The sequence below is a fragment of the Cupressus sempervirens genome, chromosome 11 (assembly GCF_028749045.1).
Source record: "Cupressus sempervirens isolate cs-2001-9-10 chromosome 11, ASM2874904v1, whole genome shotgun sequence".
NCBI lineage: Eukaryota > Viridiplantae > Streptophyta > Pinopsida > Cupressales > Cupressaceae > Cupressus > Cupressus sempervirens.
In genome coordinates, this window is record NC_143128.1 from 574,538,635 (window position 1) to 574,610,723 (window position 72,089).

The 72,089-nt window shown below is 33.0% G+C and overlaps 1 protein-coding gene across 1 annotated transcript; it reads left to right on the forward strand.

Moving 5' to 3' along the window:
* The first annotated feature begins 27,434 nt into the window (after positions 1 to 27,434).
* Positions 27,435 to 29,489, forward strand: LOC149530943 (calmodulin). The gene is made up of 4 exons (XM_089809496.1): positions 27,435 to 27,751; positions 27,892 to 28,049; positions 28,787 to 28,867; positions 29,136 to 29,489. Exons 1-4 carry the CDS (start codon positions 27,676 to 27,678, stop codon positions 29,268 to 29,270), a joined length of 450 nt encoding a protein of 149 aa, XP_089665622.1. The 5' UTR covers positions 27,435 to 27,675; the 3' UTR covers positions 29,271 to 29,489.
* The last annotated feature ends 42,600 nt before the right edge of the window (positions 29,490 to 72,089 follow it).

Below are 72,089 nucleotides of genomic sequence, written 5' to 3' on the forward strand. Positions count from 1 at the left end.
GCTTCTACAGTCCTTCACTAGATTTTTTAGCAATCTCTTTTTGGAGTAGAGTTTTTCCCACTAGGTTTTCTCTATTTCTCCATTTCATAGAGATTTTGTTGTGATTGGGTGTCACCAAGCCTTTTTGTCAGGACTCAAGTTTTCTTTCAACATTGCATTGTAGTTTCCTTTCTCTTTCAGCATTGTCTATGGCTGCATTGTTGCTCATCTTAAGGGGGGGGGGGGTGTTAGAGAAAAAGGTTTATTTTATTTTATTTATTAAATTATCTTTTCTCCCTTAAGATTTTTCTTTATGCATTTTTTAGCTTTCTCTATTTAATAATTATTTTGTAATTATTAAATAGCTTTCACCTTTAGGTTACCCTTTGTAACTTATTAGGTTACCCTTTTTGGGTTTTGATTTCCTTTTATAAGGATTGATCTCTTTTTAATTTTTATCTCTTCTTCATTTGAATATACAATTTGCATGTTTTCAGATTAAACTCTTGCCTCTTCTTATCTTTTTCTTCTCCATGACAGGTTTTCTACATGTAGGTATTCATGGGCTTCGTGGATTTGATTTGCATATTTTCTCAAATCCTACAGGTTCCACCCTAATATAAAGAAAAATGTAGTTAGTTGCAAGAGGAATGGTAAGATATCCACTAATTTTAATAAGGATAGTGTCAAGATCTCCTGGCAGATGTTCACCAAATAATTCATGACAAAGACAAGTTATAAGTTCATTATCAACATAGAAATGACAAACTACTACTATGAACATAGCAATGAAGTTTGCATTAGAATGAAACCTATTAGGAAAATTGATATATTGGGTACCAAAGCACTATAGACCAGCTCTCCAAATTACCTTATGCTTAGTAGATACAAACTACATAATTCTCTCAATATTAATGGCCTTATCGAAATCCATGAGCCTAATGAGCTCCATCAAAATTAATTTTCACCCAGTGTTTTTGGGGAGGAGACCATACACATTTTTCCCTTTCAATTTTATCCTTCCCTTTCCTTATGTGATGGGGACACAACCCAAGAACAAAATGGAAACAACAGAGAAGGGAAATTATATTAACTGAGAAAATAAGCTAGTACAAATAGTACAGGAAAAATGAACTTCAAAACATGCCCTAAGGGCTTACAATAGCATAAATCTGGAGATAATTTCTCCTTATGGTACCTCCTCTCAAACTCCACTCCGAACTGCCTTTTACAGTGCCAAAAATCTCCTTAAATAGACCCCGGAGGGTTAAAGACTAGGAGTACGTTCTAGAAAGTGCTAGTAGGCATCCACCGACCAAATAAAAGGTTCCGGAAGCTGCATTAGAAGTCGGTGCAAATCTAGAAGAATCCAGAAATGGTAACCGAACTTCCGAGAGGAATAACTTTTGAACCGTAGCTTCGATTGACGAATCGTTTACATTTTTAGAAAGCTCTCGAAGCGCTCTATAGCCCTATGGACCAGCTTTTCTCGTCCCCCATTTTTTGACCCTTTTCAAGGTCATTTAATGCCCCAAACCCGACTTTGAAGCATTCTTAGGAGGTCTCCAAAACTTGAAAAACTGCAATAACTTTCAAACCGTGGGGCCTATTGACCTGATTCTTTTCCTGGAATGCTCTAAATCATGATTAGATTCATCTGGCCAATTCACACCTTCTAGTTTACCAAAATGATGGCCCAAATACATGATCCTATTTTTTTGGGATTTTCAAACGCACTGATAGTTGAACTATGAGAGTTGGAACCTTTATTTGACCCAAATGGGTATCCAAAAATGTAAAGACATGAAACCGAAACTAAGTCTAAGTGCATTTTTTTTGGGTGACACAGGATTTGCCTTATACCTCTGGATGCTCCTGCATCAGACACCCAAGGTAGATTGAAAAGTGACCCTATCACTTTATAGATGGTAGAGGAAATCCCAAATGGGAAACCTCAGCTGCTGAAATCCAAGTTGAGTCCTCGATCGGCCGTCCTTTCCATTTGACCAAATACTCTTCATACTGCCTGTTTTTGGTACTCCTACCCACACGATGATCTAGAATTTCTTCTATCTCCTCCTTCTTAGAAGCAAGAATTGGACATGGCTCTAACAACAGCTCCTCATCTGCACCATCATCATGATACTCTGTTAAATCTGCAATGTTGAAAATGGGAGAAATCTGAATACCATCTGGCAGCTCCACTTCATATGCATTTCCTGAGTCATGTTTCTTCAAAATTTTGTAGGGGCCAAATTTCTTCATTTTCAGCTTGTTGTAAGTACCGGATGGAAATCTTTCTTTTCGTAAGTGCACCATGACTAAATCTCCTACTTAGAATTCCTTATGTCTTCTCCTTTGATCAGCCCTAGCTTTATACTCTTGATTCATCTTGGTTATGTGTGCCTGAACCTCCTCATGTAGACGCTTGATATGTTCAGCAAATTCTTCAGCTTCAGCACTTGTCCTCTCCCCTTGTTCTATCTTCCTCAGTTCTAGTGCAGTCCTTGGGCTATTCCCATATACAATTTGGAATGGTGATTTTCTAGTACTCCTATTTATAGAGTTATTGTAAGCAAACTCTTCTTGTGGGAGAATTAAATCCCATCCCTTGGGCTTATCCCCAACTAAACATCTCAGCAAATTACCCAGACTTCTGTTTACCACTTCTGTTTGGCCGTCAGTTTGTGGGTGATGCGTGGAACTGAATTTCAAGTTTGTTCTCAACTTTTTCCATAATGTCCTCCAGAAATACCCCACAAATTTAGTGTCTCTGTCAGAAACTATACTCCTTGGAAGACCATGTAGTCTTACCACCTCTTTGAAAAACAATTCTGCAATATAGACAGCATCATGAGTTTTGTGGCATGGAATGAAATGTGCCATTTTGGAGAACCTATCAACCACCACGAATACTGAGTCATTACCCCTTTGTGTCCTTGGAAATCCAAGAACAAAATCCATACTTATGTCCTCCCATGGCCTTAATGGAATAGGCAACGGCTGATATAGACCAGTATTGTGACTAAACCCCTTGGCAACTTTGTATGAACTTCTTCACATCCTATGAAATTTGAGGCCAAAAATAATGTTCTCTAAGAATGGCAATGGTCTTATCTCGACCAAAATGTCATGCCATCCCTCCACTGTGTTTCTCCTTAATCAGATTTTCCCTCATGGAACTCCTTGGAATGCACAATTTACTACCTTTGAACAACATGCCATCCTAAATCAAATAATCTAACCACTTGGTTCTATCTACAGCAATAGGCTCTTTACAAGCTTTCCATGCTTCAGCAAAATCAGGATCCTCGAGGTACAAATTCTTGAGTTCATCAAACCCAACTACTTCAACCTGCATTACTGTAAGCAGTGATTGTCTCCTACTTAGTGCATCTACAACCCTGTTAGATTTTCCACTTCTATGCTTCAACACAAATGTATAACTCTGCAAGAATTCTACCCACTTCATATGCCTCTGATTCAATTTACCTTGGCTATTTAGGTACTGTAATGCCTGATGATCAGTATACAAAACAAATTCCTTTGGAAATAAATAGTGTCTCCATTTCTTTAAGGCCTGAACTATTGCATAGAACTCTTGATCATAAACAGAATACTTCTTCTTTGCATCATTCAATTTTTCACTAAAATATGCAATAGGCTTACCTTCTTGGCTTAATACAGCCCCAATAGCGCTACCACTAGCATCACAATCTACCTAAAAAACCTTTCTAAAATTTGGAAGTGCCAACACAAACTGTTCTGTTACCTTCTTCTTCAGCAATTCAAAACTTCTGGCAGCTGCTACAGTCCATTTGAACTCTTTTCTATCCCCTTTTATTGTATCAGTTAGGGGTGCACATATGCTACTGAAATTCCTAATAAACTTCCTATAAAAACTAACTAGACCATGAAATGATCTTACCTCAATAGCAGACCTCAGAGTAGGCCATTCCAAGATGGATTTTACCTTCTCTGGATCCATTTTGAGACCTTCAGGTGATATAACAAACCCCAAATAGACAAATTCCCTTTTTGCAAAGACACACTTCTTTAGATTAATTAACAGTTTCTCTTCCCTTAGCCTTTCAAGGACACTACGAATATGCAATAAATGTTCTTCCAAAGTCTTGTTGAAAATTAAAATATCATCCAAATAGACAATAACAAATTTTCCCAAGAACTTCTTAAGTACCTCATTCATGAGCCACATGAAGGTGCTTGGGGCGTTCGTCAATTCAAAGGGCATGACTAACCACTCATAAAGACCCTCCTTGGTCTTGAAGGTTGTTTTCCACTCATCTCCTTCTTGAATCTATATCTGATGATAACCACTCTTCAGATCTATCTTTGTGAAGTACTGAGCTCCACTCAAGCAGTCCATAATATCATCCATCCTTGGCAAAGGAAACCGGTACTTGATGGTGATCCTATTTATAGCTCAAGAATCTGTACACATCCTCCATTCTCCATCCTTCTTTGGTGCGAGTACTACAAGTACTGCACATGGACTCAGGCTCTCTTGAATCAAGCCTTTCCTCAACAGCTCTTGAACTTGTCTATTTAGCTCCTCTGTTTCAGTAGGAGTCATCCTGTGAGTATCCTTGTTCGGAAAACTAGCTCCTGGAATCAGATCTACCTGATGACTGATTTGCCTTACTGGTGGCAATCCATCTGGAATATTATTAGAGATAATATCTCCAAACTCGCCTAGTAAATTTGAAACTTTAAGTGGTATTTCACTACTACCTTCTTTATCTTTCCAAGGAATCAAAGCATAGCACATAGGCTGATGTTTCATGCCATCTAAAAACTTCCTTCCATCAACAAGACAAATCCTAGCACTACTACATACCTTTTCACCTTCCTTTTTCATGGGCTTTAATTTGTGGCGAACTCCATCCTTTGTCAGAGAGTATGTGTTTGCATGTCCATCATGCACTACATGTCTATCAAACTGCCATGGTCTACCCAACAATAGATGGCAAACATCCATCAAAATAACATCACAGAGAACTTCATCATGGTAACTTCCAATTTTGAATTTTATTAAACATTGTTCACTTACCAGGACCTTATGATCATCTTTTACCCAAGAAATCCGATAGGGCTGGGGATGTTTCTCCCTCTTGAGCTTCAGCTTAGAGACCATCTCTTCTGATACCAAGTTATCAGTGCTACCACCATCAATGATCACATCACAACATTTATCCTCACACTTGCATCTGGTACGGAACAAACTCCTCCGTTGTCCTGGTTCATTCTCACCACTTAGTAGGACTCTTTCATTTACCAAGGTCTCTCCTCTTTCTGCATCCTCTAAATGCAATGATTGTGCATCCTCATCCACATGAGCAACCCTAGCTTGGCCCTCAGCTCTCCTATCTGTCCTTCCTTGTTGTTGAGGGCATTCAAAGAAATGATGACCTTCTTCATTGTAATGGAAATAGGTACCACGGAAGCCTCCTCTTCCTTGTCCACGTCCTCTACCTCCTCCTCTCTGATTTCCAAAGTCTTGGTCATGGGAGCGGTTGAAACCCTCATTCCTCTGGTTCCTACTAGTACCCTCATCTTCATTTTTCTTTTGGGTTTCATTGTGGCCTCTAGATGATCTACCACTTCCCCTTCCTCCTTGACTGTTCCCTCTTTGTCTTCCTTCAAACCTTTTATTCAACTTCTCTTCAACTCGTAGGGAAAACTGGTATGCCTCTTCAACGCTGGTCATTCTTACTAGACTTAATTCCTCCTGGATGCTAGGTCTCAACCCACTAATATAATGAGCAACCTTCTCCTTATTTTCTTTTGCATGTCCCGCTCTAATTAAGAGTCGATAAAATTCCTCTATATATTCTTGGACTGACCTTCCCGCTTGCTTTAACCCATGCATCTTCTTAAATAAATCAAGCTCATAGTCCACTGGAATGAACTGCTTCTTCAATTTTTCCACCATGCGATCCCATCTTGTGATCTTCTCCTTTCCTCTTCTATTTCTTTCCAATTGAACCTCTTGCCACCAGATTTTGGCATGGCCTTTCAGTTTGGCCTTCGCAAACTTAACCCTATCTGGGTCCCTTATATCCTCATACTCAAAGTATTCTTCCAGTTCATTGATCCAATCGATCAACTCATCTGGTTTCAGATTTCTTGAAAATACACCCTCTTCAATTGTAGGTCTTTTTCCAAACTTAGTAATGGCCCTAAAAAGCCTTTCCTCTATAGGATTCAAAACTTCCCCGTCAACTTCCTCTTCTGGTCCCATTACTTCTTCTTCATTGTCATCCTCACTGTTGTCACCTGCGGCAATATTTGCTTCTCTAGGAAGCTCCTCTTGCAATGCTTGTACTTGCCTCTGGAGGGCTCTAATCTCCTCAGGATTAATGGCTCTGGCCCTTCTACCACACTCTCTTCATGGAGGAATCTTCTAACTCGAACCCACAACCACATAGTCCTGGTGCAAACTGCCTCACAGTCAGTGCTCTGTCTACACACTCAGGAAAACCCGCTCTGATACCACTTGATGGGGACACAACCCAAGAACAGAATGGAAACAATAGAGAAGGGAAATTATATTAACTAAGAAAATAAGCTAGTACAAACAGTACAGGAAAAATGAACTTCAAAACATGCCCTAAGGGCTTACAATAGCATAAACCTGGAGATAATTTCTCCTTATGGTACCTCCTCTCAAACTCTACTTCGAACTACCTTTTACAATGCCAGAAATCTCCTTAAATAGACCCCAGAGGGTTAAGGACTAGGAGTACATTCTAGAAAGTGCTAGTAGGCATCCACCGACCAAATAGAAGGTTCTGAAAGCTACGTTAGAAGTCGGTGCAAATCTAGAAGAATCCAGAAATGGTAACCGAACTTTCAGGAGGCATAACTTTTGAACCGTAGCTCCGATTGATGAACTGTTTACATTTTCAAAAAGCTCTCAAAGTGCTCTATAGCCCTATGGACCAACTTTTCTCGTCCCCCATTTTTTGACCCTTTTCGAGGTCATTTAATGCCCCAAACCTGACTTTGAAGCATTCTTAGGAGGTCTCCAAAACTCGAAAAACTGCAATAACTTTCAAACCGTGGGGCCTATTGACCTGATTCTTTTTTTGGAATGCTCTAAATCATGATTAGATTCATCTGGCCAATTCACACCTTCTAGTTTACCGAAATGATGGCCCAAATACATGCTCCTATTTTTTTGGGATTTTCAAACGCACTGATAGTTGAACTATGAGAGTTGGAACCTTTATTTGACCCAAATGGGTATCCAAAAATGTAAAGACATGAAACAGAAACTAAGTCTAAGTACTTTTTTTTTGGGTGACATAGGATTGCCCTTATACCTCTGGATGCTCCTGCATCATTATGAAAGGAGGAAATTTAATTCAAAATAATCTATTTCATATAGAATCATCTTGAGTCATGGCTTTATAGTGTCCTCTATTATTGCATACCTTACTATTAATAATTACCTTACTATTAATAATTTCAATTATCATAGTTTCTATTTTAACAATAAGTTGTTGGTAATCCATCTTCATATCTCTAAATATCCTCATGTTCCTTTTCTTCCATAATTCCAATAAAATTATGGAAGGAGATATTATCCATAATTTGCCAAAAATACTCCCTTTATTCAAGATGGTCAAAGATAAGAAGAGAGATCATATGGTGTTAGGAAGAGATGTTTTCTAGGACATCTTTTTGAAGAACCATTTCCAACACTAGCTAGCAGGTTCATTGTCGACTAATAAATGGTTGGGATACTCCTCTTCCTATTTACAAAGTGGATAGAGAAGAGGGCCTTCATGGCCCATTCTTTTGAATTTATTGGTAGTTGCAATTTTTTCTTGAAGAGCAAGCCATGAGAAGGCCTTTACCTTAGGAAGATAGAGAGTACACCAACACAACATACGAGGTAGCTCCTCCTTAGAAAGATTCCTTCTTTCCATCAAGTAGTTGTAACCTTCTTTTACTATAAATTCCCCTAATTTCAGCCCAACCCAAATTAATTTATCTTCTCTATTTGATAAGAGTAAGGTTCTATCTTTAAGAATAGACAAAAGAATATTCTTATTGGATTATGAAGCCCTAAAATTATGGAAGGATTTCCAATGCCAAACCTTCAGGGAAGATTTTTCTAAGACAACATAGCTTCGTAGGAAAGAACCCCAAGCTTCTTATAAGGCTTCTCTAAGTATAAGAAAGTTTCCTAACTTATTTATAATAGAGTATCTTTCCTAAGAATACGTCTGTAATTTTACATTATCATCAATTCCTATGTTCTATGTGATTCTTTCTGAGATGATAGATCTACATTTTATCATGAAATTCCAAATTCTCGATCCCATTAAAGGATTTTAAATTTTGAAAAGACCGAGGAGATCCATTGGATCAAGATATTTTTTGAAAATAATTATAGCCCATTTTAGATGAGGGTTTCTAAACATTCTCCATAGCAATTTTTTCCTGAGAATTGGGGCTTGATCTTTGATGTTTCTTATCCCAAAACCACCATTGGCCTTAGGCCGAAAGACCTTATCCCAAGCCAATAATGGAATTTTCTTTTTGTTTCTAGAAACTTACCAAAGGAAGTCTCTAAAAATTTTGTTTAAAGAATCTCTATTCTAAATAGACAAACTAGAGATTGATAGGTGACAAATAGGTATGCTAGTTAACATTTAGCATAGTGAGTCTCTTTCCCACTAGAGATGGTCATTTTCCTTTCCATGATTGAATTTTTGTTTTGACTTTACCTATTAGACTTTCCCAGCTAGCTGATTGTTTCCTCTCCTTTTCAAGCTAGAACCCAAGGTATTTACAAGGAAAGGTTCCTGCTCTGATATTGAGGACTTTCCCTATACTAACTTCTAAAGAAAGAGTGATGTTAAAAAAATAAGACTTCTAACTTTTCCAAGTTGATATCTTGACCTAATACCACCATATAATTATTAAGAATATTTTTTTATGGTTTTTGGATTCTAAATGTTGGCCTTTCCATACAACATTATGTCATCTACAATTTTTTTATGCATAGCAGGTTCATCCTCCCTTGCTAGTTTAATCTTTAAGTAGGTTGTTCATGCAATTAGTTTGGAATGCTCTCCCTAGGGATTCTAACATTAGGGTAAACAAGAATAGGGATAGACGATCCCCTTGCCTTAGTCCTATTAAAGAAGCAAAGAGTCCTTATGGGGATCCATTAATAAGAATCAAGAATCTTGGGCTAGAGATACATTCATAGGTTAAGTTTATCCATGGTTTATCAAAGTTGTAAGCTTGGAGAAATTTGCAAAAAAAGTACTAGTTTACTTTACTATAGGCTTTACTAATATCTAGTTCTATGAGCATTTCATGTTTTCTTGATAAGTTTATAACCTTGTTTTGTGCTTCACAAAGCTTTGTGCTATAATGGAAAAAAATTGTGTTCTTATCTCCTTCTTTGAGCCAAGACTCCCTAGATTTATGCATCCAATAAATTTCTTCCTTGGCTAGAATATCTTCTAATTTTAATTTTAGGTTTTTTTCACATTTAAAAAGGTCTTCTCCCATGTCTACAACCATGACTTCCAATTTAACAAATTCTAGTTCTTCTCAACTACTCCTTTTTGATCATAAAAGTTTCCAAATGTGGATTTATTCCACTTAATGAGATGGTTCTTTATAATTTTTTATTTTTGAACTACTTTATACATTTTGGATCTTGACACTTTTTCTTCCCTCCTCTAGAGTTCCAATAGGGATAGAAGAGCGGGGTTGAGAAACCACATTTTCTTAAATTTGAAAGGATTTCTAGTTGTAGTTTCTCCCAAGAATATATTATAGAGAACATGAAAATGATTTGAGCTTGAGAAAGGTAAGGTTTCATATTAGAGATAGGAAATTTGATCTGAGAAGTTACTCTAGGAAAAGAATCTATCTAATCTCTCTATTATTTGACTAAAATCTTGTCTTGTGTTATTCTAGGTAAGGAAGTTGTCTACTAACGTTACTTCCATCAAAGAGTTGGAACTGATCCAATTATTAAAATCTATCTAGATGTTTGAGGCAGTTTTGAATATCCTTTTTTTTTTCTGAAGTCATGGTGGTGATAATATTTAAATCACCTCTTAGAATAAAAAATTGATTAAGGGCCTAAAGATGATTTCTTAACACCAACCAAACCTTTCTTTTATTAGTAGTCAAGATAGGACCATAAATATTAAAAAGCGAAAAAACCAATTTTTTGTTGAGATCCTTAAATTGATCTAGTATCCAATTCTTTTCTTCATTAATAGGGGAGATGCTAATGGTACAAGTATTCCAAATGAAGGCCAAGCCTCCTGAAGCACACTCGGCTAGGATTCCCCAAATACATCTAAAACCCAATTTCTTATTATATTTACACACTTCTTCCAAGCTCATTTTAGTTTCTTGTATAATAGCAATGCCAAGTTTATATTTATAAAGATGACACTTGATAAGTTTTTTTTTTCAAGGGCCATTAAGGACCCTAACATTCCACGATAGGAGTAACATGGCCCCTTAAGAAGCCTCTTCCTCTTCCCTACTTCAAAGAGATTTTGTAAATTTTTGTTGCCCTTCAGCTTTCACTACTTGAGATATTAGTTCATTCAAGGATTTGTTGCCCCTTTTTTTGGATATTCTTTCCAAGTTAGGAAAGATTGAGGGAGCATCTATTTGTTCAATGCTTCTAATTTTGTCTAATTCTTTCATTTCTTTTAGCTCATCATGAAAATCTTCTATAGTAAAGCCTTCTCCTCCTAGGGAGAGAAATTGATCAATGAGAGCTTTCTTATGATGATCTAAGCCATCTTTGACAACATCTTATGTAAAGGTATTAATAAGATCCTTTGCCAATTTTTCATAGAAGGCATATTTTTCTTCTCCACTTAACCTTTCGAGAGAGGATAACCTATTGTTATATTGAGATGATCTTTCTTTAGAAGGGGAGCTAGAAGACCCATCTTCTAGAGCCTTATTAAGTTGAATCCCCATGTTGGTAGGTTGATTTAGATATTATTCAAGAACACTCTTAGGGTCTTAATCTAGGACCTTATTTTGGGTCCCTACATTAGTCTCTTCGTTCATAGAATGAGAAAAGCATCCTCTATCATTAGAAGGATTCTCTCCCCTAATAATAGAGAATCCTTCCCCTAAAGGGTTTAGAGAAGTATAACATTCCATATTAAGGCCTTCACATGGGGGAAGGTGTGTAGGAGATGACATAGTCGTATTAAGGGTCCCTCAAAATTATCCTTATTTCAAGGAGAGGGGGTAACTAGAGATCTTGCCCTTGGGGAGGGTGGGCTAATCTTCATCCAATCTTCTCCAGATGGGTTAATCCTGTGAAAAGTGTCTTTATAACTATTTTATTAGGACTAGTTGGTAGCCATAATAGATGGCCTTCATAGGTTCCCATGATTTTTTTTGGATTAAGATAATATATAGATTGATTCTTGATGATTATGAGGGATTTAAGAGAAGAATCATTAGCATTAAGGTCAACCAAGATTTTGGTATTCATGGAATTTAAGAAATTTTCTTCTAATTCTCTAAAACCTCCTAGAGAATCCCCAATTTATCATAAAATATTCTCTTGGAGGAGCTCTACAAGAAGATTTTTTAGAGAAACTCATTTCATAATTTTTTTATTAATGAAAATCTGAGTGTTAAAATTAGACCTCCATTCTATAAATTTTACATGTTGGTCTTCCCAAAAAATGGAGCATCATAAAGAAATTCATCTCTAAGTTCTTTCAATTTACAATAAATAAAAAGTGTATTATTGAAAAGGTTAGTAACACTTACCCGATCTTCCAACACCAAGATCATTCAAACAAAGAATTTAGTGGGCTAGGGGGCTTGAGTTGCTAGCTCTGTTCTGCAAACAAACACTGGGATTCACATTACTTCCATTGATTTTCTATGTTTTGATTACTAAGGATTAGGGTTTGAAAATCCTTCTCTCCAGCAAGGGTAATATTTATTGTTGGGGGGTGCCCTATTGAAATTCTGGTTCTGGGGATTGCTAGCACAAGGGTTAGAGCCTACATTAGCCCTTCATTATGAAATGAAGTTGAATCTTTTACTATTCATACCTTGCCCTATTGCAACCAAATTGGCTCCTGTAGAAAAAGAGGGATTTCAAGTCAAAATCACCCACAAGTTTTTATTTTTACCAATCCCTAAATCTTGTGCCCTATCTTTAGTTGGAACATAAGTGTAGGCACTAATGACATTTTTATCAATTTTTCTCCTTTGGGAAGGATAATGGAGAAGATTAGGATGTTCTTTGCATTTGGCCATGAATTCAAACCTTGGACCCTCTGGTGAAGCAAGGCAAACACTTCCCAAAGTAGTGAATGAGTTCCTTGTAGGAATAGAAGCCCTAGACAAGCAATAAATAAACCTGGGAACATACAAAGCAGACAATTCCCCTTAAGGAGCTGAAGGGGCACATGGGTAATTGCCTTGAGCCATGAATGCTTATCGGTGAATGATAGAGCTTTTTGGTCTTCTTTTCCTTGCCATTTTTATTATTGTCAAATACAAGTTTTCTTAAATTTATTTCATCCATATTATATAAATTTACAATAGATTTAAATATTACTTTTGTTCATAAAAATAAATATATCTATATAATAATTTAAAATGTAGTAAAATAAAAATTAAATTTTAAAATTACTATAAAGGAAAAATATTACTAAATCAAAACTAGATTTAAAAAATACTAAAAAATATGAAAGCATAAAGAAGAAAAATCAAATATTTAATTTTAATACATTTATTATATCCTTATTTTTATTAATATAAATTAGATTCTAAATATTTATTTTAACCATGTAACTAGAATATGTCCTTTTTTCTTTTATTAATCAACACTTAATAAAATTAAAAACAATTTTCTTAAAAGGAAAGTTAATATTTTAGATAACAAAAATAACAATTAAAACATAGGAAAGTTGCCAATAGTGGCATGTTATGATGGTTAAGTTGCTGAGTTGTTATCCTTGCCATCAAGGATCAAATATAATGGGGATGAGGTCCCCCTTTTGTGGCCTTACTGGTTCATAGCTCCAGGTCAAAGCGTTTACCCCTCTTTAAAAAAAATATAGGAAAATTAAAAAGAAAAGAAAATTAAAATATTAAAATATATATTGATACAAAGTTCGATGTTAAATTTTTTAATTAATTATGTATTTGTTTTAATAGAATTATGGATGAAATCATATTAACTTAAATATAAAAAATACATCAACTAGAAAAAATTAATTGGAGGAAGGAGTCACTCCCCAAAAGTCACATGGGCATATCCCTAGTGTCATATGAGCCAAGCACAAAAACAATTAACAACATAAAAATAGAGTCACATGTGTATGCCCAAAAGTAGAAATAAAAATAAAAATGGGTCTATCGTAGAGAATTTGAGAAACCATTGGAAATAGAAGCCTCAACAAGAACTCTAGCCATAGTACAAGGAGTATTTCCCCAATTTGTAATGTTCTTGCAAATGAATTACCAACCTAGACCTATATCTAAAAAATGACATTATTACATATACAAGATTTAACAAATATGGGCATGTTAACATCAATTAAGACATGTGAAAAACCACCACATTTTTTTCTTTCCAAAGTGAAAAGAGAATATTCATTCTAAAAGTGTATTAGAGTTGTAGGATAGGAAAGGGAAGTGAAGGATTATAGTCTAGGAGGACCATATGTCATAAGAATATGTTGGGGGAAAATGGGGGAAAAGATCATGAATTCAGACCCAATAATTATGAGCTCTATGACATAACCAAAAGAGGTGAAGGAAGGAATTTGGTTCACCATAGAAAGGATGAGGATATTCAATACCGAAATGGTGAAGATGAGAGCCCAAAGGCAAGTCTTGAAAAAAGAATACACCAACAAAACTTTGAAATTTTAGGTTTTGTGATAGTGGACCGCAAGATAATGAAACACAAACTCCTTATAGAATGAGCGGGTTGCAAATGACAACACTAGTTCAAGACATCCACCACCAGCAAATGGCATGCAAGTCATTGATCGGCTTGATGAGTGTTATATCTAAAAAGAAATTTCTAGGTACCACTGCCAATCCTTCCATAAAGATGTAAGAGTTTTTATACCAAACCTTATGCAAAATTTCTCTTGGCAAGAAAGAAACTAGCATCTCAAAAGTGTCTTTATCCTATCAAGTTAGGATAAATTTAACTCATATATCCTCTCAACTATGGAGAGACATATTATACCTACAAATAAAGGTCTTTTGGGGTTCAATTATTATGCATGTGAAATTACAGAGGATGAATGCCCAAAATATAAGAGGGATACCTTATATTTGAATTAATGGAGTCCACTAGAGGTTGTATCGCTTGAAGACATGTCATATCTAAAACCAATACCATGCCAAAAAATCCAAGAATATGTTTCTTCCTAAGTACAAAAAATTCTTATTGCAAGGAAGGAACCTTGGATTTGTACTTTTTCCCTCATGATTAAGAGGGTCTAAAAACAAACATCTCTCCATGTTGTGCAATGTAGGGGAAACTTGGAAGGGATGCAATGTTGAAGGATGGTTTATTAAGTCTTTCCTTTTAAGACACATTGAACCACCAATTTGATATAAAGGGCCTTACCCTTCTAGTGTGTGCAAATAAGGGAAAGGCCATCAGAATGTTGAGGCGGACAATAATACTCTCAAGCTACTTATTCAAAACCATGTCTTTTTGTAGTACAAGTCCATAAATTTTTTCATAACAAAGTCTCAAGATTACCATGATCTACTTTGGAAGGAGACCATCAAGAGTAATAATAAACATGTGTGGCTATGAGAATCTTAGAATAGATTTGTAACTTGCCTACTATGGAAAGAAGCTTGGTCAACCAATAGACCAACTTGGTCTCAATTTTAGAAGGCATCACATTCCAAATCTATGTAATCAATCCATGAAAGGAAAAAGGTATTTTCAAAAAGAGGAAAACTTGGCCATGCTAGATCCATTTCCAATCATGCTGTAAAATCCATTGAAGAGTCAGTGGGAACGATTGTCTATAAAAGAGGCTTTTATGTTGTTAAATGATGACCAAACCAAAAGCCAAGAAAAAGGTGTCTAAGCATTGAAGAACATGTTGGACATTTTATTTATCCTCAATTAACACAAGAAAAGAATAAAGTGAAAAGTGTCCATTAATAAGATGGATGGGCGAATTAGGAAGAGAAATCCCATAAGCACATGTAGAAATAGTAGAAGCAAGGAAATAATTGGATCATTTGGAAACAAAACATATAAGGCAAGAGTTAAAAGGAAAACTTGTCGAATGGACCTATGCAAGCCAAAATTAGTGACTAATGGCCATTAATTGTAATACAAGAAAGCTTGGAATTTTATGACCATATTAACCATTTTTTCTCTATTGAACCATATATGACAAGCTGGAACTTTTTTAGACCCGTATGAATTGATGGGCTAAATTTTTAGAAAATCGTCAATGTGACAAGTAAATTTATTACTACATCATTAATATTTGTTATAGGAAACTTATTATTTTATTTAATAATATACATAAATATGATTTTATAATATTTATAATATATATGTATGATAAATATATATTATTTCATATTATATATGTTTCTAGCTTTTTTGGTTCTGTTTGGATATGTTTCTATTTTGATAGATTGTATATTTATATTAATTTAAAATCTTGTGAAGTAGAGTATAATAAATTTTAGAAACCTAATTTTAGTAATTTACATATGTATTTTTATATTATTTTTTATATAATTGTATTAATTAAAAAATATCTTAAAGTAACATACATAAACATAGAAATTTCTTCTTTTATTTAATTTTTGTATATATCACTAATTTATAATTATAAGTTATTTATAGAGACCTTTGCATATATTACTAATTAATATTTATTATTTCTAATTTATAAAATATCTAAATTTAAAATGATCCCTCAAATTATTTAGAAACAAAAAAATTGACAAGCATTTTTTTCTTAAAACACAAATTGAAAGGCATGAAAAAAATTAATTGTCATTAAAAAATCATATGGCAGGGAAGGACGACCATCAAATTATAGGCCTAAATACAAGCATGTGCATTAGCAAAAAGCACAAAGTGATGCCTAAAGCCAAGGGTTTTTAACATGGATAAAATAAAAGGTGTGCTCGATACATTCATAAGCCTTAGAAAAGACCTTTTTATTTTGAAAAAATCATTCTGGCAAGATTTGGGAGCCATTCCATACTCAAACAAAAGTAATATTATCTATAATGATTCTAGACTGTATGAAGCTAATTTTCTTGGGTCAAATAATCTAAAGAAAATGGCAAAAAAAATTTAGCAACGACCATGGTAATAATCTTGTAAGAAATATTTACAAAAGGTAATGGGGTGTCAATTACAAATATCTTTGAGGATGCTAGATTTAGGAATGAACTTTATATTTCCCCTATTTACTTTTGTTCCTAAAGAGTCCATTTGGAAAGCTTCTAGATAGACATGAGGAAAGTTTGGCCCAAAATAATACCAAAGAGCCTTACAAGATTCGCTAAGAAATCCATCACAACTAGGGGATTTGTCATTAGCCATGGAGAAAGCCACTTCCTTAAGGTATTGAATAGAAAAGGTCTAGTCACAAAAAGCCCATTGAGAATCTAAAAAATAATTAGGGATGACTAGTAGACACTCTTCTAAGGTTTGTTAACTGGTAGGAGTAAGGGCTTAAGTTGTGAAAACTTTCTGATAATGACCGAAAAATGTTTATAAAATTTCTAGAAGTTTAGTAAGAACTGACTCTTTGATCCTTTTAATACCTAAAGATAAATGTCTTGGGCATAGAGAGGAAAAATTTCTTATTGGCTCAATTTCCCACTTTCAACCAATGTAATTGTACCTTAATCTAAGCACCTCTAGCAACGTAAATATTGACAACCTACTTCTAATGATCAAGGGTTTCCACATTAAACTATAAATTAGTTGAAAAAAAGTAAGTTTCTAAATTCTTGACAATTGCATGCAAATTCTTGGTGGTTCATATATAAGATTGGCAATGGAAATAGAGTAATTATTTTCCATAAAAATGGAGAAAATTGGTGGTTCATAGAATGACGTCATTCTACCACAAAATCCAACTAGAGGGTTGTGTGGGTCAAGGCTATAGGTTTTGGAAACTCTTTGAATGTGGGCCAAGGTAGGTGTATGAGTCAAGAATGATGTGTTAAATAACTGGAGAATGGGAGGAGTGTATTAAGGTATCACACCATTCTACAATAGGGAAAGTGAAATGACAAAGTGATGCCAAATTAAGGAAATATTGACAAGGAGTGCTATGCCCAAAAAGAAAAAGAAAAATATTGATATGAGAGCATGGCGCAATCAAGGAATTTAAAAACTTGATTAAAACTAGCCATAAAATTACTCTAGGTATGCCAAATCATATTTTGGAGGCGATAGTTGGTATTGAGATTAATAAGGCAAATTTATTGTTCGTGTAAAATCAAGCCTCACACTCTCCAAATATCCAATAGAATGATGCAATATCATCCTTATTAGAGGCTGCCTCAACCATATTAAATTCTCCACACGAAACCCAAGAGGCCATTGATGATGGATCATCTATCCACTGCTACATGTAAGCTCTCTCCATCACATCACCAAAGGAATAAATATTTATTATACCAAAATGATGATGGTTGATTTTCATAAGAACCCACATAATCTTTGCATGGGGTCCTCACCCTGATCTACTATTACATTTTGTCAAGATGCCACCAACAAGGAAACCACCCCCCTTTACTAGCTTCATGGGTTGAAGAGAAAGTTATGTTATGAGGCCAAATAAAATGACATGCTACAACAAGAGAAAAAAATACCTTGATCTCCTAAAGACACAATGCATCGTCATGAGGACAATTTTGGCAAACATCTCGAGCAAAACATTTTCAAGAGAGATCAGTGCCCAAGTTACATTTTAGGAGAGGAAATTCATTAACAATCATCATTCATAGTGTCTTCATCCTTAAGAGAGGAGAATCTATTATGCACAAAAAATTAAACTTGTATGGAAAGTAGGGTAAATATTCTTGGGACCATCTATTTCTTTCTAGAGCCTTTGTCATCTATCTCCTCACACCAAGGTGGGTTGCAAGACTGACTATGCAAGGAACCTAGAATATATTAACCTAATGAAGTAGGTTGTGGAAACCTATATTCCATGGTGGAGACATGGGAAATGGTGAACGAGTTTGTGGTTAATTGAAACTTCCACTAGGGAATACAAATTTAAATAGACCGCACAAGAGAAACAACCTTATAAACCTTGGTAGACAAAGGGTCTTGGGTTGGTGAAACTAAAATAAGTGAAGCTTGTTTTGGTAGAGAAAATACAAGCTACTTACCCTTATAGACCATCGTAGTCCAACTAACATCTTTTTTTATAGTCTTTGGTCCTTGAGAAATACCTAGCTCCTTTGGGAAGGATTTGAGCAATACAAATCTACAAAGCTCGAAGAATATCTACATATAAAAACATGTCACAGAGAAGAAAAAAGACAAGAAGAGGCAAGGGTTTTCTCTAAAAATATGCAAATTGTATTCTCAGAAATGAAAAAGATGTAAGATAATTACAAACAATCTATCCTTATAGAAGGAGATTGAAACTCGAAAAGGGTAACCTAAAAGGTAAATACTTTTTAATAATTACTAATTAATTATTAAATGAGAATGCAAAAGGTGCATAAAGTGAAATATTAAGAAGGGAGAAAAGGTGATTTAATAAATGAAACAAAATTAACCTTTTTCCCTAACACCCCCCTTTAAGATGAGAAATAATGTAGCTACAAACAATGCAAAAAGAGCAAGGAAACTACAAAGAAATGTTGAAATAAAACTTGGGTCCTGACAACAAGGCCTGACGAGGTATCCAATCAAAATCAAATATCTATGAAATAGAGAAATAGATAAAACCCAGTGGGAAAAACTCTACTCCAAAAAGAGATAGAAAAAGGATGTGCAAATGAAACATCTCAAGAGAATCTCTCAAGACCATAAGTACAATGAGAACCTCCATGATAGAAGTTCAAGATTCCATATCCCCCCCCCAAAATGGTAGAGCTCCTATGTTGATGAACATACCAATGTCGCTCCAATATGAAGGAAACAAAGGCAATGGAAAAGGATGATAAAACCCATGTATGTAAGGTGTAGCTAGAAGTCCTAGCTAGTGCTCAAAGGTGAAAGAATGAGAATCTTGAAATGGAATCTCCAATGGAGGTGGAATAATAGGTGTGTTGAATCTATCATCTAACAGGAGATGTGTGTCCTTTGATATATCTTCAACAACTGTAGTAGGTGGCTCGATGACTGGAGTTGCAATAGTAGGCAATGTTGAAGATTAATCTTGTGCAAGAGATAGAATTTGAATAGGAGGTGGAGGTATAGAAGTCACAACACTAATCTCAGGAACAACACATAAGCTCAAGCAACTTGACTTCACCTCAATAGAATCTTGTGAAAAATGAGAGTGAGTCTCTAATAGTGGAGATGGTGGACCAAAATGTGAGAAGGAATATAGGTGGGAAGCATGATCAATAATCCTTGTAGCAATAAGATTTCCTATCTCACTATCTCTGATGTGCACTAAATCCTGTGCAAACTCAACTATCTTCCATGTCCCACTATGTGTAATCTGATAAATAGAGATAAGGTTAGAGAACAAAGATAGAACATAAAGTACATCATGAAATGTACTATCATCTATGTCAATAGAACCTTTCCCACATATAGTCTTAACAGTGTTGTTCCCATCAAAATGTGTGAAGTAGGAGAACCCTTAAAATAAAAGAACAAATCATGAGAAGATGACATATGGTGTGAAGCACCTAAATCTAGTAACCATCTAGAAGAATGAGGAATAGTACTTACACATAGTGCATGACCCTTTCCTATATCTTTACCATCTAGCTGAAATGATGATGATGAAGAAGGTCTATGAGAAGGAGAAGGAATATTAATGTTGCTCTTCTGAAGGATAACTATCAAATCTGAAACTTCTTTGGCATAGCAATCTAACTTCTTCTCATAGCAATGTGACTCATCATAATTAGGCTTATTACAATAAGCACATTTCGATCTTTTTGGATTTGATTTTCCCCCTTTAGGAGGAGGTGGCCCTAATGAACTATGTATTATGGAATTAATTTGAGACTCTATAGAAAGAGATTTCTGAGACTTGTCCTTTGCCTTTGAAGATGGTCGAGCTACAAATGCATGAGTCTGAGAGCCTGTGAGAGAATCCAACTAAGCGAGCTTAACTTGCTCTCGAGTTAAATGATCACAAAAAACCTCAAAGGATGGCATTAAAAATCTATTACCCAAAGCATCTTTGGTATAATAGAAGGTAGAAGAAAAAATTTGAAAGTTTCCACAAAGCTTAGAAAGAATCAGGTAGATACACTCATTGTCAATCTTCATTTTCCCACAACCCTACAAGAAAGGTCTCAGTTATTTGAATTTTATCAAGAAGTCCTCAATGGAGGGAAAAGAATCTAGTATTAGAGAGATAGGCTCTACCTCAATCTAAAGTGCCCTAAACTCATTCACTGTACCAAACAAGTCTTCAAGCTTGGTCCACATAGCTAGAGGGGTATTGCACCCATCAAGATGAAACTATAGATTGTTAGAGACCTATAAAGAAACCAATCCTTTTGCCTCATCCATATTGTTCTTGTTGGAGTTGATGAAATCCAACTCCGAAGATACCCAAGATCACCTGCATGCGAAAACATGTCAAAGAGAAGCCAAGGAAGGAAGAGCGTGGAGCAAGGGAAAAACCCTAAACAGACATGAGAGAGAAAATATGCAAACACAAGAAAATATGTATTTACAATATGCTAAATGTCTCGTGATAATACAATGATGGAGATACCACTTATAATGACCTCAAGGAATCTCCTAGAACAAGCTAGAAGATGCTAGGAGATAAGTGTGACAACTAAGCATACATCCACATGAGGTGGAAAGTGCTCGAACAATGTGAGAGGATGAGTATGACTTAGGAGAGAACAAACTCTTGTATTGTCAACAACTTATAAAAAACTCCTAGACTACAACTAATTAATGAAATGCATTTACCTAAGTAAGCTTAAGTAAATAGAATAAATAATTAGTAAATTAATTATTTACTCTAACAGTTCTTGTGCTACATGACCACAAAAGGCCTTTGTAAAATTATTTGCACTACATCTAAAAAAGACCACAACCCTTTAGACCAAAGAAGACGTGTCATCAAGGTCTTCCATGTGTGATAATTATGAGGGGTCAGAATTTCTAGACAAGAAGAGGCCTCGACCATTGTTTTAGAAGGTGTTGAATTGTTTTATAATGCAATTCTAGTTCACATCAGTAAATAACATAAATAATATGACAAAAAACCCCCCACAATGCAAAACATTGAACCCCAGTTGTTAAAAGGAATGTGTAAATGAGAGAAGAGCAATAAAGCTTTAAATACATGAATCACAAATACCTTTTTTTTTAGGCCAAAAAATGACCAAATGCTAAAAGTACTATGTCCACTCAATATTACTCCAAATTGATACCAAGTTTGGAAAGTAGAAAATAAATCACACACTTCAAAAAAAATAGCACTTGAATATGTGTCCATATGAGTCCAAACAAAGCCTTTGAAGTTGCAAAAATTGAGATTTGCAATTTTTAAAAAAAATCAGAAACAGAGATCACAAACAACTTGCACCAATGTGTAGATCACAAAGTTCTACTTGAAAACAAAAAAAAAATTGCTCTAAAAAAAGATTTTGTATGAGAAAAATATCGCTATTTGAAAATTACATCTATAATTATTTTTTTGGAATCACCATTGTCGCACCTCCAAAAATAAAAATAAATGCCCAAAAAATGTTAGACTTGTTCTGTCAAACGCTCATTCTCCTTTTTCTCCAAATACCAAACAAGTTACAATAGACCTAGCTCTAATACCATAAAGGATGAGAAATGAAAATACAAAAAGCCTGAAGAATACCTACATGTAAAAACCTATCATAGAGAAGGAAAAAAGACAAGAAGAGGCAAGGGTTTGCTCTGAAAATATGCAAATTGTATTCTCAAAAATGAAAAAGATTTAAGATAATTACAAACAATCTATCTTTATAGAAGGAGATCGAAACTCGAAAAGGGTAACCTAAAAGGTAAATTCTATTTAATAGTTACTAAGTAATTATTAAATGAGAGTGCAAAAGGTGCATAAACTCAAATCTGAAGAAGGGAGAAAAGGTAATTTAATAAATTAAATTAAATTAACCTTTTTCTCTAACACTTTGGAGGTGGCTTGGTCTTGGGCACAACCAAAGGGCAATCCTTAATCATATGGTTTGCAAAATGGCAACATAAATGCTTATTACAAAAAAATTAAATACATGACACATTGCGTAAAACATTTCCCACCAATATGCAAATCAATAGTTTTCTTGAGGTTTTTTGGCAAGGTCAATTTCAACACAAACCCTTTTTTGAGGGTAGGCATGGACAAAATGCTCAAGCTCCATATAAACAACCTAACCTAAATTATGATAAATAATTTGCAAAAAGCCTAGCAAGGCAAAGGAAAATGATATTTACAAATACCTATTTTTTGTAGGCCAAAAAATGACCAAATGCTGAAAGTACTATGTCCACTCAATATTACTCCAAACTGATACTAGATTTGGAAAGTAGACAATAAATCACACACTTAAAAAAAAAAAAAACATTTAAATATGTGTCCATATGAGCCCAAACAAAGCCTTTGAAGTTGTAAAAATTGAGATATGAAAATTTCAAAAAAATTCATAAACAAAGATCACAAACAACTTGCACCAATGTGTAGATCACAAAGTTCTACCCTAAAACAAAAAAAAATTAAAAAAATGGCTTGCAAAAAAGATTTCGTATGAGAAAAATATCGCTATTTGAAAATCACCTCTATAATTATTTTTTCTAAGTCATCATTGTTGCTCCTCCAAAAATCAAAGAAAATGCTCGAAAAATGTTAGATTTGTTCTATCAAACCCTCATTCTCATTTTTCTCCAAATACCAAACAAGTTACAATAGACCTAGCTCTAATACCATGAAGGATTTGAGCAATACAAATCCACAAAGCCCAAAGAATACCTACATGTAAAAACCTATCATAAAGAAGAAAAAAAGACAAGAAGAGGTAAGGGTTTCCTCTAAAAATATGCAAATTGTATTTTCAAAAATGAAAAATATTTAAGATAATTACAAACAATCTATCTTTATAGAAGGAGATCAAAACTCAAAAAGGGTAATCTAAAAGGTAAATGCTATTTAATAATTACTAATTAATTATTAAATAAAAGTGCAAAAGGTGCATAAAGTGAAATCTTAAGAAGGGAGAAAAGGTAATTTAATAAATTAAATTAAATTAATCTTTTTCTCTAACACTTTGGAGGTGGTTTGGTCTTGGGCACAACCAAAGGGTAATCCTCAATCATATGGTTTGCAAAATGGCAACAAAAACATGTATTACAAAAAAAATTAAATACATGACACATTGCTTAAAACATTTCCCACCAACATGCAAATCAATAGTTTCCTTGAGGTTTTTCCTTGAGGTTTTTTGGCAAGGTCAATTTCAACACAAACCTTTTTTTGAGGGCAGGCATGGACGAAATGCTCAAGCTCCGTATAAGCAACCTAACCTAAGTTATTGTAAATAATTTGCAAAATGCTCAGCAAGGCAAAGGAAAACTAGGAATTTGACCTAGACAAGGACTCTAAGTTTTTTGTTGTTGAAGATTGTAAAGTCTTGCAATGACCTTAGCTAAAAAAATGAGTGAAGAACAATCAAACCAATGGCCATTTTTTGAGAATACCCTCAATGTGTGAAGGGTGCCCAAAATGAAATAGAAGAAATCCTTTGATTTGGATTTTGACGCCATCAAGGAAAACCCCATGTGAGAGCCAAGCCTTGGTAAACCAAGCTCATAACACATTTTCAGAAGGGACACAATCAACAAAATGGCTATTTGAAGTAAACTTTTCAAGGTATTTGCAAGGTTTATGAAAATTTGGTAATGGCATAATGACACTAGGAGTGATTCAGGCCTTACCTCATGAAATACAAAACAAATTTCCTTGGTCTTTTACTCACAAGACCCATGATCACCAAGAACCAATGCTTCAACACCAATAGCATTTTTTGTGCCAAAACTAGCCGCAACCATATAAAGCAACAATTTACTTCCCACAATAAATGTTAAATGACTAGATTGACGGGGGAATATGGTACAAAAACCCTAAAACCCTATTTGAACAAACAGATGCAAGAAGTTGGAAAGCACCAAAAGTCCAATATTCTGTCAATTCCATAAATTACTTTGTCTGCTTTCTCAATTATCTACATCTTTTTTGCCAATAGATTTTCACATTTCATGAAGTTTAATTGCTATCTATTAGATTATTTATATATTTTTGTATCAATGATTGGGGATCCCATTCTCACGATGGATCCCACGAAGAAAAAATATCTTGAATGTGATCGAAACATTAACACAATTATATATACACAATAGAAAAGTAAAAGCAATTAAATATATATTTATATAGAATTCAAACGTGATACAATTGAAAAGAAAAAGAAATTAATTGTATATTTATATAATGATTTCAAATGTTATTATTTTCATTGAAAAAACAAAAATAATTAAATGTATATTTATACCCTTATTGTTTTCTTTTCAAATAATTAGTGACATTCTATATTAATGCAAAAGTATACACACATTTGAAAAGTGAAAAGCTATTTATTATATTTTTATATGCTAATTGATACGTAGTTGTTTTCTTTTCAAATAATTAATGATATTCCACATTAATGCAAAAATTTATATACAAATATAAAAGCAAAAATCATTAGTTACATTTTTATACACTTAATTCAAACCATGATTGTTTTTTTTTCAAGTAATTAGTAGTATTTTTTTCAAGTAATTAGTAGTATTTACAAGTAGTGGTGTTTACTCATATTGTTATATTATAATTAATCTTATGATAGCATAAGTTGTTAGATTGGTGACCACAAAAATAGTGCTAAGTATAGATTAAGCATTTTATTAATTTTAAAAATAATAGGATAGTGTTAAGTGTATGTTAAGCATTTTATAAATTTTAGAAACAATAAGAATCATGTTGCAAGTGATATATTGTTTTAGCTCTTATAAATCATTTAAATATAAATAGTTATAAGAGTATTAATTTTTTAAAATTTAAATTTCATATTTAAATAAAATTAATTCTCTTATTTATCTTTTTGAGAAAAAGGTAATAGAATTTATATTATAAATTTATATAATTAAAAAATAAATTATAATTATAATATTTGAGTGTATAATTAATAATAAAAATTTGACATTTGCATTTCACATAGCTTGTCAAAAATAATCAACATGGAAGAAGTCTCTAAAAAAGGGGTCCTATATGAAATAATCATAACTAGATAAATAGCTAATGGGTTGAAACCTACATTACTGATTATTAGTTCTTGCCTCCGGTAGGTAACTTATGGATTCATTTAGGACAAACAAAACTTTAAAATACTTATTTGACCAATAAGCTTTGAAAATTTTCTAAACCTTCAACTATTTTATAAAGTTTGAACTTTGTAATTTTTAAAAAAAATTAAAAATGATTATTAATTTGAAATTCTATTGGTTCTGGTGAAAAATAACAATGAAGAAAATCATTTTTGCAATAAAAAATTTTGCAATGACAAACAGGGCGTCCACTTTCCAAGTCTTCCCATTTTGTATGCATTAAATGAATTATTTATTTGTTTAATTAATTTGTCAATTAGTTATAGGTTAGTTAAGTTAGTTATAATGTAAATGTATTTAAGATTCAATTGATTTCAATGATTTTTATATTATAAATTTGAATTTGATAATGTCAATTTTTTTAGATATTTTTTATATAGATTGTATATTGTAATTATATTTGTTAATTTTTTAGAATATTTTTTAATTATTATTTTTTTTCTTCTATAAATACAAGATAGTCAATGTTTTTATTAGATTTTAATAGTTTCATTTTATCATTTCAATTTGTTTTAAAATATAAAGTTCAACTATCAATAAACATTTTGATATATTTATTTATATCGAAATTTTGTGTCTATCATGTTATTTTTGTCATATACACTATTGCACCATGTTCTACAAAAATTCATAAGAAATTCATTATATGTTATCATGGAACAAATTTAAAGAAAATACAATTTCCTTTTGTAGATTTGTTAAATTGAGATAGCAATATCACAAATTTCACTCCTTGTGGGAAATGCCTCATACTTATCAATTTTTTAACATACAAAATTTATATTGTTAACACATTCACTTGTTTTTTTCCATTAAGCATTTGACAAGAACTATGACGCTTTGGTCTGTCGTTGTATTTGACATAGACTAAACACTATTGTAATCACTTATACTTAATTGGTGATTAATCTTTCAAAGTCAAAAATTCTACATTTTAACTTTTTAGAAATAACTATTTTTTAATTTTAAATATTTATTTTAGTATGTATAATATTCCATCATATTTAATTTTATAATACTTAATACTATGCTTTTTGTGAAAGAATAATAATATTTTATTATATAAAAAATAGTGTATGAATAATATATTTTTCTAATAAACTTAAAATATGATATAATTATTTTATGGATATGAAGGTCTAAAATTTCTACATTTTAACTTGGTTTCCTCATTATAATGAGTAATATTCTATATAATAACTTTTTAATTTAAATAGAATATTAATATTCTACTATACAACTTAGTTATAATAGTAACATGACATTTATATGATTAATTAGAAAGTATATTTAATTATAAATTTTGTATTAAAAATATATAATTTTTGAAATATTTAAAATAGATTGATGATTCTTTAATCTTTCTAAAATAAAAATTAGATTTTTTAATTAAAGGTACCATAGAATTAATCAAATATTAAAATATTAATAAAATTATATTAAATATTATCAATTTAAACTATTTAGAGCAAATACACGTCACTATGACACTTGTTATGTGTTAAGCTTGAATAGAGTTAAATTTAATACCTTTCACCTTTCACGTAGACCACACTTTATCGTTGTGTTGTAAGATGATCTTATCTAATTATATACTATTTTAGATATGATTATTTTATTTCAAATAATTAGTTAGTGATATTCCTATATTATATTATTAAGAAAAACAAGAAGAGTTTTTGGTTAGTACATGGCAGATTGGGGAGGGTCAAGTTGCAAGGCCTCACGTTCAAAACAAATAAAAAACAAAAAACAGCGTTAATAATAATAATAATAAAATAATAATAATAATCAAATGATTAGAAACGTACATATTGTATTGAAAAGAAAGAAGCGAAGAAAGTGCACCGCAGAAGCCAGGCGGGTGCGTAGAGACTCTGTTTCTGTCTCGGGAGTTTTTCCTCGATCTCTCGCTCCTGCTGCCTCGAAGAAGATCTTTACGCGAAATTTCTCCTTAAATCCCCTCTTCAATTCTTCTTAAATTCCCCCCCTCACCCGACTCTTTTCTCAATTCACAGCTTTTGCATTGAGCTTTTCAAATCCTTGATCAGACATTAATGGCGGAAAATCTCACCGAAGATCAGATTGCAGAGTTCAAGGAGGCGTTCGGCCTTTTCGACAAAGACGGCGATGGTAATTTTAAATTTGTGATCTGCAATGGGGTGTTTTATTTTGAAAAAACTTCAAATAGGGCTTCCTTATCCGCCCTTTTGTATTTGGGGATTTTTTTTTCGGTTTTCTGTGTTGTGATGATAAATAATTGGTTTTTGTAGGCTCCATTACGACCAACGAACTTGGCACCGTGATGCGTTCTTTGGGGCAGAATCCTACCGAAGCTGAGCTGCGTGATATGATCAGCGAGGTGGATGCGGATGGGAATGGAACCATTGACTTCGCTGAGTTTCTTAACCTAATGGCCCGTAAAATGAAGGTTTGTTTATGACTTGTCTAATTTCTCTTTTTGATTTACTGATCACATCTCTAAACTTGTTTTTGCTTTGTTGTTTTGACTAATGAGTTTCAGATGTTGCTTTGGGCCAGATCCTTTAAATTTTGTTGTGTGGGATGAATTCCCTGCCCTGATGAACGTACAATAACCTTGATTCTTAAAACTCGTGATATTTTTGTCTCTTTTCACAAAATAGTGCGAATGTTGGTTATTTTAATGTTTGAATTTGTGGAAGATTGAGTTTGAAATCGCCTGTATTTCCGATTACATTCTGTGATATGTGAACTGATGTTTAAATTTTAGGTATATTTATTAATTTGATATGTTGGATCACATCGAATGATTATGTTTTCGGAATTGACATTTTCGATCACTCTCAGTGATCACTAAATCGACATTTAAGCGTTGGTTTTTAAGGTTTGAATTTGTGGAAGATCGCGTTTGAAATCGACTATATTTTGGATTGCGTTCTGTGATATGTAAACTAATGTTTAGATTTTGGGTATACTTTGTGATTTGATATTATGGATCATACTCAATTTGGAAATTGATATTTTGGATCACTAGCAGTGATCACTAATTTGATTTTTAAGTTGTGTATATGTTTTTAATTGAGATTTTAGATCACAGTTACTGATCAGTGAATCGATCTTTAAATATTGTTTAGATGATTGTATTTCCATTTCTTATTTTTGAAAAAATTATTAATGATATTGCAGGATACAGATTCGGAGGAAGAACTGAAGGAAGCCTTCAAGGTGTTTGACAAGGACCAGAATGGTTTCATCTCTGCAGCTGAGGTGGGTTAATTTTGCAGGTCAACCTTACTGAATTTTCGTTAATGGCGATAGATTTTACATGTGAAATGCTATTTATATGTTGTAGATGGAAATCAACTCTCAGTTTTATTCATTTGTTGGGCACAGAACTCATCGCTGTGTTATGATGAATTTGAGAGCTTGATTTAGGATTATATTGTTTCATCCTTGTTTTGAAATCATTCAGTATGAGAGAAATTTAAACACCTTGAATTTCTCTTTTAATATTTAGTTTTTCTTCATTGTGTAGCTTGGCCATGTGATGGCCAATTTGGGGGAAAAGCTAACTCCTGAAGAAATTGATGAAATGATCAAAGAAGCAGACACTGATGGAGATGGGCAGGTCAACTATGAAGAATTCGTTAGAATGATGTTAGCAAAGTAATTTTAGGTCATCATTGAAGAGATATTTCTTTGCTCACTTATTTGACCATTTCCATGTAAGAGTATGCGAGGTTATTTTAATTAGGAGTAGTCTAATGTTTTTTTTTGCCTAAAACAGTCACAACAGCAATTCCCACATGGTGAAAATCATTGAATATTGGCCTTTACTGACAGTTCTTTCAGACTGTTTGCATCAATTTAAGAAAGTATTTTCTTGTAATACGTAGCTCAGATCTTATATTATATATAATTATGGATGTCAACGTTTTGTGAAAAGTTTAATCTGGTGGTTAAAGGATTATCTGATTGGTTTCTATAAAATAGATCATGGTTATTTTTCAGAATAGATTTTGTATTGAAAAAGGTATTATGGAAATTAACTGATGACAAAGTGCACATTGATTACTTATAGCGAGATTTGAACTTTTGATCTCTCTTTCAAGAACACAAATTCTCCACCTCCAAATTAACTTAGATTGTACCAGACCTTCAAATAGTAATATTCATTCCTATTTTTTAAAACACATGTAATTTGTGACTTGGAAGTCAGTGTCAAGTCATAACCAGACTTTTAAATAGTAGCCTACTTTCTTAACTTTTGAATTCTTAACTGAGTCTAGTAAAAAAGAATAAAATTACATCTACCGTATCAACTAAATTCATTCTCCATATATATATATATATATATTAAAAATGATTACTGAGCAATAGATGATTTAATAAATAATTTTAAAAAACTTTTTACATAATTTGTTCTTTCTGAAAAATAATCATTTGACCAGACATGTTACATATAGAAAAAAACATTTGACCAACATGATATTTATTGGCAAAGCAAAATATGAAGATAACAAATGTGTATTTTTTAATCTTTACACAATTTATCTTTTATGAAAAATAATCATTTGATTGACATATATATATATATATATATATGAATTGACCAAAATATTATGTATGAAAAATTATCCTTTGACCAACATGATATGTTGACAAAGCATAAATATCTATATAGTAGATATATTGACTTAGGATGCGTAGCTATTAAGTTTTATTTAATGGAACAATTTTCAAGAGACCCAAATTTCACTAATGGGTATTTTCTTATAATGACTTCATTTGTAACAATTTTTAAGTATTGTTGAAAGGTTTTAAAGAATTAAAATATTTGAATGCGATAATAGTAATATTATTTAATTTTATATAATTTCTATTGTAATAGATAAAATATGTTATTAATAGTTGGTATATTTAGTGGAGTTGGCATGGCTTGTGGGTTTTCTTTCTATTAGTCTTGGGTTTGATTCTCGTAGACGGGTTAACCTTGTGCATGTTGTAGGATTCATACATTAGATTTAGAGTTTAGTGGATTCAAAATTAATTTACACCTAAGTCAAATTGTGAATGAGTAATATAGATTTTAATTTGATTACATTTTGAATAAGGCCAAAAATGTATATTAATGAAATAATAGAGAATCAATACAATAACTAAACAAACCATTACATTGGATATGTGTGGAGCAACCCTTACACTTCAAAAAAAAAGTACTTTGAAGTTGCCCAAGCTTGCATTGTTCTCAAAAGATGAAGTACAATAATACAATTCACTTATCCCTTTTGTAGTAGGTTAATTACACAAGAGTATAAATATAAAGAACCACAATATCTACTATTTGATGCTTTCAATCTTTAGAAAAACTAAAAATGAGAAATTATCAAATCATATCTTTAGTCATGAGTCAAACTCGTGAGCCAAGGTAGTAGTTCAATACCCCTATTATATGATCACACATCTTGGAATAGCATTCTTCATGCACCTCTTATACATTCCTTACTCGTAATACATGTCATAGTTTTGGTCAAAATGCTCACATTGGTCAAAATCCCAATCCTTGGCTGAGGGCATTCAATGTAATCTTGACATAAACACCAAATATGAAATAGCTTGCAACTTGCCATTTTAATGGATTTTTCATAACTTCTTCATTGGTTTTTTCTCACATATCTAAATATCTCTAGAATAGATGCATCCTCTCTTGGGCATGGACATTCAATTTGGACTCATTTCGTAATGTTTGAAACTAGACAATATTTACCATCTAAATAATTTAATTGCAGTTACAAAAATAGGATGTGCAATTTGAATGACACACCCAACTTTGGCTCCTACATCTCCATCAAAACTTTCAAATTGTGTGTCTAGGCCATAAAAAACCATTGACTCCTATCAATTAACATTGATCACTTTTTATCTAGTGTCTACCAACTTTCTAAATCTCTTAATATAAGTGCACAAAGGGACTTATATATAAATTCAACTACTTTCCAAATTATTAGTGCTTTCATAGCCTCTACACATTTCTAAGCTATAGCTAGAAGTTAGATCTTTTACAATGCATTTTGCATTTTCCAAATCTCATTTATCACAATCTACTTTTGTAAATTTTATATTACTTCTCATTTAAGGTCAACAACCTTTGCATCAATTAAATGGTGTCTACTGCTATTTATATCAAGTCATTCACTTGGTATCATATGAGCCTGACATAGAAAACTATCACTAAGTAAGCTTCTCAAAAGTGTTCATTAACACTAGGGTATGTATAGGATCATGGTATACCAAAAAGTGATGATGTGAAAAAAGGGTGTTTTCCATCTGTCCAAAAATGTGAAAATCTTAGTTGATTGTTATGTATGCCTAGGTTTTAGTATACTTGGCAAAGGCAAAATATAAAGAAAATCAGGTATCAAATATTAAAAATATATAAATTTATTAAATAATTTATATAATATATTATTATATAGATTTATAATATAGACAACAACCTATAGTACTATGGTAAGTTGTGAGCCTCTCATCTAGGAGATCTTGATTTCAAGTCTACTCAAGCTTAAAAAATAATAATTAATCTTGGCTTTAGCCCATTACTAAAAATTATATAGATTTTTATAATGAATTTATATAATATATAAAAATGGTGCATATGTAATGATTGATTGTAGGTGAGTTTTTGTAAGGTTGAAATTGTAGTTTTTAGGGGCCAGGTAAGCAGATCTCGATGGACTTTGTAGGTAGAGTTGGTTCTAATTGATATGGTCATCATTGGAAGCACAATTTTTGCAAGATGTGTGCAAAGGTCGAAGCAAATGGCCTTCAAATATAATATCAATAGTGTTTTAACATTAGGGTTAGACTCAAAAAAAAAGCAAATAGACAAGGGATCTAGAATGGTACAGATATCAAAAGGTGAGATTTTAGGAATGAGAGGGTTTGGGAGAATAGGCACAGAGATCCTAAGCTACACAAGATTTTTCCCTTTAAAACAAAAATTTCAGTTTTGAGCAGATCAAAAAGAAATTTTTGGAGACTGAAAGGGCAATTGATAGACACTAAAAAAGAAAAAGAGGTAAGTGGGAATATAAATTTTGTCATAAAAGAATCAACAAAAGAAAGACTTTGTTTCTTACCTAGGAGATAAAGCTTTGATAATGAAATGGATGGGTCTATGGCCATGACTAAGAAAGATTCAAGATTGGTGTGATAAAAAATGGGGAAGGAACTACACCTTGAAAATGATGGCTAATGATTTCTTTTTGGTAGTTTTCTTCTCCAAGGAAGATAAAGAATGAATCCTTGGAAGTGGACTATATTTGATTGATGGAAAATGTTTTAATTTACAAGAATGTATTCGTAACTTTCATCCTTCACAAGAGAAATTCAAGGAGAGAGTGGTGTGGATAAAGTTGTATAATCTCCCCTTTCAATACATGGATGAAGAAACCCTAAAGGTGATTGAAGATTTTTTGGGTTCATTCTTTACCTTAGAAGAATTAGCGAATGCTAGGGACTTTTTCATGGCTTCAAAGATCTTATTTAAAGTCCAAGAGTTCCACAAGCTGTCAAATTACATTGTTTTGGATTTTGGGAAAGGAGAATGGAAATAACAACTTGAAGTGGATGTGGGGGACTCTTTTGATTTATCTAGCAACCAAAGTGCAAAACCCTCTAAAGGGAAGTCTTTAGATGTGGAGAGGTCTCTTAATGTCATCAATGAAATTATGAAAACAAGGAAGACCCTGGATGAAGAAACTCTTTAGAATGAATTTAACATGATCAACAACAAGGGCTAACTAACTTTTGGAATCCCAAGTTGTAGATATGAGAGCATTATGAATATGATTGACCAATCCTTTGAAGTAAATGATGGTAAAGTGTTAATGGTTGAGTAGGAGGTGACCTCCAAAAAGGTAGTCAAGGACACCCCAACCCTCAACTTATTAGTCAAGCTTTGAGGGTAGGAATTGTTGAGCATGAGTTTTTTTCGGTAGTATATAATACATAGTGGGTTATGAAATAGGAATTAAGAGACCTATAAAGGAACTACACTCTATGATTCTTGATTTTATCCTTACAAATTTTAGTAAAACCTTTTGCAAAAGATCATTTTGGAGGGGATCAAATTGCTAAACCAAATAATTAGAAAGAGGGTAGTGGTTTTGAGGAAGATAAAAGGTCAAATGAGTAGTGGAAACAGGCCATCTGGAGGAATCTCTCCATTATAAGATAGACAAATCTCCTCGATTCAAAATTAGGAAGAGTTATTTGAAGAGGTTTGTGATAGTAGAGGAAATGCAATGGATTCAGACTCAAAATATGAAACTCGGGAGGATGAAGGGGACCAAGACACCTTTGGATTAAATGATTGGTTAGATATTTTGGAGAATTGTGCTATAAACCAAACTCAATCAATGGTTTATAAATCAAAGATAGGGGAGAAGAAGAAAAAGGGGTGTTGAAACTAATTGGATGAAGTTGGAATTAGCTGGTAATGCAATATACCAAGCTAAACTATTGAAATCACGAAAAGGCTGTCTTTTTCTCGAAGCAATGAGGGTCCTATAGTGGAATGTCAAGGGCTAAAATGCCTCTAACAAGATGTGCATGATCAAGAGATGTCTTGATCAAGTACAAATAGATTTAGTATTTTTTCAAGAAACTAAGATAGGTTTGGATGGCTTAGATCAATTGGGTAAGAGATTATCTAAGTGGAAAAGTGTGTTTGTAGGGGTTGAAGGTACTTTAGGTGGTCTTGCGATCTTGTAGAATGATGTTTCTACTGATGTTCAAGTCAAGACTCAAGGGTTCAACTAGGAAATGGTGGAGGTTGCCTCTAAACAACTACTTTCAAAATTTTATGTTTTCAATGTCTATGACCCCAATAATCCAGGTCTTAAAAAATAGTTTTGGGAGAATTTAATTTTCTAATTGGAGATTCATCGAGATAGGTTACATTTTCTAAGAGGAGAATTCTATGCCATTATATCCCTAGAAAATTAAAAAGGAGGTAGTGCTTGGATGAGCCAAAATCATAGATACTTCATGGGTTTTTTCATCAATTAGGGCTTACTAGATATAGGATTATGTAATGGTGATTACACATGGACCAACCAAAGAGGTGGTTTTTAAAATATTATTGATATACTAGACCATTTTTTACTAACAGACAACTAGGGTGAGAATACTTGTCTTTATCAAGATGAGATCCTACTTTTTTTGGGGTCTGACCACTTCTTGACTATATAAGGAGTCATGAAGATTCAACACCAGATACAACTCCCTTCATATTTGAAGGAATCTAGTTTAGAGATGTGAAATAGTAATGATAATAGAGGTAGAACCAAATTTTGCAGTTCAAAAATCCAAAGAAAAGAAAAGAAGGAAAAGTAGAGAACACTCAGTCCATGCTGATGGAGAATTTTTACTTTTCGTGGACTAATGCCACCGCTTGAGAAGGTAATAAAGGTTTTTCTACCTCAAAAAACTATAGTTTTTGAATGAATAACTGAAAGTGTGGAATAGAGTCAAATTTAAGAATATGTTCATTGAAAAATTTTAATTGAAATCTAATTTGGTATTTTTTTAAAGAAAATGTAGTGAACTGCTAATTATTCATTAATAATTATATAAAATGATTTGAAGGCTCATTAGGGAAAGAGCCAAAAATAAAATTGTGAATCCTAGTCTAATTACATAATGAAAAAAGAGAAACAATATTCCAATATCCAAAAAAATCTAAAATCTTATCCCCCACATGTGGATATGATATAACATTTCTCATGTGTAAGCCCCTCGACCACCAATTTGTAAATTTAATATTCCTTTGCAAACCCAATGGTTAACATGGTAGAAGAGAAATGGAAGAACCACAAATTCACAAATACAATGACACCCCAACATGTATCAAATATGCATGAGCTAGCCTTATTCCAATGTGGATAGTAAAAAAAATTTGTACTAGGCCAAACAAAATGAACTATCTTTGAGAATCATGTCATGACTCCATCTTCCAAGAACTGATGTGGTATGGAAAAATTCAATACGACGATAAGCTTCATTAACTATGAGTAATTATCTAGCAACCAAGATTAAAAATCAAAGATTACTAATGGGAACCCACAAACCCCACATCCCCCCAAAAAAAATCAATCTTTCATCACATTTGGGACAACCGATCAAGGACCACCTTGAGAGACCGACAATGGTTGCACATTGAGATCTAGGGTTGCAACAAGATTTTGTTATGAATAGGGAGTTGGATCCTAAAAATTTTGCATAGAGCCCATGGCCATGTTTTGAGAGTCCAAAATGTCAAGTAGGGCTTCCACTTTCTTGTATAAATTGTTGGCTAGATCATCTCCATAAACCTACCAAATTCCTAAATAACCACTCAAACATGCCTACAACTTTCTACCAAAGAGTGTGCAATACTTTCCCCCTTTTTAGGTTTCATATGAGATCAATTATTATCATTACATTGTGTATTGTTAATACTTTGTTTTTCCAAAATTGCCAAATCTTTAACAATTTGATATAATTGGCAATATATTTGTGAGCTAAAGGAGATAAATTGTGCACCATCACATCCCAAATTTTCTAAAAGGTCAAAAAGATTATTCCCTTCCCCAAGGGTATGGGAAATTATAAATTCCTCAAAATAATCTATTATATGCCAAATCTAGTTCATAATAGATGATATTCTTCAATTTATAGAAGGTCTATTGAGGCAAGCATTGACAATGACCAATGAATCACCTTCAATATGCACTTTTATAGAGCCACCCTTCTTTTTCATTACAAGCCCAATCAATAATACTTGTGCCTCTAAGCCTCTTCTACATTGTTCATTCTAGGGGGGATTGGGCATGCTTTAATTGCATACATTTTTCCTTCATGGTCTCTTATGCAAACTCCTATTCAATACTACCCCAGATTGCCACATGAAGAACCATCAAAATTGATTTTTTAGATTCCTTGAGATGGAGGAATTCATCTAATTAATGCCTTGTCTACTGCATGATGTCTCTTAAGAGTAGGAACTAAGGCCATTGGAATAACCATACCTTCTTATTCTCTATTTATTCTATCATCCCAAGCTGAAAAGTAATGATTGCATCTGTTATTGACTATATTTGAATTCACAACCTGAGCTATATTTTCCTCAAGTTGTTCTTGCACACGATTCAAAGAAAAAGTCTAATGTCAAAAACTGTGCTTATTCCTCTCCCACCATATTGTCCATACTACAATTAGAGGAACACATTCCATAAAAAAATGAAATAAAGAAATTAAAAATAAGATTGACCATGTTTGGAACAAATCCCAAATACTATTCAGAAAAGGCTTAGATTAATAAAGATTGTAAGGGGACCTTTTGGAGGCAAAAATCTAAGAGAAATATGAATGCACAGTGGAGATAGATTTTTTTTTTAAACTCGTGATTTATTTAAGTAAGATGCTCCCAAAATAAATAAAAAATTAATCAAAGATCATTATGGAAATATCTTAGAGAATTTTGATGATATCAATACAGAGGTTGTTTGGTTTTTCTCCTCCATTTTTGTTAAAAAGATGAGTGTGATTTATAATCATGGGGAAATTCTAATTATTATTCATGAATGTGCCTCTAAAGATCAAAATGAAATGCTTATAAAACCACTTACCAAAATGGAAGTGAAGAAAACCATCTTTAACCTAGGTGGTGATAAATCCCCTAGGCCAGATTATTTTCCAGCAATGTTTTTTTCAAAAGGCATTGCATATTATTGGGAATTATTTATGAGGGTAGTGGAGGAGTCAAGAATGGGTGGTTTTATATTCAAATATTTCAATAACACTTTATTGACTTTAGTTCCCAAAACAGGTGACAAGCCACCTTTTTAGGATTTTTGACATGTTGATCTATGCAATAATGTCTATAAGGTAATTACAAAGATTATAGTTAACAGACTTAATATAGTGTTGAACTCAGTAATTTCTATGGAACAAAGTGGTTTTTTCTTCAATGGATCAATTTTTGAGGGTATGATAGTTATGCATGAAGAAATTCATTCAGTAGGATGACCAAAACTAATAAAATGACGAGAAAGGTTGATGTTAAAAAAATCCTATGATATTATAAATAAGAAGTTAATGTTGGTTGTATTGGATGAATTTGGTTTCTAATCCAAATTGGCCAAAATGGGTTAGTGGATGTATAAATTCACATAGATTCTCTATCTTCGTGAATAGACACCCCCAAAGTTTCTTTGAAACTACAACTGGGATAAGGAAATGGGATCCTATTAGGATTAATTAGATAGAGATTAAAAGTTACATACAAATATAAACAATATCACAAGTAAATAATGATGCAGGACCATCCTGGGTATAAGGCCAATCTTGCATCACCTAAAATATATTTGTTTCTTTTTCTATAAGGGTTGTTTCAATGCAGAGTTGATATTTGTGAAAACTTACCATTTTTAGTAAGCTGGTCATATGAGCTTTAAATGTTCTAATTTCATAGGTGGAGGTTCATCTTAGATATATCAGCCTGTCAGTCGAGCTTCATTGCCATATTATTTGTATTTGTGTTATTATTGAGGTTTTTTGGTATAAAATATTTGAGCTTAATGTTTAAGGCCTTAGTGGCTCTAAAATGAAGTTGAACCTCAAATAACGATGCTTACGCAATCAAGGTGCTATAGATCAGGAGTTGTCAATTTTGAAAATTGGTCATAATAGACAATAAGGTCTATAGTCAAGAAGTTATGGCTTCCAAAAGTTGGGTTCCCTAAAATTATAATTTGATTTTTTTATAGATGACTCTAATGTAATAATATGAAAAATAAAATAATTTTAGGGTTGGTTAGCCTCAAGGGTTAGAGCTAAATTCTAGAATCTTCTCGTGTGATGAAAGATTGTCTATATACAAAAGGCCTATAGGGTTGTCTAGGGAAGTTTTGGGTGGTTATTCATGGCTCTGTCTTATAGAATATTGTAAGGAAAATGCCCATGTGGCTTCACATGTTATATTTCTAAACATTTGTAGTTCTATACTTTTGGAGACGATAATAATAAGCCTATTTTTTATTCTTACAAATTATTGCTTTTTCTCTATTTATGTTATGTGCTTGTGGTATTAAGAAGGGTTCCCTTCATCAAGTGGTATCATAGTGAGAGTTCTTGAGTGTGTTGACAAATCAATGACTACGAGGAACTTTGTACTAGGATCGTGGTTTGGGGTTTTAGTAATAAGCACAAAAATGCCTTCACAAAGGGAGTTTGGTGGAAAAGTTAGAGGTGTGATGCTTAAGGGTTATAGAGTCTTTTAGAGATAAGTACAAGGACTACAAGAGGAAATTAACATAGGAATAAATATTATGGTAAGAGGTGAGGATGAATTCAAAGAAGAAGGTAAAGGTGAACTAGAAGGAGAGGAATGAAATAGCAATGTTGAGGAAAGAAAACTTTTCAGGGCCATTTCCAAGAAGGGGAAGAGACCTAAGATTGAAGTTCCCACATTTTTGGAAAATCTTAACCCAAAAGAATTGATCGATTGGATCAATAAATTAGAAGAATATTTTGAGTATGAAGATATTGAAGACCCTGATAGGGTCAAGTTTATGAAGGCCAGATTGAAGGGCCATGCAAAGATTTGGTGGTAGGAGATTCAATTAAAGTGAAACAAAAGAGGAAAGGATAAAATCAAAAGATGGGATCAGATGGTGGACAAATTGAAGTGGCAGTTTATTCTCATCAATTATAAGCTTGGTTTGCTGAAGAAAATGAAAGGGTTGGAGCAAGTGAGAAGATCTATTTAGGAGTATACTAAAGAATCACATTGAATCCTCATCAAAATAGGCCATGCAAAATATTACAAGAAGAAATATGCTCATTACCTTAATGGGTTGAGGCCAAGTTTTTAAAAGGAGTTGAGTCTAGTTAGAATGACCATTATTGAAGAGGCATACTAGTTCTCCCTAAAAGTAGAGAAAATTTTGAACAAGAATTTTGAGAGAAGGAAACGTGGAAGAGTTCATGGTGGAAGATCTATTGGACGGTCTTATGGAGGCCAAAATGAAGATCATAAGAAGAAGGATGATGCCAGTTATCATCATAATTACAGGATAAATTCTTTCAATCATTTTAATGATAAAAGTAATAGGGACTAGAGAGAAAGAGGAAGAGTACAAGGACTAGGAAGAAGAAGCTTTTATGGAACATGTTTTCAATGTAGAGAAGGTTATAGAGCATATGAATATCCTCAATACCAAGGAAGGATAGATAGGAAAAATTAAGGCAAGATCAAAGTTGCAGATATGGATGAAGATTCTATATCATCATATTCTAAATATTTTGAAAGAGGAGAATTCCCAGTTAATAGAAAAGTCTTGCTAAGTGGTGAGAATGAACTTGAGAAAAGGAGGATCTTTTTTCACACCAGGTGTAAGTGTGAAGAAAAGTATTTCTATGTGACTATTGATAGTGGAAGAATTAATGTTCTGGTGTCAAAGGATATGGTCACAAAGCTAAACCTCAAGAGGAAAAATACCCATGTCCATACCACATTTCCTAGGTGCAGGATGACCACAAAGTCATGGTCAATAAACAGTGCTTAGTAAAGTTCAAGATTGGGAGATACCATGATGAGGTACTATGTGATATCATTGTTAGATAATTAATAGGGTGTTGATAAAAATTATTCAATTATATATTGTCACTGACATTACATAAATGTTATACTCATACTGAGCACTGCCAGTTGGAACTAAGTTCAGAAACTCCAATATTCGCTGAGAAAAAGTTTAGAAGAAGACAAGTTTAGGGATTCCTATGTAAATAGATTCAGGTTGGTTACCAAAGGAGTTTAATCTAAACTAATCCAGGTTAGTTACTAAGGAACTCAGTGGTAACTGAGTGATCCAATTTTTTAGTTTAAGCTAACCTTTGGTAGCTTATTTTTATTCATTAGTTGGTTTATGAAAGCTAACTCAGTGGATGGTGTTTGTTTATTTGAAAGGGTATTCAAGGCAACTTGAGATTGGACTTCATATATATGAAAGGTCAAGATGTGGATTGAATAGTGTGTGGAAGAAGTGAAGAAGATAAGATGTGAAAAGAGAAGGATGTATAATTAAGAGCAAAGTATCCAAGGAGCTGCAAAGAATATTCTAATCAAGGAGGATCCAAAGGATAATCCAAAACAATGATTTGTAAATCCTCTAACCGGGTGACATTTATAGATTAAAGTGTCCTAAGACTTCTAACAAGGTCACTCCTAGTAGGGTGATTTAAATCCTTTAACAGGGTCACACCTAATAGTGTGTTTTGTAACCTTTAATAGGTTTGGCTCCTAATAGGGCTCACTTTAGAAGAGTGAAAAGTTCTAACTAGTTTCATTGGTGGTTTTTCCAAATTGGGTTTCCACATTAAATCTTGATGTCTCATGTGTTCATGTTATTTTCTTATTGCTTTATCTTTTTGCAACTAAGTTACTAAAGGTTAATAAACATTAATATATCAAATTTCTTTGTTAACCAAGTTACTATGAATATCTAGTTGTAATTGAGTTGTGAGTTTTGAAGACATTTGTATTGATATCTAAGGGATTTGGAATTTTTTTAGTGGTAACTGATTCACCCCTCGCCTCTTAGTTACTCCTCTTATATTTCCAACAATTGGTATTAGAGTTGTTGGTGCTTGCTGAAAAGGTTTCAAGGACCTAAGATAAAGATCAAGATGTCTTACTGAAGAGAGATTTCTAAGTTGAACAAAGATAGCTTCAAAGCATGGTAGGATCTCATGAAGGGGCATTTGGAAACTATTGGAGATACAGGCCTAAAATTCCTAGACAACAAGTATGTGTCACGTCCTAATCCTTTGACTATGGATCAAATGGTAGAAAAGAAGAATCACAATACAATGATGATTGACATTGCTTCCGCTCTCAATTATGTTGAATTTGATAAAGTCAAAAATTGTCCTACTTCTTATGAAATGTGGAACAAGCTACAAAAGATCTATGGAGGAGATGACAATGTGAGGGGAGCCAAAGAAAAAATTTTAAGAGGTCAATTTGATCAGATGAAGATGAGAGAAGATGAAAACATTGCAAAATACAGTGAGAGAATAAAATCAAGTGTGAGTGCAATGAAAGCCTTAGGAGGAAAATTTGAAGATGCAACAATAGTCAAAAAGGTATTCAGAACTCTTCTTCCTATTTATGCAATTAGAGTTTTAGCTATTCAAGAGATGAGATGTGATCCCAAAAATGATATAACTTCGGATGCACTACTGGGAAGGTAAACAACTTTTGAGCTAGATAACTTTGATAACTATCTTCCTGGATCTCACAACATAGAATCAACATTCCAAGAAAAACTAACCCTTAGCAGAAAATGAGGAAAATAGTTTAACAATGAAGAATATGAAGAATATGATGATGATCTTGAAGCCATTGAAGCCCTACTTGGAAGGAGGTTACCAAAACGAAAAGGTAAATATAAATGCAAAATTCCATTGATTTTTTTTTCTTGTGAATAAGTTGGTCACATTGTTGCAAGGTGTCCAAACAAGGAAAGTAAAGATGGTAGAAAATCCAACAAGTTCAAAGGCAAGAAAGATTTCAAAATCTACAAAGACTACAAAGACAAAGGTAAGAAATATTTTTATATTGCTTAAGATTCTAATGGTGATAATGAAGATAAAATGATAAATATTGCTATTTAAGATGATGAGGATGATGAGGATGATGAAAAGATGGCACTTATTTCTCATGTAAGAAAGAATGAAACATGGATAATATATAGTAGTTGTTCTCATCACATGAATAGTGATAAAACAAAGTTTGAACACTTGGAACACTATGGTGGTGGAAGTGTTAAATTTGGAAACAATGAACCATGTTATGTGAAGGGAAAAAGATGCATTGCATTGACTGATGGAATCAGATATGATAATGCCTACTGGTTTGAAGGACTAAGACACAATCTTCTAAGTGTGGCACATCTAAACAACATTGGATTCAAGGTAGAATTCATGAATGGAAAGGCCAAGCTTCTGGATGGTAAAGGAAACCTAGTTGGAACTAGCAATTGGACAAAAGGTAATCTATTCTATCTTGATCTCTCTGATAGTTCATGTTTCTTGGCACATGTAGAGGAAAGTTGGTTATGTCATAAAAGGATGTGTAATGTAAACTTTGATAATCTAGTTACTATAAGCAAAAAAGAAGAAGTAATAGGTATTCCAAATCTAGAGAAACCTGAAATGGCCATATGCAAACAATGTCAGATTGGAAACATGGTTGAAGAAGTCTTGGAATTAGTTCATACAGATCTATGTGGACCAATAGGTACATAGAGCTACAATGGAGACAAATTCTTCATTTTTTTTTTTGATTATTACTCTAGGATGATGACAGTAATGTACTTGAAGGATAAATCTAAAGCTTTTCAAAAATTCAAGTGGTATCTAGCTTGAGTTGAGAAAGAAACAGGTAAGGAGTTAAAATGCTTAAGATCAGATAGAGGAGGAGAATTCATCTCTAATGAATTCAATGAATTTTGTAATGAAAGAGGAATCAAAAGATAGGTATTTGCACCTGGTACACCTCAGAAGAATGGCATAATAGAAAAATGAAATAGATCCATCATGGATTGTGTAAGAACACTGATGATAGAAAAAATATTGCAACCAAATACTGGAAGGAAGCAATAAACACAACAGTTCATACCTTGAACCGAGTTCAACTAAAGGTATGGCTATAAACCTAATGTCTGTTATGTAAAATTATTTGGAAGCAAATGTTATATCCTAAAAGATTCAAGGAAAGGAAAGTTTGATGTGAAAAGTGATGAAGGCATTTTCCTAGGATACTCCAACAAGAGAAAAGTATATAAATTTTTGAATCTTGCTACTCACAAAGTTATAGAAAGTGCACATGTAAAATTTGATGAGTTTGCAAAAAATAAAGAAGTACAAAGAAACAAAGAACCTAAAGTTTACATAAACTATATCTACTTTGAACCTAATATATTACCCAACATTCAATAGATTACCCCACCCCTGGAGTGTCAACTAAGTTGCAGTTAGTTCAACCTAAGTTGGAAATAGTTTGAACCAAGTCATTGATAGAGGAACCCGAGTCACATTCTATAGGAACCGAATCTTAGGCATAAAAAATAGATCAAAATTTGGAAATTCATAGAAATTTTGAGCATGGTGAACCAAGTGAATCTAGTATAGAATCTAGAAGTAAGATACATGTACTTGCTATATATCAGAAGGCATCATGCACCTAAGAAAATAATTGGAGATAAAAAAAAAAGGCACAATGAAAAGGAACAAACTAAAAGGTACATGTTTTCTTACTAAATTTGAACCTAGAACTTTTAATGATGCGTTAAAAAATGAAAGTTGGATAGAGGCAATGAATGAAGAGATTCAGAAAATTGAAAGAAACAATACCTAGACTCTTTTTCCTAGACCCAAGGATAGAAATGTAATTGGAACAAAGTGAGTATTTAGAAAAAAATTGAATAAAAATGGAAAAGTATCAAGGAATAAGGAAAGGATAGTGTGCAAAGGATACACACAAGAAAAAGGCATAGACTATGGAGGAACATTTGCTTCTGCTACTGGACTTGAAGGAGTTGGAACAATAATTGCATATGCTGCATTTAAAGGATTCAAAGTGTATCGAATGGATGTAAAATCACTTTTCTTGAATGGATTTCTAGAAGAAGAAGTCCACATTGATAACCCTAAAGGTTTCATTAATCCAAACAAAAGAGACATAGTCTTTAAGTTACAAAAAACTTTATATGGTTTGAAGCAAGCTCATAGAGCATGGTATGAGAGACTTCACAGATATCTAATAAATATTGGTTTCCATAGAACCAATGATAACAATAGTATGTGTATTAAAGAGAGGCCATAGAACAAGATTTTGTTAGCAGAAATATTTGTGGATGATATCCTATTTACAGGTCATGATGACTTATGCAAGTCATTCTATGAAGAAATGAGGAAAGATTTTGAAATGTCAATGTTTGGACAAATAAAATTCTTTTTTTCTTTACAAGTTCATCAAATAAAGGATGGCATTTACATTTTTCAGTAAAAATGTATCAAGGAGATATTGAAGACCTTTGGAATGGAAGATTCCAAACCAATTGGAACACCTATGTTTACTAGACATAAATTATCTGAGGATGATGATTCAAAAGAGGTAAATCAGACTACCTATAGATCTATGATTGGAAAAATTTAGTATGTTGTTCATACAAGACCTAATATTGCATTAGTAGTTGGTATAGTTACAAGGTTCTCTACAAATCCCAAAGAAAATCATATGATGGCAATCAAAAGAATTTTGAGATATCTAAAAGGTACTCAAGACTATGATCTATGACACAAGAAAGGAGGGAACTTCAAGTTGAAATCCCATACTAATGTTTATTGGGTTGGAAGCACTGATGATAGGAAAAGCACTAGTGAAGGAGCATTCTTTCTTAGAAAGAGATTAGTTTCTTGGACAAGTAAGAAGCCAAATTGTATCTCTCAGTCCACAACAAAGGAAAAATATGTTGTTACAGTAGTTAATTGCTCCAACATAATGTGGTTCCAACAACTGTTATTAGGAATGAAGGAAGAAATCAAAGATCCAGTGGTTATCTATTGTGATAACACAAGTGCAATCAATATATCTAAAAATTCATTGATGCACACCAGGACAAAACACATTGTAATCAAGTATCATTTTCTAAGAGAATTAGTTCAAGATAAAGAGGTTAGATTGAAATATGTTAACACAAAGGAGCAGGTTGCTGACATATTTACCAAACCATTACCTAAGGATGCATTTTGGTATCTAAGAGAAAAGCTAGGGGTCATTCCCCTATCTAATGCTCACTAGAGTACAAATTAGTGATGCATCAACTAAGCTTCATTGAAGAACTATCAAATTGATGAAAAGAAGTCAGAGCTCATTGCATGTGAATCAATACATTAGGTACATTGTAAAAGCACAATGTCAAGTATTTGGAATTTTATGTCAAAGAGGGAGAGAATCATGCCATATATTCATTGAAAGAGATTGGTGTAATCAGAGAAGAATCAGTAGTAATATACAAGAGGGAGAACTTGATCTCTCTCAAAGGGAGTTCTCATGGATACATATAGAATCCAAATAAAACTAAGGATATTATAAAATCTTATTGCTCTAAGTTTTCTTTTCCTGATGACATGTTGTGTTGCCATCAATTGCAAATAGGGAGATTGTTGATAACAATTATTCAATTGTATATTGTCATTGATGTTACATAAATATTATACTCTTATCGAGCACTGCCAATTGGAACCTAGTTCAGAAGACTCCAGTATTCGATAAGAAAAAGTTCAGAAGAGAAGTTCAAGGATTCTTGTTTAAATTGAATTAGGTCGGTTACCAAAGGAGTTTAGTGTAAACTGAGTCAGGTCAATTACCAAGGAAATCAATGGTAACCGAGTGACCCAATTTTTCAGTTTAAGCCGACCTTCAGTAGATTAGTTTTATTCATTAGTTATTTTATGCAAGACAAATCAATGGATGTTATTTTTTTATTTGAAAGGGTATTCAAGCCAACTTGAAATTGGATTTCATATATATGAAAGGTCAAGATGTGGATTGAATAGTGTGTGGAAGAAGTAAAGAAGATAAGATGCAAAAAGAGAAGGATATCTGAGTAAGATTAGAGTATCCAAGGAGTTGCAAAGAATATTTTGATTAGGGAGGATCTAGAGGATAAGATAGAATAGTGATCTGAATCTACAATTTAGTTGCTTCACCAATCAGGTCAATCATTATTGCTCTCTAACAATCATAAGAGTGAAGAAATCTCTTAATAGAGTTGACTTAACAGTCATTTTGTAAATCCTTTAAATAGGTGACATTTCTAGATTGAAGTGTCTTAAGACCTCTAACAAGGCCACTCCTAATAGGGTGATTTAAATCCTTTAACAGGGTCACACCTAACAGTGTGTTTTGTAACCTTTAACAAGGTTGGCTCCTAACAGGGCTCACGTCAGAAGAGGGAAAAGTTGTAACTAGTTACATTGGTGTTTCCCAAATTAGTTTCCACGCTAAATCTTGGTGTCTCATGTGTTCATATCATTTTCTTATTGTTTTATCTTTATGAAACTAAGTTGCTAAAGGTTAATACACATTAATTTATCAGATTGCTTTGTTAACTGAGTTACAGTGGATATCTAGTTCTAACTGAGCTATGAGTTTCAAGGAAGTTTATATTGACATCTAAGGGATTTGGAATTATTTTAGTGGTAAATAATTCATGCCTCCCCTCTCGGTTAGTCATCTTATATTTCTAATAGAGGGGGGGGGGGGAGGGTGAATTAGTTATGTTTAGGTTATCCTATAGTCCCTTCAAATAATTTTAGTACTAATAAAACCATTAAAAACATTATCATCAATCACTTCGTATAACCATCCAACTTATCATATGACTTTTTCAATCACTTTATTCCATACTATTAACTTACTGCTCTTAGCATTACCGAGTGTTAGTAAAATAATTAATTTATAACCTTGTAGATATTTAGTTATTACCAAGTTGTAGTAAAAGTAAAACATGTAAAACAACTTGCAAAACAAAAAACACTCACACATTTGACACCATGATTTTAATGTGAAAACCCTCTAAAAGGAAAAATCACCTAGGATCAGCAACCCAAAACTATTCACTCTTCTAAAGTGAGCTATGCTAGGAGCCAACCTTGTTAAAGGTTACATACACATTATTAATGCAACCTTGTTAGAGGATTTCACCAAAAGATTGTCTAAACCTTATCACTCCTTGATCTTTTCTAAAGTGTGGTCTTATCTAAAGGAATTACAAACACCACTAATCAATGTTACCATATAAGATTTCATAGACTTGTTAGGTCCACTCAATTTTTAAGATTGTATGCTACAAAAATTAGATTGTAACAGTAGAAATGATATAGAAATGATATGTTAAGTATAGAAAATTTCTTTTCTTATTCAAATCTTTGTTCTATTCTTTGTAAGGAAACTTGGCAACAAAGAATATAATCATTTCCACATAACCCATAATAGATCTAAAATAAACACAGAATTAAAATCCATATGCAAGAGAATAGACAACATACCCACAAAATTGTGACACAAGATATACCCTGGGAAACCCTCATTGAGAGAAAAACTCAGCCTCCAAAAGCATCCATCACTATATATTATTCAGCAAAAATACCATTGTCGTACAACCATGGAAGCCTTCATGGCCATAGCCACAACCAAGAAAACTATGTGAACAAGCATGAATCCAAACATCTCATGCCATGCTTCCAACCTTCACAAATGCTCCCTTGGCTAACTTGTCAAGCTTTGTCCCACTTGACTCTTGCCTTTCTCACTTTTACTCTACAACAACTACCCTTGTGGCTGCATATAAAGTAGCAAGTCCCACAAAACCACTATGTGGTATTATATAAACCATGTGCTACCTAACCCACTGACCCCACATTTAATATTGGGCATTTAATTCTTTTCCCCAATATTAAATAATGTTACAATACAACTCATCAAGAATATTCCATGGGAATCTGTACATGTTGCATGCCCATCTAGGTGGAACATTACATGATAAAATAAAATAATAAAATATAACAATATTATGCAATGTGTGCAACACCCATTATCTCAACAATCTCCCACTTTTTGTATACATTGCATAGGGTCAATCTGTAGCCACATAAATGAACAAGGGAACAATCCCTCCTAGCACATCCACCATCATGGATCAAAATACACCAAGTGCTCCATCCTGGTACCTGAACAAAATCAAAGTATCTAGCATCTGAAACATGAATGATCTCACCTCCTATTATGCCACTGCCACTAGACATACATAGAAGCCATCCAAAGAGCAAGCCACCCAACTTGTCACATTAGAAGATCATAAAATCCTGTACCAATTGAAATTCTAAGCACAAAATAAACCTGATCCAAAGGTAATCAAATGTATCTGTAGTTGTCAAAATATCCATAGCTGAAATAGCACCCACAACAAATGCCAAACCCATCCAACTATCCATACCTCAAAGGTATAACAAGTGAATCTCATATCACTGACATATCCAATCTAAAACCTGCAATCACAGGCCTCAAGGGCAATACCTGCCACATATATACCAAGAAGCTCTTACTGCAAAAGATAATGTCAAATCTATAACCAATCCACTCACAACATCTCAAAGAAGTGATCAATGTAGTATCAAGGACATCCACAATACATAAACTAATATTATGCAAGAACAACTCTCATAACAAGTCTCCAATACTCTCCCAAGTTCTCCACAACCAACAGAGGAAAGAGATAAAGTAATAACCATGTCATCTCTCACATGACATACATGAGCACAAACCATTGATCACAATCTCCAACCAATCTCAAATCCAATGTAAGAAAAACTGAACATCCAGGAAGATAACCAAGACCAGAGAAACCATGCAAATCATAACATGTATCATGTCCTTCTATACACACCTCTAGATGCAAACTGTGCAAGTATGATCTCCTCCATTAAACCCCAACAAGAAGCCTCAACAAAACCCAAACCATACCATATAACTAATCATGGATGTAAGCCTCTCACAAGAAGATCAAACTCATAAAACCATTCCTAAACCAAGGAATATGCCCAATATAAAACCATCTCCCAAACTCAACCAGCATAACAACATATGCACATGGAGATAACCAATGCTAAACCATCTGTCAAATGAACTCTTAAGAACTAACTCATGTACCATAGCTCAAGATTCTTATCCATGAAAGACAAGCATAAATATAATGCAACTAAGAGAAACAATGGGCTATACCTTTCAAGTAGCAAACTGTTGTGTAGACCAAGAGTGGGAAATGAGAATGCTCATTAAGATACCCAAGTCTCCAAACAAGACTCTTCTAAGAAAAATCTCCTCTCAAGTCCATACTAGGTGACTGCCCCTTAGACTTCTTGTTGAAACCATCAACCATACCAACAAATACTTCTCTAATCCAAGAGAAATCAACATCACCACCGTCTCTAAGTATCCATGAGCACCTGTAACCAATCAATCCATGCCAACTCCAAATGCAACATAGCAATATCATGAAGTATCCAGCTTATGATTAGTGTACTCGATACCAAGAAACTAAACCAAGATCAATGTCAAAGTTCCAACCATGGCCTCAATAACATAAACATGACAACATGATCTAACCATCTCAACCAAAAGAGATAACATGCTCCATATGAACACACCATAACATGTCACAACTCTAAATGTGTATCAAGAGTATACCATGACATAATCATGAAACCATCCTCATACCAAGGATAACATGCCAAATAAAAGCATAAACTACACCTTTGCTAAGAACCCTATAAGTCCTCAAGATGCAACCATCTCCATACACCATGAAGATAACCATCTCCACACACCATGAAGATAACCAAGAACTCCATGAGTCTTCAAGATCTAACCATCTCCACACACCATGAAGATAACCAAGTGCAGCATGCAAATGTCAAAGACGCTTCTGTAGCAGTAGGATCTAAAACAAACCTCCAACATCTGTAAAAACTCAATAAATATATCAATGCCAAAAAAAAACTCTCACTCAACTGTGGTACCAAGTCACCTGTGGCATCATAAAATCCATTTCCTACTTGAAGATCCAAACCAAACCAGGAACTAATCCTACATTGTCACCCCATCACTATCACAAGCTCCTACTAAACTGTGTATCCAAGCTATCCATGACATTATGATGAAAAACCATCCTCTAACCATGAGAATCAATCAAACCATCAAGGAACTCAAAGTGCACATCATGAGCTCCTCAAAAGAAACCAAATAACCATGATCCTCAACCAAGAAGATATACCACCATAACTGAATTAGAAAATCCAAGCTAATGAACATCAATGATGTAACTGTATAACCAATCATGTCATGCCAAAATCCATGACACCATGATCACATACATGAACCGAGCATCTGTCTCTCAATATTGCTAACCTATCAGCATAAAATAGTCAACCACAATCCTCCACCATGACTGTACTTAGTAACAACATCTCATCCCTTCTACATGAAGATAAAATCATAAAATCATGTGACTTAGGGCATAGACAACCCAAATCCAAGCCACCAATCTGAATATGCATCAATAATGAAAGATCAATGGGCAAAGACAACCCATAACCAAGTTATAAATGCAACCTATAAGTATAGACCACTTACAACACTGCACAACTTGTAGATCCAACAAGTCATCATACATATCCAAACCAAACACTGATAACCATATCATCATGAGACCAATCTAAAATATGAACTGAGTATACAATGACATCAAATCTTAAATCTCCAATGCCATAAACTCATAATGTTACCATATTCAAAATATATCTATACACTGTTCAGATTAATATATCACCAAATAAACCATGCCTAACCTGCACCAAATCTAAAACAATGTGTAGAGCTCTCTAAGAGCTTTCCGTTGACTACTCGAAGTCCAAAATTTGACTCTGCATGCCCAAGTTATGCCCTAATCCATGCTCAAAATAAACAACATCTAACTTTAGGGCTCTTAAAACTTGACAAAATGTCAAAATCATAGAACCAAACATATACCATGTTGTAGTGCTCTGAATTATCTTTCCAACGCCTATAAGAACAATGAAATCTGATATTTTGTGAGAAAGTTATGACCGTTTTACTAAGATAGTCTTTTTACCATTTTCAGTGCAATTTTTCATTTTTTAATTTTTTTTTCTATGATGAAAATTCTAATGGGATTAAATTTGACGGCCATCATGGGCTAAAACCAAAAAACTCTTTCATTTCCTCTGAACATGGCCAAACTAGGGCATATTATATATCAAAATTTATGAAAATGTCGACCTGGATCCAATGGTGAGGTCTGTTTTTACCCAGGAGGTCATTTTTGCATGCTACCCCCCAAAACCCTCATTTTAAATGAAACATCCAAAAAAAATCCTTTTGTCCAAAAAATTTCACATGCCCAAATATTTTAACATCCCATCATAATAGCAAATCCAAAACCTTAGATCTACAATAAATCACTCATATATCTTGCCCTTTCTTTTATCCTCTCATGCATTCCCATGGATTCAATCTAGGGTTACAATAATAAAACTAGGCTCTGATACCACTTGTAAGGAAACTTGGCAACAAAGAATATAACCGTTTTCACATAACCCATAATAGATCTAAAATAAACATGGAATTAAAATCCACATGCAAGAGAATAGACAAGATACCCACAAAATTGTGACACAAGATATACCTTGGGAAATCCTCATTGAGGGAAAAACCCAACCTCCAAAAGCATCCATCACCATATATTATTCAGCAAAAATACTATTGCCATACAACTATGGAAGCCTTCATGGCCATAGCCACAACCGAGCAAACTATGTGAACAAGCATGAATCCACGCATCCCATGCCATGCTTCCAAACTTCACAAATGCTCCCTTGGCTAACTTGTCAAGCCTTGTCCCACTCGACTCTTGCCTTTCTCACTCTTACTCTACAACAACTACCCTTGTGGCTGCTTATATAATAGCAAGTCCCACAAAACCACTAAGTGGTATTACATAAACCATGTGCTAAAACCATGTGCTACCTAACCTACTGACCCCACATTTAATATTGGGCATTTAATTCTTTTTCCCACTATTAAATAATCTTACAATACAACTCATCAAGAATATTCCATGGGAATCTTTACATGTTGGACGTCCATCTAGGTGGAGCATTACATGATAAAATAAAATAATAAAATATAACAATATTATGCAATGTGTGCAACACCCATTATCTCAACATTCTTGTCTCTATCTAATCGTTGTCTTCTAATCTCTTTTTGTTATTCTCTTGATTGGTTGATTCACTCCTTACTTCGAATTTGTCACAGTTCTCTTGGCTCAACTATTTTCTTTCAAATTCTTCAACAAATTCACATTAGCATAAGAAACATACTAACCCATATGATCAACATCAAAAAATTTCTCGATCTCCTCATTAAATAGTCATTTCTAAGCTTCCATATTCTTCCATCTATTGCCACTTAATTATAATCATCCATCTTAGATTCAATGTACTTAACCACATAGAAACTAGAAATTTGCATTGAACTTTGTTCTCATCCTTTTTTCTTCAATCTCCATCATCAGATCTTTATTGAATTTTCCTAGTCATTGATCTTGTAACAAACCTTGACTCATGCCTTAGACCATCTCAACTTTTCAAATTTCCATCACAAGGCTGCCTTAGATTCTAATTTTCCAAATTTGTTCTTCTAGATATTACTCAATAAACACAACATTCACTTGGGTAATATAGAACTCATTTAATACTAGACTTGCTTGCGAAATACTGAATTTCTCTTTTACTTTTCCGATTGCTCTGGAAACACTGTAGTTACTCAATGAATACAACCTTCCTTCATTAACCTTGTTACTTGGTTAAGCTTGTGCTCTTCAATATATTGCAATAATATATTATTATGAAATAATCAAACCAATATTACTTTATTACTTCCCAAATCATTCAAGTACCCATTGAATATCATACTTATCAATTATGTCTTCATCATACTTTCTTCAAATTCTCTTCATCAATCAAATGATGTGCTACTCTATTGAGTTAGCATAATGTCTAGCCAACTAAGAATTTTACATCAATGACATTATAACAATTGATATGACTCTTTTAAATACATTCATAACACTACCTTTATATTATTAGTTGGTAATAAAATTCATACCCATGGATGTATGTCATATTGTACTAGGTAGGTCATGATATTTTGACATAAATGTTGTACATGATGGTTGTGTAAATATATATTGCTTGAAAAAGAGTGGAGTGAGAGATAAACTAAAGCCTTTAAAGTAAATAGAAGAAAAGGTATGTAGTAATTCCAAAATATGTATGGTTGATGGAAAAAATTTGTTAGAAGGTACGAGGCATGAGCATATCTATTTTTCTTTAAGTCCAAAAGCTGTTAAAGAAGAAGTAGAAGATGCACACTGCACAATTTGCAATTTTTTTGGGTGAGTTTTAGGATATTATATATGATAATAAGACTAATGGATAACCACTAGTAAGAAATATTAGTCATAAGATGGACTTTATTCTAGGAGCCAGTTTTGTAAGTAAGGCAACACACAAAATGGGACTAGCAGAAAGTGAAGAGTTGAATAGGCAAGAACATGAGTTTTTGCAAAAGGTGTTAATTCTAGAAAGTATGATTCCATGAGTTGTACCAACAATATTAGCACAAACTAAGAATGGAGAATGGAATATGTGTACAAATTCTTGAGCCACAAAAAAATCATTATTAAGTATAGATTTCCCTTGCCAAGGATGGATGATATTATAGAATATTTTAGTGGATCTTTGTATTTCACAGAGATAGATTAGAAGAGTGGATATCACCAGATCCAAATCAGAGAAGGAGATGAATGGAAGACTTCCTTCAAGACAAAAGAAGGTTTATAGGAGTGGTTGGTCATGCCTTTTGGGATAACCAATTCCTAGGGCACATTCATGTGACTCATGAATGAGGTACTACAAGAATTTCTATGTAATTTTTTCACTATTTACCTAGATGATATTTTGATCTTTAGTAAGACATTGGAGGAGCATATCATGCATATTCGTAGGGTATTGGGGAACTTAAGGGAAGATTAAAAAAAATTATTAATTTGAAGAAGTGCAAGTTTTTGAAGGATTTAGTGTATTTGGGTTTCACAATTTAAGAAGGTCGAAAAATGGACCCAAAGGAGGCAAATGTTATCCTTGAGTGGTTGACTCCAACAAGTATGATTGATGTATATCTTTTTATGGTTTGTTTATCTTTGATACAAATTTTATTAGGGATTTTAATAGTATATGTGGATCCTTTACTAAAATAACCAGGGGGGATAAGAAAGAGTTTAAATAGACTACAAGAGAAAATAAGAATTTTGAATTGTTGAAATAGAAATTTGTAGAAAAACTTGTGTTAGCACTTCTAAATTTTAATAAGGTGTTTCAAGTAGAATGTGATGGTACTGGTACTACAAGAGGAGTTATTTGTGAGCCAAGAAGGTACACATGTTACTTTTAGTCAGAATTTAAATGATGCCAACAAAAATTATTTTATTTATGATCAATAATTTTATGCTATAGTTCAAGCATTGAATAAGTGGATACAATATCTTCTTTCTAAGGAGTTTCTTTTATATACTAATAATCAAGCTTTTAAATATTTGAATAGTTAGGGATAGTTAAATCAGAGGCATTTGAAATAGGTTGAGTATTTGTAGAGTTACACATTAATTTGGAAACATAGGATCAAGCAGTTTACCAAGGTTGTAGATGCTCTTAGGAGGAGACATTTTTTGTTGACAAAGATGTAGAATGAGGTTGTTGGGTTCAAGGAAATAAAAAGTTTGTATTTAGAGGATCATGATTTTGGTGAGGCTTGGAAAGATTGTACAAGACCTATTACTCTATAAAAAACTAGGTGGTTTGATTTCATCATCTAGGATGGTACTCTATTCAAAGGAAGTTAGTTGTGCATTCCAAGGAGTTCTATTATGGAGAATCTCATCAAGGAGAATCATAGTGGAGGATTGGTTGGACATTTTGGTTGAGATAAAAATATTTCTTTTATTAGTCATAATTATTACTAGCCATAGTTACAACAAGATGTCAAGAAGTTTTTATAGATTTGTAGAATATGTTAGATGGAAAAATGATCAAAGAAAGATGTAGGTTTATATCAGCCATTGCATGTACTAAACAAGTCATGGGAGGATATCATCATGAATTTTTTTATTTGTTTACCAAGGACTTAATAAGGGCCTGATATATATTTTGTAGTGGTTGACGGATTTTCAAATATGGAACTTTTTATTCCCTACAAGAATACTAATGATGGTGTTCATGTGGAAAAATTATTTGTCAAAGAAGTGGTGAGACTACATTGTCTACCAATGAATATAGTTTCATATTGAGACACCAAGTTTGTTGGGTACTATTGGAACACATTGTAGATGAAGTTAAAGACATATTTGAAGTTTAGATCAACACACCATCCAAAAATTTAAGGATAGATAGAGGTGGTGAATAGGATTTTGGGGGATTTGTTAAGATGTTTGATTGGAGATAAGCTAATGGGATGGGATTCGATTTTACCACTGGATGAATTTGCATATATTAATTTTTTCAACAGGAGCACTAGTAAATCACCATTCTAGATAGTGTGTGAAATTAGTCCTAAAAATGCTTTTGAATTGAGGAAGTTGGATAAAGGGGAAATAAGTAGTGCCAAAGTTGAGGATTTCGTAGAACATTTGAAGAACACTCATTAGGAGGTGAGGAAGCACATTACCAAAATGAAAATGTGGTATAAGGATAAGATAGATGAGAAAAGGAGGCATAAGGAATTTAATGTTGGATATGAAGTCGTGGTTCATTTGAGGAAGGAGTGATTTCTAGTAGGAACATATAATAAGCTTAAAATGAAGCATTTTGGACCATGTAAGATAGTGAAGAAGCATGACTCAAGAAATGCCGAAAAAGTAGAGTCACCTAAAAAATTAAATATCTTACTAGTGTTTAACATTTCATATCTAACAAAGTATCATGAAGGAGTTGTTGAAGATGAGGTCATAAAATAATAGCAGAGTATTTTGACAACTACTTCAACAACAAAAGATATTGAAGATATACTAGACAAACATGTTGGCAGAAGTATAAGGAATAGAACATGTGAAGAATATCTCATCAAATAGAAAGAATGACCTACAAAAGATTAATCATGGCTGAAAAGGGATGAGATTAACCATTTTGGCTTCCCTCTAAACACTTGAGACATGACAGGATCACTTCTCAAATTACCCCATGTGTCTAATGCAAGAGCATCCTAGGTGTAAGGGTGATCTTACATCACCTAAAAAAAAAATATTTCTATAGTTTACAATAAGGGTTATTTTAGTGCGGAGTTTCTATTTGTGAAAACTTACTATTGTTAGTAAGTTGGTGATACGAGCTCAAAATGCTTTGATTTTATAAGAAGAGGTTCATCTTAGATATATTAGCCTACTAGTTGAGCTTCATTACCATATCATCTGTATTGGTGAAGTTATTAAGGATTTTTGGTATAAAATCTTTGAGCACAATTTTGAACCCCTTAGAGGCTCCAAATTGAGGTCAAACCCCAATTAATGAAGCACATGTGGTTAGGGAACTATATTTTAGGAGTTGTGATTTCCAAAAAGTTGTTAGAATATCCAATCGGGTCTATGGTTAAGAAGCTATGGTCTCTAGAAGTTGGGATACTTAAAATTATTTTGACATGTCTCTAATGTAATAATATAAAAAATAAAATAATTTTAGGGTTAGTCGACCTCAAGGATTAGGGATAAATTGTAGAACCTTCCTAGGAGGTGGAAATTTACCTATATAAGGAAGGCACATAGGGTTGTCTAGGGCAGTTCTAGGTAGTTATTCATGGATCTATCTTATAAAATATTATAGGGAAAATGCCCATAAGGCTTTGCATATAGTATTTCTAAATAATTTTATTTCTATACTTTTGGAGTGGATAGGAAGCCCATTTTTCGCTCTTGCAAATTGTTGGTATTTCTCTATTCCTAATATGTATATATTGTATTAAGAGGAGTATCCTTTATCAAATAAAGCACACATTAATTTAGTAGAAGACACAAATATTTAATGTTGCTCACCTAATCATAGGATTAATCCACCAAATAAAGAGTACAATATTAATATCTAGTGAGTCAAGCTATTTACAATCTATAATCCTTGCAACTCAATACCACTAGAAGAAGCTACTAAATCATCATCCCAAAAAATCAATGACCTAAGCCATTTTTACAAGACTTATTTTGGTTACAAATTTAGGGCTAGAATATGTCATCCAATACAAAAATAACTCTCGATGCCTTTTATAATAGTAAATTCATTTAAGCACACCTAGGGCTCTATCCCAAAACCTTGTAAGGGGCACTTCCTCCAAACCCTTGTAAAATAAATTGGGGGGAAACTTCAATACAGGAAGTGGGAAAAATTAACCTCTAAGTTTTATTAGGCTTTATATAACAACATATCCCCTATCTGTATTTCTTTTTATTATCTTAGCACATATTTTAGTGAGATGCATCACTCAAGCTAGATTAAGTATAAGGTGGAAAGGGATTAAGATTTCTATAGGTGTTGATACAATTTATCATCTACACTTTTTAGATAATACATATCTAATGGGGGAAGCTACTCTAAATGAGGTGAGTGATAAAGAGAACGTTAGAAAAAATATAGTGCAATATAAGGTCAAAATATTAATTGGTTGAAGTGTAAAACACTATTTTTAAATGCAAATCCTCATATGCAAAGACAAATTACTAGGGTTCTTGGAATGATAGTTAGAAAATCATTGAGGAAATACCATGGAATCTCTCTATTTTAAAGTTTTTGTAGATCTAGTTTGTGGAAGGAAATGATAGGTAGTTGTGTAAAAAGGTCATAAGGTTGGAAGGGTAAATGGTTAACTTGCCTAGGGATAAATTTAATGCTTCAATTGATAATTTCTGTAATCCTAGTCATCTCAATGAGTTTCCTTAGGACCCAATTAAATTTTTAAGACATATATAACAATGGATGACAATTTTTTTGGACACGGTCACGATGAAGATAAAATCTCTTTTATAGCTTGGGAGAAGATCTATAGGTCAAAAAAATGTGGATGTAGGTCTACACAATTATCCATTTATGAATAAGGCTATAAGATCCAAATTGGCATGGTAAATTGCATCTAATACATCAATTTTTTGGGTGAGTGTCCTAAGAGATAAATATTTGGAATCTATGGATGATAATAAAATTCTCACTATTAAAGATCCTCCTAATAGATCTATTGTTGGAACTTCATTATTGAATGTAGGGAAGTCATTGCAAATCATCTAACATGGAAAATAGGGAATGACATGTCTGTTTATTTTTGGAAGAATTCATGGAATGGAATAATAGCCTTATGTGGTGATGGTGAGAATAAATTTTTAATATATTTCTTCACAAACTTGTGGGGTGATAAGCTATGTGATTATATAGAGGAAAATTTGACACCTTTAGGCTAGCAATGGGGGTGGAAATATATTACTAGATTAGGATTGAGTGATCTAAGATAAATAACAATGCAATGAATATTTTCAAGTGAGAATTGATCATGAAAAATGAGAGGGAAACTTGTATATGGTATGCATCCAAAACTGGAAGATGCTCAATTAAGTTAGGCTACTTCTTGCTCTCAAATGAACAAATGGTTGATGAGTGGCCTTATATATTATTTTGGGATAGATATTGTTTTCCTAAGGAAAAATATATTTATTCGCTTTCTATTCAAGGAAGATATTGATAGGGGAAAGGAGAAACAATTATGGTTTTATAGGGCCAACCGTGCATGTTATGTGTGGTAAATTTACTGATGATGTAGATCACTTGTTTTCACAATATGAGTTTTATCAAGCATGTTGAGCAGGGGTGATTGAGAAGTTAGGATGGGCTAGGAAACTTAAAAATAAGGTCCTTGATAATTTCATTAGGTTGGTTGATTGTAGACAAAAAGTTAGTTCTCTCAAAATCATGGATCATTTTCCCTTCCATTATTATATGGGAGTTCTAAAAAGAACATAATCCAAGAATTTTCCAAAGCAATAGTAAATATTATGAAAGAGTTATGAAAATAATTAATGTTCTAATTGAAGAAATTATAAGCTTTGGTACATCTCATGTAAACCTTGCCACTAGTTTCACTTCATGGAATAGTTTTGCTAAAAAAAGTTGGTCAGGGATAAAGAGTCATCCTAAGAATTCCGATAAAGCTAAGAAATGTTTGAATTTGGATAGAAAGATGTATTAGATAAATGGGGGGAGATAATCAATTATTTTTAGTTATCCTACAGGTCTTTCTAACACTTTAGTACCAATTCAACTTCATAAACATAAAAAGCACTAACCAGGTGATCTCATTCAACTTTACAATTCAATCTTGTTATCAATTTACTTCAAACTATTGGAAATATGATTGAAAAACTCATTGTTGAAGATCAAAGAGGGAGATTGTTAATAAGAAGGAAAATAATGTTTTCAATCATTATTTTTTCATTAATGTCAAACCTTCTATTTGTAGGGATGATATTTACTTATAAGATCCAAGTACTATCACCTAGTTGATTGATGAAGAGGATTTGATCAACAAGATGTAAAAAGAGAACCTAAGGGAAAGGTTGAGTTATGATGTTGTAATGAAGTGCAAGGATCAATTATGGCATTGGTTAAATGATATATTGATGACATACTCAAAGTTACAGAGGTTGGTCACACTTAGAAACATTGGAGGAAGAAGTTGTAACAAGGTTGATTACAAAGCTTAAACTAAGATCATTAGTGGGTGCCGAGGAAGTTAGCTGAAGCCGAGAAAATTCTCAGTAGGAGCCAAGTAATAGGAAATTCTAGTGTGTGCCGAGTAAAGATTAGGTGTCAAGTATCAGAAAACTTCTAGTTAGTGCCGAGTGATCTTCAGGTGTCGAGCATTAGGAAGAACACAATTGATGTCGAGTAACATAGTATGTGCCAAGCACCAATATTTCAATAGTGTTGAGCTACTGCATTATTTCAAATGATGAAGATTCACCTAATCTAAACTAACATAATGATTATGTTGAATTTTGTGAACAAGTTGGAAGATAAGGATGATGAGTTGGTGGCACAGAATCTTATGTAAACCATTTTTGGGTGAATCCTAAAAGATTATTCAAGAAGTTTCTAAAGGAAACAAAATATGGGTTAGATGCAATGATTCCTACCTAATCCATGTGAATTGAAATTAAAGAATGGAAGAATCAAGCGGGAAAAGGAACTCTGAGACTTCTATTTAAGGAGTCATAAACCAGGAAGCAAAGAGATGTTGATACTATTGCTACTAAAGAGCCAAGTCTGCAAAGTGGTTGAAAGGGTGTCAAGGGGGAGACATCTAGGGGAAGAAAGAGCACAAAGGCTCTGCTTCTATGAGTGGTCATGGAGAGATAATTACACTAGTACATTGAGTATTGAGACTCAAGGAGACTAAGCTTGAAAGGAGGGCAAGTTGTCAGAGTTGCAGAGAATGAAGGCCAAGCAAGGGTATGTGATGAGTAGTGATCTAAGATCTACAAGATAAGTTGTATGTTGTAGTTAGGTCAAGATTTTTCTAATACTCTCTAGTAATTGTATTAGATCAGAAAATCCTATGGACTTAGGTTGGCCTAACAGCCATTTGTAAATCCTTTAACAGGGTGACATTCCAACTGAATGTTCTAAAGTCCTCTAACCAAGCCCACTTCTAACAGGGTGGTTAAATCCTCTAACAAGGTCACATTTAACAGTGTGTTGTAAGACTTTAATAGGGCAAGCCTTTCACAGGGCATCACTTCAGAAGAGTGAGAATTGAGTAGCATTTTACTGGTGGTTTTTCCCAAATTTGGTATCCACCTAAATCACTATGTTAAATGTTGATTTCTTATGTGTTATACTTGCATATTGATTTACAATAACTTGCTGATTAGATAAGTCTAAGCTTGGATGAATGAATGGTTGAATGGGCTTGCTATTCTTAATGAAAAGTTTGAATAGGACATCTGGACTTTGAATAACTAATTCACCCCCCCCCCCCCCCCCCCCTTCTCAGTTATTCTAAAGCATTTCTAACACAAACTATTATCGCATCATTTTCATAATTACATAACTATTATTGAGTTACACTATTAAGTAAATACCATGAAAATTAACTTGAAACATAAAAATACATTTGACACCATGATTTAAAATGAAAATCCTATAAAGGGAAAACCCACCTGAGACAGCCAACCCATATAATTTCACTCTTCTAAAGTGAGCTCTACTAGGAGCTAACCTCTTTAAAGATTCGAATGCACATTTTTAGTGTGATCTAGTTAGAGGGTTTTAACATAAAGATCATCTAGACTTTATCACTCCTTGATCTTTTCTAAAAAGTGGCCTTCTCTAAAGGACTTACAAACATCACTAATCAATGTTACCATATAGGATTTTAAAAACTTGTTAGGTCTACTCAGTTAAGATATTTTTCTAATATAATGGTAAGAATGTAATGGTTAAATGATCTGTAAGATTTAGCACTACCTTTCTTGTTCAAATCTCTTTTCTTCTCTTTTATCTTCTTCTTTTGATCTTTATTTGGTTGATTCACTTCTTCACACTTTCAGTTTGCTCTCACTCTTCTTGATCTTCATTCTTCTCTACTCAATTTACATTTCTTCTTTCCCTTCTCCTTACTTCTCACAAATCCCTAACTTAACTATATTGATCATAAACCAAAAAAAATCCAACATCTACTTAAATAGTAAACTCTTTGCTTCCAGATTCTTCCAGGTTTTTCCACTTAATCACATTTGTCAATCTTAGATTCACTGTACTTAGTCACTTTTATGGAACTTTATGCTCATGCTTATCTCACTTAAACCTCCATCATCAAATCTTCATTTAATTTTTTCTAGTCATAGATCTTGTAACAAACTTTGACTCACACCTTTGAAATTCTCGATCATTCTTTATTTTCACCATAAGTCGGCCTCAGATTCTAGCTTTCTTAACTTGTTCTTCTAGCTCATACTCAATGACTGTTACATTTCACTCAAATAATACATTACTCAATTAACATATGAATTAATTAGTTAACACTAAACTTCAACTTATCTTTTCCAAATGCTCAATTAATACTGTAGTAGCTCAAGAAATGTTGTACTACTTACTTTACCTTGTCACTCGGTGTAGCTTTTATAGCTCATTGAATAAATAAAATTCATCATTACATTATAGAATTACATGATTATAAAATAATCAACCCAACATTATATTATCACTATCCAACTCATTCAAGTGCCCATTGAATACCATACTTATCAAACTCTTCATTATCAGACTTTAAACAAATCATCTTCATCAATCAATTGATATGGTACTCTATAGAATTAGAATAGTTTTGATCAAGCTAAGACTTTGACATTAGTGAAAATATTAAAATTGATATGATTCTTTCACATACATTCAAAATGTTCATATTTGCATCGTTAGTTGGGGCTAACAATCTCCCCCTTTGGCATTGATGGCAACACATAAGCATCTAATTTTACATTTCAAAACATTACATAAGATGATCAAATGTATGTATTGACTACAATACAAGTTTTCATTTCTTTAACTTCATTCATTTTCTCTATGATATAATTCATCATCAGGTGTACTCGATATGTATCATTAGCAACATCAATCCTCAACATTTCTCCCCCTTAGGATATGTCTCTTTATGTTTAGTAGTATCTTCATTCTTCTATATCATCTTCTTGATTCTCTCCTTAACTCTTTCTTTGGTTATACTCTCCCATAGTATATCACTCCTTTATTAATTCTCTCCCCCTATGAAAACAATGTCAAATATAACTATAAGTTTTAATCTGAAACTTATAAAATATCATAGTTATACCTTGTACCTTGAATGTATTATTTACATTAGTTTCCTTACAGTCATTTTCACAACTTCAAAATTGCTCCTAAAGTGTGAACTCTTACATCAACTCAACAAAGATATTTTTTTCATCCATAAATATATAAAATGTGCATCTTCACTTAGTGAATTTCAGATAGGGGAAGGACCCTAAGTTTACTTCTTAGATATTCAAAAGCATCTTTAGGCAATGACTTATTAAATATGTCAAGAATTTTCTTTTTAAACTTCACATATTAAAGCCTTATTTTTAAATCTTTTACTTTCTCCCTCAAGTAGTGATACTTGATTGGTGTATGCTTTGTCTTTGCATGCATCACAAGATTCTTTGATATATTTATTGCACTAGTGTTACCACAATAAATAGTAATAGGCTCAGTTATCTCTTCTGGTATTCCTTCCAATAATTTCTTAATCCAAATAATATTAGAGAAATTAATTGTAGTAGAAATGGACTTATCTTGAATAGTAGATTGTGAAATGCAACTTTGTTTCTTGCTCAACCATGTTATCAATATTTCTCCTAGAAAGAAAGCTCCACCACTTGTGCTTTTTCTATCATCAACATTACCATCCCAATCAGCATCAATATAGAAATTAAGAGTAAAGTCACCATCTTGTTTATACCATAATCCAAATTCTTCAGCCCCTTTAAGAGTAAAGTCATCATCTTGAATATCCTCTTGACAACAATCATTTGTGTCTCCTATGGATTAGATGAAAATCTTACAATAATTTCAATCGTGTGTGCAACATATGGCCTACTATGCACAACATATTGCAATTTACCAGTCATTGTATTTATTGAGTTTTATTTACCTCAGAAATAGTGTCTTATTTTGATAATTTAACTCCAGTCACCATAGGTGTACCAACTAGTCTAGACTCATCCATTCCAAATATTTTGAAGATTTCCTTTACATACTTAGACTGAATCACATATATACCATTCTTTGTTTGATGTACTTTTAAGCCATTGAAAAATTTGATCTCACCAAACATTGACATCTCAAATTCTTTACTCATTTGATCAAAAATTTATTTACATAGCAAATCAAAATATAATATCATCCACAAAAAATCTAGTAGTCAACACCATATTTTCATATTCACTCTTCAAATATAGATTACTATTCTGATTTTTTCTAGAAAGTATAATTTTAATCAAATAAGAATATAACCTTTCATACCATGCTCTTGGTGCTTGCTTCAGTCCACATAGTGTCATGTTCAACCTAAAAATGAGGTTCTTCTAATAAGGTTCAACAAATCCTTCTAGTTGTTCTATGTAGACTTCTTCTGCAAGTATTCCATTCAGAAATACATATTTGGCATCCATTTGATATACTTTGAAATTATTGTAAGTAGTATAGGCCAACAATGTTCTTACTCTTTCCAATCTTGCCATGTGGGAAAAATTCTCACCATAGTCAATTCCTTCTTCTTGGGCATAACCTTTGCAAACTAGTCTTTCTTTATTTCTCACCACTTCTCCATTTTTATTCAACTTATTCCTTAAAATCCACTTTGTTCCTATCAAATTATTTTTGCAGGTCTTGGTACTAGTGTTTGTGTGTTGTTATTCTCTATCTAATCAATCTCTTCATACATAGAATTTATCCAATCCCCATTATCAATTGTATCCTTAACTATTCTAGGTTCAAAATCAATTATTAGACATGCATTATCTCTTAACTTGCTTCTTGTCATCACTCCAGTACCCCTCTCTCCAATTATTTGTTTAGCTGAATGATTATTTTTGACATATTTTCCAACATAGGTTTAATTCTTTTATTTTGAGCATTATTCTCACTCAGTTTGAGTTCATCTTCTTTCTCGAGTTGTACGATCTACTGCTCAGGTAAAGAAGGTTTTTGTTCAATAGCTCTTTGTCATAACTCAGGTAGGGTATTAGGTACATCTTTATACACACACATACATTTTTTGTAATCTTCAAGTTCCTTATAGCTTTCCACATCGTTTATATTTGCAAACTCATTAATCTGCACATTTGCACTTTTAATCATTGTGTTAGTAGCTTTGTTCAAATATTTATATACTTTGTTCTTAGATGAATAGCCAAGAAAAATACCTTCATCTCCTTTTTAATCAAATTTACCATTCCTTAAATCCTTATGAATGTAACACCTAATTATAAATATCTTGAAATAACTCACATGAGGTGTATGACCATACTAGAGTTCATTCCTCTCTTCAACTGAATTGAGTTGAGAATATAAACTGCAATGCTTATGGCCTCTCTCCAGAACACTTGTGGAACATATTTTTCAATCAATAATGTCCTTACATAGTTCATAATTGATCTATTTATTCTCTCATAAATTCCATTTTGTTTTGGTGACCTCAATGTAGATAATTATCCTTTTATACCATTCTCAACACAAAAGTTAGTGAATTCAACAAACATAAATTCACTGCCTCTATCAGATCTTAAACATTTCAATTATTTATCATTCTCTTTCTCAAAAATAGCCTTATACCATTTGAACATATCAAAATCATGTGATTTTACCTTCATGAACATGAGAATCACTATCCTAGTATAATCATCAAGTAATTTGAAGTATCTATCCCCATAATAACTTTCCACTCTCATAGGTCCACACAAATCAATATGCACTTATTCCAAAATATTGTTAGAAGTATGTGACTTGATTGAAAAATTTGACCTTGTAATCTTGCCAAGATGACATTCTTTGAATATAAAATTCTTAGGTTAATGCAAATTTGGTAAGAATCTAACACTTTTCTTTCTACTAACCTTCACAATGTTCTAAAAAATGACATGACATAACATTTAATGTCACAACCATACATTCTCAACTTTAGAAAATAAAAATGTATCAATAGTAGGATAAAGATAAAATAGATAACCTTTAGTTTTCATTCCTGTTCCAATTAGATTCCATTCATCATTAAATATCTTGACATTTTTGTTCTAAAACTCCATCTTGTGACATGCATTGTTCAACTGAGAAAAACTCAAAAGATTACAGTATAGTTCGTGTACCCAGTATGCATCATCATATCTTATTTTATCATTAAACATTAATGGTCCTCTACCTTTAACTAGTCATGGAACATCATTACCTAACCTAACAGTTCAACCATCATCAATTTCTTCAAGTTTGTCGAATTTACTTATGTCGCCACTCATGTGATGTAAGCATCGACTATCTATTATCAATTAATCATTCTTTCTAACATGTGAAATAAGGGATTTTTCACTTTCATACCTTTCTCCATTGGGATCTTCCTTGATATCAAAATACACAATTTTAACTTCTTCCTTCTCATCATCAATACTAGACTCAATGTACTCTTCTTTAATAATGTAACATGATGTCTTTCATTTTTCTTTGCAGTCCTTGTTCTTTCTGTAATTTTGATCTTTTTTCTCATTTCTTTCACTCTTACTTCTATTAGGACACTTAGCTGCAAAATGACCAACTTTATTGCACTTAAAATAGATTAGAGGTATTTTACCTTTAAAGTTAACTTTTCCTCTTAATAGTATCCTTGCAAAAAATTATTCAATATCATCCATATCATCTTTAGATTCATATTTGGTTTCACATTTATTACTCCTCTCTTTCCTCTATCTACCAATTGTATCATCTTAAAATGGATGCACTTCATTTTTAGACCTTTTAGCCCTCATTAGTGTGGTTTTGGTCTATTTTTCTAATTGTATTGTTCACTTGATATTATTCAAATCTAATACATTCAAGCATTTCATTTATATTTATATTTCTCAGTTATGATTAATTCCTTAACCTAAGGCTTGACCAAGGCAAGCCTTCATCAAACCCCAACCCCCAAACGTTTATTTTCTATGTTGATTTGTAGATTGGGAGTGAAAATAATCATAGATTTGGATCATATAGTTCACAAGCTTTCTAGAGTCTTCAGTTTTAGATTCATGGACTACATCAACATGGTTGTAGGACATCCTTTGAAGATGACCTATTCCTCCAGTCTCAAATTCTAGGGAGATTTTTAGGTTTTCTTCCTTTCATCATTTTATTCCAATAGACATAGATGAAAGTTCAAAAAATATTCAAATCTAGAAGTTCTTGAGAGAAAATACATATTCCTCTATGCATCTCAAGGTGATTCTTTCATATTTCATTTCTTGTTGTATCTTTATCCTAGATTCATATCTTAATTGGGCTGAACTATTTTCACATAAAACATATATTTACATTTCCTAAGAAATTAGTTCAATTTCATATTCACATTGTCCTATTAAAGGGACAAAGAGCACATTTCCTTGTATTATATTCCTCCTTTGATCTAGATTTAGTATTAGCATCCTTCCTCTTTTGGTCCTAGCTAATCAAATTTGGGTTAGAAGTGGAATCATATTTAGAAATTCCCCTCTTTCCCTTTCACATTGCAATTGAATGGCTTAGTGAACCTGAAAGTGGAATTCTATAGTCCTATTAAAGTGATTCCATTTTACCACTAAACATTTTGGTGAACCCAACTTCGTGCCCTTTTCTTTTTGGAGTCAGATTCAATTATCTCTCTTTGTATGATTTTGGTGTATCTTGATCTACTTGATATTCTATTGTTTGCACTGGTGGTATTTAGATCTCATTTTGGCATTCTTTTCATATAGATTGCATTTTCATATATTTTCATTTTGAAAATACAAAAAAAAAAATTAAAAATTGCATCTAGTTCATTCATAGATTACATTTTATTTCCTATCAATGGGATTGTTATCTTTCTTTTCAAATTATTTTCATGATATTCAAGACATTCCATTTTATACATATATGATGCTTCAATGTTTTCTTTTATTGAGGCTCATCTTCCTAAAGATGATGTTGATCAACCTTTAGTGGTTCATGATGTTCCTAACCTTGACAAGGCTACTATTTGGAATTAGCTCTTGGATAGGAATATTGACTACTCTCTTTCTCATGAAGATTCCTCATCTAATGTGTGTTTTACTCCCTCCTTAGATGATTCTCCTATTTTGGATGAACCCTTAGATAAGGACATAAATTATCCCCTTCCTCATGAGACATGTTTAAATGATCAACCTCTTTCTATGCATTCAATTGATATACCTTCTATACATGAGGCATTTTTATACTTTTGTTTATCCTCCTCCTAAAAGTGCCTAAGAAATAGAAGACTGCATATTTGATCCTCCTAATGCCATATCTTACTGAAATGTAGGTTTTGTTGAAAAACATGATTCTTATGAACTTATTTTCACCAATTCAAACATAGATCCTTAGGATCCTACTCACGTTGACTCTATTAGTAGCTTCTCAACTCTTAAAGATTGGGAAACCCTAGATTTTGTACCAACATTCTCTCTTCTTGACTTTATACATCCAACACCTTTGTTTGATGAGTATATGAATATTGAATTCTTCTCTTTATATTTCCATTCGATTAACCCTAAGAGACCTTATTTATCTATGCTTTAACCTTTTTTTCAATTCATTACTTTTATTATGTTTCATATAAGTTGCAATATTGAATGATATCTTTTTCATGATCATTTTACTTGATGCATCTACATCCCTATTATGTTGCTCCTAGCTATGCAACACTGCTAGCCTATCTTTTGAGGGATCATTGTCCTACTTTGTGAGTAACATGATAGTCATTTCCCTTGTCTCCTTGCTTGGGGGGCAAGGCTCTATTACCTCTTCTTATCTATATCTTAACATCCAATTTTCTCTCTTTGATGACTTGTTTTCCTTTCATATGATGACATGTTTTCTTGTATTCATTTACTATGATTACTTTTGGACTAACATCTCATTTGTAATCTTATGTTTGATTTAAATCACATGTCTAGTATAAATTGAAACCACTTATGGAGGTATAATGTGGTTCTTCTTGTCTTCTCTTTTCCAATATCCTTGATGAACTTGCATTCTCTTATAATCTGATGTTTCCTCTTGCATGCATTTATTGTGATTACTTATGGATTAGCATCCTAAGTGAAATCTTATGTTTGTAAGTGCATCTTTGTCTATTAAAATCTTTGTTACATGTAGGATCATGTGTCTATTGCCTAAAAAATATCATTTATGCCTTGGGGTAGTAATGTTTCCTATTTGATAATCATCTATAGTTTACTTCATAGATATCTTTTCTAACATTTTTTGTTAGGTATCCTATGATGTTTCTTTATTTAATCATCTATGGTGTTTTGGATATGGAATGTTTATGTTATATGCATAGCTATTGGTTGTTTCTTACGAGTCATCTTTATATCTCATGAGATTTTTTCTCTATAATCTTACTATAGACTTTCTTGTCTCATGCTTAGGGGGCAAGGTTCCTTTGTATATCCTTTCTCTATCTTTGTCTTAGATTTACATACCTTAGTATAGTGTCATTTATTTATTATGTGACATAGTATAGTATCATTTATTTATTATGTGACATTCTTATCTTATAAGGAATTGTGTCTTGATCATGAATCTCTCTTATACAAGAGGTGCATGTCCTTGATCATCACCTCTTCTTTATTTGAAAAATTGTGTTCATTATAAATATTTACCCTTACTATGCACTCTAAATCTTGTCATCCTTCTTCCAAGGATCCCTATTTTCACCTACAACGAGGAATAAATAGGTGATTCCTTATTCCTCTTTGAAGTTGCATCTTTGTTCATGACACTCCTCTTGAAGGTAGATGCCTTCTACACATTATCTCTTGATTTCAGGAATCTCTTCTCATTTGTGACACATCCTTTCATAATTTATCTATTTCCTTAGCTTAAAAGAGTTCATGCTCTTTGATACATTTACGGTATACATTGTTGATAGAGGATATCTCTTTTTTGATAGAAGTAGTTATCCTTGATTATTTTCCTTATGATGTCTATTGATACATAGTCATCCTCAAGAGGGAGACATATATACAACCTCTTTGTACATAGTTTCCATTAAGCACAAACATGAATTATAAGTATGGCTTGGAGTACTTTAGCCTTATGTCCTTGGTATGATTTCTAGGTCACCCTCAAATATATGCATTGTAGCTTCATGTCTCTTTTGCACACACAAGAACATATTCTAAATATCATGCATATGGGTTATGCATGGCATTTTCTAAATCCTCTATAGGTATAAGAGACACTTCTCCATTCTAAGGACATGGATTATTTTGTTTTTTTTCTTTTGCTAAACCTATCTTAGGGTAATACACACATGTTTCTCACTTTGTGATGATAACAAGAAATTGATCCATGGGTGAACACACACACACACACACATGTATGCATAAGTTGTTGATAGGCACATAAGATTGACTACTAGGAACAAAAACCTACTAGACCATTTGATCTTGGTTTTTATTTTTAGGATTGACTATTAGGCACACAAATATGTTAGATCATTCAATCATTCCTCATTGTGATTCATGGTAAGTAACACAAACCTTACTAATCAATCACCCCCTCTCTCTTCATTCTTTCATGTTGGTAGGACATAACCATGAGGGATGCAGTCCTTTGTGGTTCTCTTGCCTTTCTTATATGGTCTCTTATGTTTTGTAATAGCTTTCCAAATAATATATTAGTGACTGGGTCATTTTATTATCCAAGGTCTCTTTCACTAGTTTATTTGAGCTTAAGTACTAACCCTTTTATGTCGTTTTGGCATTTTTTTCATTATGTTTTCTTTAGCTTCCTTTTTGCTTTGTTTTGTGCTTTAATGCATGGGAATGGAGTTAGGATCCTAGCTTTTGGGGATTGTGTCCTTAATCTTAGTGATGCCCAACCTTGATGTGACATTGTCTCTCTTTACTTCCTTCCTTTATTGAGAGTATGACTTGCCTCATACTCTCAATCAAGTAAGGGATAAATATATCATCTTAAAATGGACACACTTCATTTTGAGACTGTTTACCCTCCTTAGTATGGTTTTAGTCTCTTTTTCTCCTCTCCTCTTCCATTTCACTCTCCTACTTTATAAAATGGTCTTCTAGGTACTATCTTGATGTCATTTTAACCATATTTCTTGTTCAGTTCACTATGTCTATGTCTCATCTAGACCACATTCTAGAGTTTTCTATGGACTTTCTGACCTGTCTACTAGGGCTAGGTTAACTTGTACAATGTGTTAGATTGTGGTGACTGATCAGGAAAGTACTGTATATTGGTTCTTGCGGCGGTATTGAGCTGTAAGGGATTACGGATTGTAATCAGGTTGTAATCATTGGATTGTAATAAGATCGAACTTGCTGTTTGGTGGACGTAGCCCAGGGATTGGGTGAACCACGTTAAATCTTGGTGCCTTGTTTTCATTTCTGTGTGTTCTATTATTTTTTGTTATTGGTTATATTTGCATGTAGTTTTTTATTTCTATCTGTGGTTTATCCTAACAAGTGGTATCAGAGCAAGGTTGTCTTTCAGTTATCCTTTGCAGGAAAGTCTCACGGTTAAGTGGGAGTCTCACAGTTGAGTGGGAGTGATGGCAGATGAGGGTAAGTTGAGGGTTGACAGGTTTAATGGGCAGAACTTCCAGTTATGGAAGATGCAAATGGAAGACTATTTATATCAGAAGGATTTATGGAAGCCTTTGGAAGGAAAGCCAAGAATCAGGGAACTATGTCAGAGGCTGAATGGGATCTTTTGGACAGAAAGGCACTCGGAAGCATTCGGTTATGCTTGGCACCATTGGTGGCATTTAATATTACAAAAGCAAAGACGACAGAAGATTTGATGAAAACCCTAGCGACACTGTATGAAAAGCCCTCCACTTCAAATAAGGTATTTCTCATGAAGCATTTATTTAATATGA

Coding starts and splice junctions, on each gene's coding strand:
- LOC149530943 (XM_089809496.1), top strand. CDS start 27,676: ATGGCGGAAAATCTCACCGAAGATCAGATTGCAGAGTTCAAGGAGGCG. Junction 28,050..28,786: donor TAATGGCCCGTAAAATGAAG/GTTTGTTTATGA, acceptor ATGATATTGCAG/GATACAGATTCGGAGGAAGA. Junction 28,868..29,135: donor GTTTCATCTCTGCAGCTGAG/GTGGGTTAATTT, acceptor TTCATTGTGTAG/CTTGGCCATGTGATGGCCAA.